We start from the raw sequence: 72,089 nt of genomic DNA, 5'->3' as shown, positions 1-72,089 counted from the left end.
CAACTTTGCTTCTAATAAAATTGAAATGAAAACAGAAATCGTTCCTATTAAAGTTGAAATGAAAACCGAAAACGAGTTATTTGAGGAACGTAATTATGAACAATGTACTAGCAACACTAATGATCATAAAAATACTTTTGCTATAGCTTTGAAATACATGGAAAGAAAAAGTGCAACGGAAGTGGAGAATATCACTTCAGAGAGAAATGAGGATGAAACAATATCAGATAGGAAACTAACTTCGAAAGCAACATGTTTGGTAGAGCGTTTACCAACAGGTGATATACCTATAAAGACCGAACGTTTCCACAGTAACATCAGACCAAAAAATCTTACATACATCACGGAAGGGTCAAGCAATCACATGTGTGCAAGTATTGGAGACAAGATCGATGACGGAGCGGATGTTCAAGAAAATGATAATGGAGAAGTTGGTAGCAATGCGCAGACCCTGAGGTACGTTTAAATGCGTTTATTTCATCTGAAGTATGTTTTGTATAAATATTTTTTTTTTGTACACTTACAGTACTTCGCTAAATATTATTATTTCCTTCGTCTTAGTCTGTGTTATTGCAATCGTAAATATTTCAACACCAATAATGCAACCAATGCGTAGTGTTGTAAGAAGAGAGAGAGTTTGGCACTGAAATAAGTATTCAAAGGTGACGGTAAATTGCTATAAACCATTTTGAGTGTTAGGATCAAATACTGACATGCTCCAGAATAATGTAAATATCCAGTAATGTTTCCTGTTATAGGGAACAGTACCTAGCCGAATTCTGTATATCTTTCTCCTGTCACTGAAAATATTTTCATGGTGTAAGTCATATTTTAGTATTCATTTACCTGGGTAAACAAGAATGCCAAATGGGAATCGCACCAACTAATTGTCGAGTTTTTTTTTAATTTTATTTTGTTTTTAACCTTTTTTGATGTTAGAGAACCCTTTCATTAGTTGTGACTGTTCTAATATTGACGTATGTCGTATCACGAACAAACTCTTACTAGAATAACAGAAATTCAGATTTTTCTCGTTTGCAAGTGACTTATTTTATTCTGTAGCTGATTAACGTCAGTAGTAAAAGTTCGTGTATCAGAAGATTATATATTAGGATGCAGTGTCTCGTCATATACACTTGTACCGCGGGCAAAGGTTTTTTCTTGCTACTTTGTATGGCATATGAAGCAAAGAAATCAGTTCTCTTTATCAGCTATCAATATAGCATTTTTTTTAAATACAGAGTGTGCCATTTACCCCACGCGATCTTTTAACTTTTGAAGTAATAAACAATAAAGACTAAAGTTTTTCATGGTTCTAATAATACCGGGATACTTATATATATATATATATATATATATATATATATAAGTGTAGAAATTTGATTTCATCCAATGCCATACATTATTACAAATTTAAATTCAACATGCTAATCACAATGTGGAATAGCACACTTCTTTTTGTAGGTTGTAAGATAAGGACGTTAAAGTATGAGAACCTATGAATCTATTAGTTTCTAACACTAATAACCCGAAGGAGACTAACGGGGCATTGAATATCTTCATTATCGTAGCGTCTAATCCTACAATCATAATCACATTGCTTATAAATAACTGAAATGTACAAGGAATTAAAAATTGAAGGTTTCTCCAACGGTTTTAAGTCGAAAAAGAGCCTTGATATGTATATCATTGGACACCAAGATCGTAATGTTGGTTAAAATGTTTTATAACCAAGCAATTCAAGGATTTTAAAAACAGCCGCAGTTATTGGTATATTGTTTCAAATGACGTATTTGGTGCAAAATTTTAAAAGTTCTTATAACTTTGTTTCCTTGTTACAGTAACAGTATCTGGTGGTTGCAATTGCAACAAATTTTCGCATATTCTAAATTTTCTGGCACATGAATTAGAAGTAGATTTCATAAACATATTCATTGATTTCCTACCTACATTTTCCCCTACAAGATCGATTCATACCCCAACAATTTACCTAGATATGTACTTGACTTATATCTAATTTCGAATATTTAAATGTAAAACAAATTCTGATATTGAAACAAAGAGCAGGTTTGCCTTCGAAAAATATAACTGGTACGGATTTTTCTGAATTACATATTTCTACAATATTTCACGTAATTTTTCAATAGTATCAGATTTCAGTTTATCAGGAAGTATTAGGTATGAGTGCCTAGGAGGTTCATGCAAAATAAGTATGAACCTATCGGTGTGTACCTTTTTTTGCAGCGTTTGCGTTTTCGGGAGTTCCATATTCTTTATTTCCAGTTCGTGCTCCTTTACTTATCTGTTCTTATTATTATTTGTAGATTCGAAAAGCATACCCTTTCCAAAGGAGAAAATACGTTCGTTACACGAAAGGAGAAAAATCATATTTCAGGTGAGAAATCTATTAAGAAGGAAGTTTACAAAAGAAGTCATATGAGCCAAGAATGTAAAAAGGGATTTATTACAAAGGCACAGTTAGCAACACACATGTTAATACATAAATGTGAAAAATCTCAATCATGTCAGGAGTGTGGTAAGGAATTTACTAACAAATCAAAAAGCGCGCAACACATCTCAGTACATACAAGTGAGAAACCTTACATATGCGAAGATTGTAGGAAGGGATTTAAAAACAAGAAAGCTTTAGCAGCACATATTTTATTACATACCGGCAAAAGCACTCACACATGCCAAGAATGTGGAGAGGGATTTACTACAAGATGGAATTTGCTGAATCCCGTGTTGCTACATAAACGTGAAAGGTCTCATATGTGCCAACAGTGTGGAAAGGGATATACTCAGAGGTCAAGTTTGGCAAAACACATGTTAATACATACAGGTGAAAGAGCTCATTTATGTAAAGAGTGTCCTAAGAGATTTTTTACCAAAACACATTTAACGACTCACATGTCAATACATAAGGGTGAAATAACTCACCTCTGTCAGGAGTGTGGAAAGGGATTTACTAACAGTTCAAATATGGCACAACATATGTCAGTACATAGAGGCGGGAAACGTTACACGTGCGATTATTGCAGGAAGGGATTTACAACTAAGAGAGCTTTAGCAACACACATGTTGTTACATACCGGTGAAAGAACTCACAAATGCCAGGAATGTGGAAGGGGATTTACTCAGAGGTCAAATTTGGCACGACACGTATTTCTACATACAGGTGAAAGGCCTCATATGTGCCAGGAATGTGGGAAGGGATTTACTCGGAGATCTAGTTTGGCAAAACACGTGTTAATACATACAGGTGAAAGAGCTCATTTATGCGAAGAGTATCCCAAGAGATTTACTACGAAATCACATTTAGCAAATCACATGTTAATACATAAGTGTGAAATAACTCACCTCTGCCAGGAGTGTGGTAAGGGATTTATTAGGAAGAGAGAATTAGCAACACACGCGTTAATACACACAGATGAAAGACCTCATTTATGCCAAGTATGTGGAAAGGGATTTACTCGCAGCACAAGCTTGAGAAAACACATGATAGTACATGCTGGTGGAAAAGGATTTAATTTTAAGTTTAATTTAGTAACACATATGTTAATACATACAGGTGAAAGAATTCATATATGCCAAGAATGTGGAAAGGGATTTAAACTGAAGTCTCATTTAGCAACTCATATGTTGATGCATGCAGGTGAAAGAATTATTTATGTGAAGAGTGTCCCAAGGTTCTTAGTACCGAGAAACAACTAGCAACACACATGTTAATATATGATTGAAAAATCTCACACATACCAGCAGTGTGGAAAGGGATTTAGTAGCAAATGAAATTTGGCACAACATATTAGTACATACAGAAAAAATTCAGATATGCCAAGAGTTTGGAAAGGTATTTATTACCGAGAGAAATTTAGCAACACATATGTTAATACACACAGATGAAAGAACACAAATATGCCAATAATGGAAAAGATTTACTAACAGATCAAATTTGGCGAAACACGTGTTAACACACACAGAAAAAGCCTCATATATGCGAGCCGCAAGGGATTTATTACAGTCACCACTTGTAGTACACACATGAAGGTATACTGGTGCAAATCCTTACACCAGTGAAAAATGTGGAAAGGTATTTGATCGTAGTTCAATTTTGGAAGAACAGATGTTAATACATGTAGGTTAAATACCTCATATATGGCAAGAGATAAAAGGGATTTATTACCAAGAGGAATTTAGCAACACAAGAAAATACATATAGGTGAAAGGTCTCATATATACCAAGATTGTCTGAACGGATTTACTACCAATAGAGAATTAGCAAGAAAATGTTAATAGCTACAGGTGCAAGGGCTCACGTCTAACAAAAGTGTGGAAATGTATTTGTTACCAGAAGACAATTAGCAACACATGTTAACACATTGGTGGAGTACCTCATGTGTAACAAGAATGTCGAGAGGGATTTACTCGCAGTTCAAATTTAACAACATACTTATTAATACATGCGAGTGGAAACCCGCACGAATGCCAACAATGTGGAGAATTGTTTAGTCAAACTTCAAAACACATGGTAGTACACAAAAGTGAAAAAAACTCATAACCCAAGGGTTTCGAAAGATAATAATTTAGAAGTTACAATTAGCAACACACGTGTAAATGAATACATATGAACAAATACAAACGAGTCAACTGTGTCGAAAAGGATTTATTACGAACTAACGATTAGCGACACATTTTGATAGAGGTGGAGAACCAAGCGTGAAAAAAGGATTTATTGGAAAAAAAAAAAAAAAAAAAAAAAAATAGATTTGACAAGGCACATGTAGTGATGGGTAAATTCCGGGAAGATTCCCAACAATGGGAATATTTCGGGAATTTATATACAAAATCAAAAAAGTGAATTCTGTTATTATATTACAATTTCAAAGGTAAATTCGTTCCTTGTCACCGTATATAATAACTGCTATCTCCAGAGGATTCTACAAAATGTATATTCTGGACGGTATTATGTTGTCTAATTAACATTTTATTATATTTAGAGAGTACACATAAATGTATATTTCCTTTTATAAAAATATGTAAACAAGATGGTATAGTAATCCATATACTTTTACACCACTAATCACTTTAAATTAAATGTAAGTGGATTTTCTAAACTTCACTCTACTACTCATATAAAAACATTAAATTTTTAAACGTTATAAACAATTTAGGTTGGGTAACTGTCAGAAAACACATCTCTCAACATGTCTTAGAAGACACATTTGCGCATACATATTTATCTTCACAATATCTGCAAGATACTGACTTAGTTTTATAATTTAGCACGTAACGTTATCACACACTACCTTTCTTCTTACCTATTTCTTGAAATTTCATGCATTAATTCACCTGTAAGAGAAGTCCGAGCACCTTTTCAGATATTCGAGTCAGAGACAGACCGACTTGTATTAATAGCAGTGGTTCTGGGTGTATGATAGTACTTCATCTCTTTTTCTACATAACTTCTCCATTACATAAGGTACTCTCAAAGAATTTTATATTTTAAATCTCGAAAGTAATTAAAACCTAAAAGGAAATGGTAATAAATGAGAATAAAGTGATTAGACACACGGTTCTTATAATTTGCAAGATAAAGTAAAGAAATAGAAATTAATTCCTTCCCGGGAATTTATATGCCAGGGAAAAAACCGGGGAATATTCCCACTGCCCATAACTAAGCACATGTTCATGCACACAGGTAAAAAAGCTTCACAAGTACGAAGTAAAGGAAAGGGATTTATAAGAAAGCTTTTCCAAACACATTTTCACTCTTATTGGTGAAAAAGCTCACATGTGCCAAGAGTGTGGAAAGCAATTTATTAGCATAAGATTCGCAAAGGCATATGGATGCAAACAGGTGAAAGCTCACACGCGTGAAGAATTTTTAGTTATTTTTCTTTCAATGCGTGTTGGTAACAGATAGGATCACATATGCATGTTAAAACTGTAAACTGCCAAGATTGCTGTAACATTTATTCAAAAGCCATTTTAGAACGTGCGGGTAAGAAATTCGGACGTGCTTACGTCGTGGAAAAATATATAGTACAAATTAATAAATAGAAATGGAATTTTTGAGTTTTCCTTCCCACTATTATGCCAGTTAGGTTAAGGGAGACGGTGATGATGAGAAATGAATGCAATGGCTTAATAAAGAAAGTGGGACGAAACGGAGAACCACGAAAAAACCCACGAGAATGGTGTTTGTCCACCACAATGTCCACACGGCGCGAGCTGGGATCGAACCAGAGACACAAGCACCGGAAGTAAACACTCTAACTGCGCCACAGTGCCTCCCCTCGGTATAAGTTAATTAACTCTTAGAGATTAAATATCAGATACGTGTAAAGTGTGTGCAAATAAATTTAGTCCAAATTCAAGTTTGTCCACAAATTTTAATATGTGCGGTTAAAAAACTTTCACACAGTAAAATTAAAATAGGATTCCTTGAAACGTGCGAAGTGTGTGGAAATAAATTTAGTCCAAATTCAAGTTTTTTAACACTCATTCTCATATGGGTGGTTTGGTCATCACGCGTTGTAAAATTAAAATAGAATTCCTTGAAAAATCTTATTTAACAAGACACTTAATTCAGACTGAAGGAAACCTACTAAGAGAATAGAAAGATTTCATTCAAATGCCAATCATGGTAACTTACATGTTGATATGCAGTTATTACGTCATAAAAGAGACTTAAAATCGAAAGTAACAAAGCGGATTTTATTATAAAGTACGTTTGGGTAAGCATTTGTTATCATACATATGAAACTATCCATGTAAACCTAATATGTACAATGTACTTTACATTCTATCGTTAGAAAAATCGATTTAAAATTACTTATCGAAAGGCTGTATTCTTGATAGTTGCTGATAACTTTGTAAACACTTTACTTCTTCTTGATTTAAAACTTGTATGTATTTTACGAGAGCATATACTGGTTCCTGTAAGATTTCGGCCGGGAACATACAAATACAATCTCTTTTTAAGGATCATGAATCTAAGATGAGAGAATATACCAAAGTTCGTACCAGGTATTTATGTAACTAAGTTGTTATGACTTGACTTAAATTTGCAAATAGCTTGAGGTTTACACTGGTTGAAGCAAAGAGAGAATTTGTAGTAAGTGCTTTCATTACAATGAAGAAAAGTGGCAAATTACAGAAATTACTAAAGGCATGCATTACTAGAGGCGGTACGTTCTAACTTTATATGACAACTTGAGTTTAACTGACTATATGCTGTGAGCGGCTAGAATTCAAGATCTGCAAAACAAAAACCTACTTAAAAACATCTTTCGTCAGACTCCAAGTTCAGAGAAGTGAAATTTAGGCGGAAAAGATGCTTATACTACCTCAAGGCATGATAATTGGTTATGGGTTAGTGATTGCTTCTTTCTAAGCATCGGAACGCTCGACTCTTTATGATTCAACTCACCAGTTTCTCCTGTGTCACCAACTCGTAAGATCTAAGTTAAAAATTCCTACTTGCAAAATGTGTTGCTCAGGTGGCGGACTGACGTGTAATATTTCTGATCTCTCCGCCGTTAGATTTCTAAGTGAGTGCGGTACATTTGTTTTTAATAATTCATGAAGACACGACAATAGTAATAAATGTATTGGAAATTAGCACGTGATGTATTTGCAATCCTCAAAATAAAAGCGCGAGAGCATAAAAACTATTTTGCTTATTCGTTTCAATTGATTAAGGTAAGAAAAGATAAATGAACTTATTCTCATGTATCTACCTGGAAAAGGTCAATCATAAACAGAAACATACGAGCCGCCACTCTCCCACACAATAAATAAAAAATACGATTTATTTTTTCTCAAAGCACAACAACTCTACGTTGGCAATGAGTAAACCAGCAGCGAACCGGCAACGATCATATCAACAATTCCCTTCATAAGTTTTGTCTGCATACTTTTCTCTTAGTCGAGCGTACACATTGATGATAATTTACTTTGCTTGACTTTAAAGAGGTTTCCCTTCCTCGTGTTTGCGATAATACTGGGATGATAATTCGGATTTATTCATATTTTCAACTTCGCGCTTAACACTTTCCATTGTTTCAGATTCAGTACACCCACATACCCACAATAACGGACGCGTGAAGACGATATTTGCAGAGCAGTGTTACCTTTGCACAAAAATTGCAGAAGTTATATGTGAAAATGAAATGAAATGAAATCTTTGAATTTTACGTCCCACGGTTATGCCGGTTAGGCTAAAGGAGACGGTGATGATGAGTAATGAATGAAATGGTGGAATGAAGAAAGTGGGAGGAAACGGGAGAACCCCGAGAAAACCCACGCACACGGTGTTTGTCCACCACAAAGTTCACTTGGCGGGGGCTGGGATCGAACCCGGGACCCCAAGCACCAGAGGTGAACGCTCTACCACTGAGCCACCGCGGCCCCAAGTTATATGTGAGTCCCGTTCTTTCTTTTATTTCACATATCAGCAAGCAAAGAAATTTCTTACGGTGTAGCTACTCTAATTTAAATATCATATAAAAATATTAAGCCATTTTGTATCCATTGTGGACGATTTCTAACATTGACCAATTAACTAATTTTACTGGTCCTCTGTTTTTGATGTACAATTTTTCAACTTTATAATCTTGCAACACTTGCAAGAGACTTGCATCTTAGCTGCCGGCTTTTCGATTCTGAGTCGTGACGTCATTTCCATAACCCGTTTCTAATAAATCTAGTACCATTTATGTTAAATATTGTTTCTGTATTGACAATTTGATACACTTGAACTCAATTACCTCTTTGAATTGATCTCCTAAGTAATGCTTTATGAGTGTAACGTGAAGAACTATGTAACGTCCACGGAGTCGCCTGAACTGAATCTGCGTATATCGGCTATCAGGATAAGCTCGCAGCGATTATACGACATTAAGAGAGCTTGACCACAGTGTAGCCAATTTGGGGGGAAAGTCGCTAAATCTAGGCGATTCGGTATCCAAAATAGTGAGAAAATAATAATTTTTCCGATTAGCGACTTTTATGGCGAATTTAAATGACAGTTTGGCGACTTAGTTACAAATCTATGGATATCTGTGCTGCGACAGAACTACTCCTGTAGACAAGCACTATAAGCTCGAATAGTTCAGATATATGTTTATTTCCCTTCTTCCTATTTGAATCAGTGCAAGTGATGCTGAACTGGCAGAGTACGTAGCATTTTTCTTCTTATTGTGCAGAGCTTCCGTTTAGATGCACACATAATGCATTACCAGAAGCATGTGATTATCTGTAGAAACTTCAGTAACAGGGGATGGGAAATAAGGTGATTTTCTGTGTAGACTTTTACTTTTGTTCATTTTTCTAAACTTATTTTTGAATTTGTTCAAGTGAAATTGAACATAAAGTAAAAAATATATATATCTTACAAAAAGTGAAATTATTATTTGTTATATACGCTCTTCTAGCCTAGATATATTATGCCTTGAATTAATCACATATCTGATATAACTTATACGATCGCACACTTGATGAGAGAGAACGAGAAAAGGAAAGACGGAATTTCAGGAATAATTTTTTTTAGCGACTTTTCACTCAAGATTGGCGTGATTTCATCTCCCGTTTAGCTACTTTTTGTATCAACTTGTTGGCAACTCTGACCAGCAGCAATGCAAAAAGAAGAGATTAAAGGTACAGAGAAGAAAGGAATCTTAAATTTTAATAGAATTATTTTATATATTATTACATTTTGTGTATTTGTGCAGCTAAAAAAAGTAGCACTGCTTTGATCAAAGTGCGCTATTTGATTACAGACTAAAGTATTGTGTCTGATTTTAAGGTAAGATGATTTTAAAATAAAAATAACAGCATACATATAAGCAGCCTTCTCATAACATCAGGCCACATATCAAAGATTTTTGAAAGGAATTGGATATTAATACGACGTTTGACAAATCTAAATTAATTGCCTATGTTATAATTAATAATAGCTGGACAATGTTTATTAGACATTCTCCGTTTTTAAGATCAAACAAGGAAAGTTAACCTTTAGTGTTCAAGCAGCATTGCGCTCACATAAGTATATTTAAATAGACAATTCTTCGAGTCACGTGATTACCGTTAGCAATCAGAAAAAAAATAAATTAAAACAAAGAGCTCTTGAATAAAAATCGTACTACCGGTAGTCAAGGAAATATTTAAAAAAAAGAAAACTAAGCATATCACAAAAGTTATCTATATAAGCTAAATCTTTCATTTAATCAGGTATAATTGTACCTTGGAAATAAGTATAGTTCTAATTATATTGTCTTTCATATTGGGTACTTAATTCAGTGAAAAGTGTCTAAATGTGGTAGAAATTGCTAATTATTTCTCCATTAAATGATTGCATTTCATTCACGTGACATAACACAGTGGTATCACTGGAAGTTTAAATATAAAGTTCTATACAGCTTTTACGTAGTATAATACTAATTATTTTCGTACTGTTACATTATATAAGTGGATTGCGTTAGTTCAGGCTTCAACAAGTACAGTATCAAATCGAAGAAAAATTAAGAACGTAAATGAAAATAGATGTCAATCAAAGTTGAATTACGTTTTTGTAAGGCTAACACAATATTGTTCATAAAATCATCATCGCATTTTACTTACATTTGATAGAATACGTTTCGAATATAACTATCAGAATCATGATCTGCTTCAAAGAATGAAGAAAGATTAAATAAAATATGAATAAAAACAATTCTTTCTATGTAAAATGATTCTCTCTATACATATCAGATAACAATATAATCACTTTTGCAGTGTGGACTCTCACTTATTCAGCAAAGACTCTTAAAAGTATAGTAGTGGAAACTTATTGTATTATTATTTTTGTTGTATGTAGTATTTTTTGTTTATTTCATTATTCTATATATCTTATCTCTTTTGAATAATTGTTAATATAAGTTAAAAGTTGAATTAATATTCATGCAGTTTTGTGCTGAACGGTAACACTAACCAAAGTCTGAGAAATTCGCAAATTATTATTGAATAACTATTAGTGTCAAAACATCGTTCTTTTGTGATGATTGTTACCAGTGGTGTATATTAATACAATTTTTTGATATATTATGGTATTATAGGAACAAATGTTGTAAATAAATACATATAAATTCGTTAATAGCATGTTTTGTCAAAAAATACATTGATGCATATATTTGTCAAGCAAATATTAAAAGTTCTGAGCCTAGGTTGCTTGCGTCATCTCAGTGAACAGTCCCTGCTACGTCTGACAACATCGTGAATAACATCGGTGTAGAGATTTTATTTAGTACTTGAAAAGTAGGTTGTCAATTACGACCCAAATGTGTTCTAGCATTAATAGTATTCGTATTTGAGTTGACTACTTTTTGATACACTTGGTTTACGGAGCGTGCGCTGCTGCTGCCTAGATTCCGGCTAACGGTAGGATATTGAAAACTTGTTCCGTTTTTAAACCATTAACAGACTCCACCGTTACAGCAGTATTTAGGAAAATAAATGCAGACTGTTGCACTGTATTATTAGGGTACTGGTGGGCCCGTTTACTATTTATACGCACTGGACCTGTGGACCCAGGACTTTACTAAATGGGTGCTAGCCGTTATAGTTCTTGGCCGGCTTTAAATCGTATGCCCCTTTGCTTAATTCTGTAGAAAATTCCACGAACGTTTTGGTTATGTTCACACGCGGAGAAAATTTCTGGAGTCGAGAGGTTTCAATCGAGACTGGTCAATGTTGGCAGCATATTTTAAAATGTTATTAGGTTAAGACACCTGTATGGATATGCAAATTAAATGTTCAAATAATTTTCGTTAATTTCCAGTTTACTGGCCACGATATAGGAAAGTACATTGGCAGCTAGTGAGAATTTCTAGATAAGAGCGGACTGAGAGATATAGTTGTTATCGCTGAATCGTTGGAACAACTGGTCTGCTCTGGCTAAGTTGTACATGGTTTGCTCTTCCTTGCCGCTGATTTTTTATAAATTATTGAAGAAAGCACTTAATTTATTTTTAAATAACTATAGAACGTAGTCTTTGCATATTAATGAGTAAGCAAGAAATACTGAGGCTTTAAGTGAGAGAAATAAAATACATTGATTAATAATGAATGTGGTCTTTGTTACTTATTAAAATTCTCTAACAATGAAAAAGCGTTTTAGACATATGTATGCATGAACGATGAAAGATTTGTTTGTTTTATTGCGTGGGAGAGAAACTGAATTGTTAGCAATTTTTACCGAAGATAGAACTTATTTTCGTTGCAAAAATAAAGTATAAATCGAAGAATTATTTTTGTTGTTAACCTGGTGACGGTAAAAATTACATTAGTTATAGATATTGAGAACTTCATACTTTTATGATCAAGTTTCATGGTAAACACTAGGAAATAAATTCTGGATTTTAGGATGAAACCTTACGATATTCTTCGCTTTCTAGCAGGTTAATTTCTGAATACGCTACTTTGAGGCATTACATGTCACTATGTGTTCTTTTCACTCTATTTGTTCAATATTGTACAGGTGTTTTTCCAAGTGGCCAAAGGCAATTGGCACTAAGATTTGACTTAAATAAAGTACGTACACTACGAGAATACCAAGTAAAAATTGATAATTTAAGATGTTACTAACATATAAATATTTTCTTGTGTTATAGCCTTTGTATTACATATGAATGAAGGTAAGCTATGAGGGAAATTCTAGATAATTAATTAACGAATATACGTTTAGACTAATATTTGGAAAGACAAACATAATTGGTTCTCTGCAATAACCATGACTTGAACTACAAGTTGAAGTAGCCTACTAGTTGTCGTTGAGCGCTGTAAGGTCTGTCTCTAGAAGAACAGTGGTAATATGATTTAAAAGCAGAAAATATGCAAGGTTGGCACCACATTTATAAACCACAGCTTAATCAAATATAGTTATCGTGCTTACCCTAAAATATTATAAAAACAAAGGTTACGTTCCGCATTATTTCATCATACTTAAAAAGAATAAAAATACAGAACACAGAAATGTATAAATACTTTGCTACCTTATTAGGACATTAATACTTAAAATTGGAGTTATACTCTCTTCTTATTTTGGTAAGTATAGCATCTAGGTCTAGTATAGCAATTAGGCCTATATTTTAGGTCTAGTTTATAGCAGTGTATCATCGGTTGAAATCAACATATTGAACGGTTTAAGTAGTTTTTTTTTAAATACTATTAGTATTAACTACCTATATGCGCTATGAAGTACAAATACAAATATTAAGCGAAAATATTTTAAAATTTCAAGAAAATTACAACCTTAGGCAGTATAAATCAACCCTTTTTAATCGAACATTATTCAATGTGTAAGCACCCAGGTTGAAATTTTTTGTTGCAACCAACAAGAAATCATGCTGGAACTTACTGGTAATAGTAGAAGTCCCTGGCTTCCTTGATGGAACATAATAGACCAGCAACAGATGCGTATTTAGGCTTGGAAAACATCGTAAGTTTCTTCCTAGTTACTAGCAAATGTAGCTCATTAGCTGGAAAATTGTCTCCATTAGAATATGAGGGCAACTTGTAACCTCTGCTGGATACTACAAACTATATGTTTAAAATCAATATTTGCTAACATATCCATTGCCTTTTACGGATATTCATTCTATACCTATACTCCTATTACAAAAATATGTGTGTTGTATAGTTGTATATAAGTAAGAGGAAATGGAATGATATATTTGAAAAATAATTATCAAAGTTATATAGGCTACGTAGTTTATGAAGGAACGTTTTTTTTTTTAAGACATTTTTGCTGTTTTCTGTTTCCCGAGAAATTCTCTGACTATCAATGACTTTCATGTCTCTCGATTTTAAAGAAAAGTTTCCGTCTTCCAATTTTTCGAAATTTTTTCTTATTTTCTTCAAATATCCGAAAATTTACCGTGTTTCCATTTTGGTTTTTCGAATGAATCCGAAGTTTATTTCCCTTTTCGGGAAACACTTTGAATTCCGATTATCTGAGAAAGGATGTCCTCTGCCGTTTTCGGAAACAGTTTTCCACTATCTGGAAAATTTTCTGTTTTCCGTAAAATTCTCCGTATTCCATTTTTCGGAAAATTTTCGGTTTTTCGCTTCTCCGTAGCTTACAAGAGAAAGTAGAATATCTTGCAGGTTTCTATCATGTAAGGTGGAAAATAAGCTTTATCCCTTCATTTTCCTGAAAACTATAAATATGCGTATTGGAACAATATATGCTAGTATTCGTCATATACATGTACCGTAAAAAATATTATAGTAGTATAATTTAAAAGAAAACGTACATTTTTGAAAAAATAATTTTCATCAAATATATATTTTTTTTCCATGTTGAGAAAGTTTTTCACATTGCCTTAATCTTACATGGCACTATGAAACAACTTGAAAACAGAGATTGCAGATCTAACGCCAAAGCATATACAGAATTAGCTGTCGAACTTGTGCATGTATGGAATTTTTTCGTATAAAGATTCAATCCACACCAGCGCCACCTAGATTACAAGCACTTTGTGCTGAGTCGCGAACACTAGATGACGTCATATTGACCACGGAAACCACGTTTTGTTTGTTTGTTTGTGTGTGTGTGTGTGTGTGTGTGTGTGTGTGTGTGTGCTGCTGGTTACGGATTCAGCGAAATAGACTGACTTAATGTTTTTATTATGGGATTTAACTAATATCACTATTTTTCTTATTTCATAGTTGTGGAAACAAATGTTGCGTATTTGTCGTAATGACGAATTCTAGTGTTTGTTATCCATTTATTGATAAGGAAGAAAAGTGGACGTTTGTTTTTAAAAGATGAATTATGTTCCAAATAATAACTGTAAGGTAAGAATTCATTTTTATTAGTACTTGTCATGTTTAGATATATAAAAGTCATGTCTCAGAGTCTTATTAGGGTGCAAAGGTAGAATAGGTAGTCCCAAAAGTGGTAATTCCAAGATTAAAATTAGTGACTGCAATTATAAGCGAACTGTAAAATTATTAGATGTCGTAGAATTTCTACTATGCATGAAAAGACAATTACAAAGAACAAATAGTAAGAGTTTTCAATAGGCATTTGATTCAATTGAATCGCTCAATGAGTCTATTCTTAAAGAATCGGTTTCTGTCCTTGAATTATGAAATGTTAGAAATAATAGAAGATTCATTACATTTCATAGTTCGAGGACAGGGACCGGTTTTTACGAATAGGTTCATTGAACGATTCAAGAGAATGAAATACCTATAGGAAGCTCTTGCTTAACAAATTTCTGGAAGTGATGGCATTAAATACAAAAGAACACACCTGTATTTTGTGTTTACAAGTGTAGTGATATTCAAGTAAAATTATTACATGTGCTTTATTACGGATAAATGAGTGCGTATGAAATATGCCTATTTTCCACCGGCGTTGTATTTCTACAGGTGGAGCGCTACTAGTATGAAACCATGACAACTGCTATTGCAACTCGTATCATTGCCAATACCCACTTGGTTTCACTACTCTCGCTGACGCGTATACTCACCTTCGCTGACGCATCTGCTCTTTTTAGAGGCACCTCCTCGGTAATGCGTAGGCCACCCATTTTTGCCCTACCTCGATTTGGTTAGGTGGTATTCGTGCTTTTTAGTGGGCACTTAGTACAGATTGTTTTCTTTAATACATAGGCTTATGTTTAGCAGAAGGCCTATGTCCAGCTCTTTTTTTCTAAAAAAAGGTACAATTTTGGTAGTTTTTGTTCACGTTAGGTTAGTTTGTTATGTTAGTGTAGGGGTCCAGCATAATTTTCCAAAAGAAAAATAATAGGATTTCGCTTACTTCTAATACTATTTGGTTAGGTTAAGTTAGTTCGGGTTAACTTACGTTACATTAGAGTTAGTTACGTTATATTATGTCTAAGTACTTACATCATCCATTTCTCTTGTACATTTTGTGTTTTTGCTTGCTTTTGGACTCATCCTGCTAAACATACTTCTATGCATACATCCAAACTCCGTACTTATAAACAAATAGTAATAAGATATTGGTAATTTTCCAATAGTTGCATATGATGGCCCCTTTTAATTTTAACTATTGCATCTAAGATATTTCAATGTCTCAGTGCAAATCATTTAGGAAACAATAAGAAGAAAATTAGTGACATAATTGTAATTTTTAACAATTATTTCGAGTGGAGCGCCAAAGGTAAACCTGCATAGCACGAAGTGAGATTTTTATGTAACGTAGGAAGTCGCATGCAGCTCTACAATAGGGCGGGAAATTACATAAAATATTTTCATGTACTTCTTCTTCTTCTTAGGTTTGTTTTGCCCTTGGCGCATGCGCCTTCTGGGCACTTCAGTTCGATGCGTTTATCAAGGTTTAGATGTACTATATACCGTCCATCCGAGGGGAAATAGGCAGCTTAGGGATTGCGCAACGCTGTATCGCGAAGTCGCGTTAAATTGTAATGTTATTAATTATAAGGTACTGAAGAAGGTGATAAACTACAGTTTGTATATTGTTCGCTAAGATAAAGGGAACAGTTACTGGTGTGGTATGAAAGTATTGGTGAATTACATTGTATAATGTTTGACGATATGCTGGAGTTAACTTACACTGAAAGATAATATGCGATAAACTCCCAATGTGGTCGCCACAATAACAGAGAGGAGAGTTGCGGTGACCTTGTTTGTATAATCTATATGGTGTTTGAGCTATTCCTAGATATAATCTAAATAGTAAACATACGTGTCTTCTCTTCCAGCCATTAGGCGTGATCCAGGGAGTTGTTGTGGGTCTGGGGAATATTTCCCAAAAGTATTTACCTTCACGATGTCTATTTTGCTCTTGATACCTTCTCCATTTTTCTTGTCGGCGCTGATGAAGTTGGGCGTGTAGGCTCTCCGTTGGAAGTGGAATAGCATTGATGTGGTCCAGATGAGTCCCGGCCTTTGCTAGACGGTCACAAACCGAGTTACCAGGGATACCAAAGTGACCAAAAGTATGAAAAAATTTGACATCTTGTCCTCTGTCCTTGATCGTTATGATTTGTTGTTTTATATTACCATGGATCCAGGTCATCCGGGTCGACAGGGCCGTATTTTGTAGACTTGTGAGGGCGCTTAGGCTGTCACTACATATACCAAAACATTGATATTTCCGTTCTATGGCATGTCGAAGTCCCATGCGAATAGCCCATAATTCTGCGTGAAAAATCGACATCTGATTTGGTAATCTTTGTATTTCAGAGTGTGAATTATGGGGTATATATATGCCAGCTCCGGTACATTCCATTCCATCCTGTGTTCTTTTAGATGCATCCGTATATATGAGAAGACGTTGGGGATGATTTTCTTCCATATAGTTTTCCCATCTGGGGGCCACACTCGTGGGGCACAGTAGATTAGTGGATTTATTAGTGGAAATTGGTCTTTCCAATTCTATGGATTGGAGTGTTGTGCTATACTGAATGTTATAACAATTAAGACGGGGATTTCTGTATATTGCTTGTTTCCAGCGTCGCATGTTGACATATGCCTGATACAACCAGGGAAGTCTCTGACGGTACGGTAGTGCACTCCTTCTGTTTTGCGTGTATAACAGTTCTAATTTCGGAATAACCGTAGATGTAGTAGTACATAATCTTCTCATGATGTAACGCTCGGCATAATGCTCCACTTGTACTGCAAAAGGGATAGTACCTGATACTTCTAATAAAGCGTTGGTGGGCGCCGTTTGAGGTAGTGAAAAGATAGAACGTAGAGTGGTTGCTTGTAGTCTCAGTGGAATTTGGCATAGTCGGGATGGTGTAGCTGCTAGTAGAATTCCTCCACATAGAAGGATGGCGTCGACACATTGTTGGGATATGCGTAATAAGGGGCCTACGTCCGTCCCCCATTTCTTACTGCTGACGCTGCGTATAATATTGATATAAGGTCTTATCTTCGCTTGGAGCGCTGCTAGTTGAGGCTTCCAAGTTAATCTGCGATCAAATGTGATTCCCAAATAAACGAGCGTTTGCTGCTGTGTTAGGTTGAAATTGTCTATTTGTAAGTGGATGAGTCCCATCTGTCTTTTCCTTGTGAAAATGGTATAGGTTGTTTTGTCCCAGTTCACTTGCATCCCATTGTTGAAATTCCATCGTTGCCCAACTGTCAGGGCGTCTTGTAAGCGGCTTTGCAATTCTGTTAAGGATGAACCTCTGGCGTACAACAAGTGGTCGTCAAAGTAGCTGATGATTCGAACATGTTCTTTCAGGGCATTGTGAAATTCTAGCATATAGATGTTAAAGAGCAATGGACTGAGACACGATCCTTGAGGGAGTCCCTTGGAAGTGCAACGTGGTGCAGTGAGTTTCCCATGGTATTTAATACTAATCCTTCTATTGACCAACCAATTGTGGACGAACCTGATAAACATAGACGGTATGTTTGCCTTGGTGACATGATACACCAGTCTGTCAAGATCTATACTATCATATGCTCTATCGAAGTCCAATTTAATGGCGACTACATATTGGCGGTGTTGGTATGCTTGCCAAATTTCTAACAGGAAGGTAGCAAGTGCGTCCAAAGTGGTCTTCCCTTTCCGAGCTCCTATGATGGTGGCGGGAAAGGTATTGTGATATTCAGTATACCATTCCATTTTTCGTAATACGATTTTTTCTAACACTTTGCTTAGACACGGTAGCAATGTTATTGGCCGGTAACTATTAGCATGTCCCATCGGTTTGTTGTGTTTCAAGATTGGTACTACTAAGTGATGTTTCCAAGAGTGCGGAATGTGTCCAGTAGACCAAATATATTGCAATCCCTGCAGTAATAGCGGAAGGCTATGCCTAGGAAGATCTTGGATATGTCGGTTTGAGATTTTATCGACGCCCGTGCTGGTAAGACGTCCTTTTGGTAACGCTTCGTCGAGTTCTTCTTTATATATGGTAGAAATTGCTGGAGAAGGAGCAGAGCAGGAAAGGTGTGATAGTATTTCCGTTCTCGAAGCCAATACTGACGGTGCTGTTAGTGAGCTATGGAAGTCCTCCAACCAATTGGGAGAAGGTTGGGAGCCATTATATGGAGAACGATTTGCTAGATTACTCTTGACATATTTCCAAATGGATGCGGCACTGGTCCCTTCTGTTAGGCTAGTACAGAATTGTTGCCAGTGTGTTCGGCGTCTTCGTTGTATATGTTGCTTAAATTGCGCCTGCGCCTGTCTATAAAGAGTATAGGAGGCCGGCGTGCGATCGTGCAAGAATCGTTTTTGTGCCATTCTGCTCTGATTGAGTAATTTTTGGCATTGGGTATCCCACCACTGATAGGTGTATCTGGTACGGCTATCTCTTCTATTGTCGTCCTCTCTCCCCGCCAGTTGTGCACCTGTTGTCATTTGCTCTGACAATAGCGGAATAATGAAGCTACCGTTCGTGGTGGGTATATGCGGAATAGCCTGTTCAATGTATTCCTGGTACATTGCAGTATTATAATTTTGTTTGAGCGGTATAAAAGGCCTGTCGGCATATCCCGGATGCACAGTTGATGGTATCCCCTCCATATTTGCCAAAGACGTTATAATTGGAAAATGATCACTTCCACCTGTGAACCCATATACCGACCAAGTATGATATAAATACATGTCCACACTAAGCAAAGTTAAGTCAGGGGCTGACGGTGGCGAATTAAGATTCGGCATACGTGTTGCTGTGCCATCATTAGCTATCAAAAAAGATTGGTTTTCTAAGGCCTCTACTAAGTAGTCAGCGGCCCGATTTGTCTTCTGTGAGCCCCATTGGCGGCTCTTGGTGTTAGGATCTCCAGCTATGATGCAAGGTCCCCTACACTGAGTAAATAGATATTTCCATAAGTTCGGCGCTATAGCACTGTCTGGAGGAGCGTAGAGGTTGAGAATAGTGATTCCTTTGTACTTAAAGCCTTGCACTTGAATCGGATATGTCAGCTGAGGATGTTGAAAATCCAATTGTTGTATGTCTTGCGAAAGTAATTGTTTATGAAATCCTATTGCTATGCCTCCATATCCATCTGGTCTGTGTTGTGGATACGTCCGGTATGCCGGCATCCTTATTGGAAAGGTGGGAACGGACCAAGTTTCTTGTAAAAGAAGAATAGATGGTACGTAGAACCTGCATAAATGCCATAGAAAAGGTTCTTTGGCCTTCAGTTGGCGACAGTTCCATTGAAGTATCTTAAGCGCTGTTTTACTGGCCATTTGCTAATGATTTGAAATAATCGTATAAATGTTGATATAGTGTGGAATCTTCCGTATGATGCGTTTCTGGCTGTAAACCGTAATTTATGGCAGCATATTTTTCTATGCTATGCAAGAGGTTCTGTAGAAAGTTTTTTAAAGAGTCTTCCTTTGATTCAGTTATCGTGGACGGCGGTATTTGGAGCATCGTCCGGCGTCTAGAGGTGTTCGAGGGTTCCCTCTGTGAGTCCCCTGTGTCATCTTGTGTTCTGCGTTGTTTACTTGTGGAAAAGCCTGTAAGAATCTGAGATTGCAGATTTTCAAAATATCTCCCCTCTTCTTCCATGCGTGTGGCTCTGCGTTTTTTCATGTGTTCCTGTGTCCCACCTCCCGATCTAGGGAACATATTGTAGGATGTGGAAGGTTTTGTTAAGTTGTGGCGGAGGGATGGAGGCTGACTGGTTGACTTTGACGTGGAGGGTTCTTGGAAGGAAAAAGTTGAAGTCGCCATGGTATTGAGAGAGGTGCGAGGATGAGGAGAAGTACTCAAATTTTGCTCTAAAGGTTGTTTTGTCGAAGGAATTCGTTTCTGCGCTTCATTGTAGGTTATTTTCTCTGTTGCCATAAGTTGATTGATTCTTTGGTGCCGTTTTCTTTCTGGACATTGAAGATCCAAGGCCGAGTGCCCTCTGCCACAATTGATGCATTTGAAGGAGTTAGTGCATGATTGGGCGTCGTGTGAGGCTCTACAGCGCTAGCAAAGCTTTTGTTTTGACCGGCACGACCTCTGTAGATGACCTAGACGGTGGCATCCATCTTTACATTGTTTTACTGCAGGGACATAGGTGTGGATTGTGTGACTCGAGTGATATAAAGCACAGAAGTCCGGTAATCGTTGTGTGTCAAATGTTATTACCACAGAATGTGTGGGACGTATTTCGGAATCTATCCTTTTGTTAATCCTTCGTACGTGCAATACATTAGCTCGACATTCTAGGTTTTCTAATATTTCCCCTTCCGTGAATTCCGGGTATATCCCGTGATAAATTCCGACAGATCTAGTGGTGTAATATGGCACAAAGGCCTTCCAGCCATGGAGTCGGAGTTAGTCATGCGTGAGGAAGTCATTGGCTTGTTGTCCTGTATAGAATTCTATTTTAACCAAGTTCCTACCGGTGGGAGTAAAGGTTTTAACTCCAGCTACTTTGTTTTGGAACAGAATTTTCCCTAGCACTTGAGGATGTTTCCGAACCGTTATTGTGTTGTTCTCTGGTTGAACCCCCGGTACAACGTGCACGATGTACGGAGGAGCATAATGCAGTAAGTATAAATTCGGAGGTGGAGTAGAGTTTATTATGACTTCATTAGCCACGGGAATAGTTTCTTCCATGTGCACTTCATGATCAGAGTGTGTTATTAGAACCGCGATTGTCTGGGTGGGAGAAACAGCACCTCCGGACACCTCCGCCATCCGGCGGGGTATCTTGCAACCCGGTTTTCACTAACTGTTATTTAGCACTTGTCACTGCACTAAGAGATGAAGCACTATATGGTGTTTGTCAACTCTGTGAGCACTACTCAAGCACTTTGCACTGAAATAACGCCACTTCACTACTTGAGTCTTCAAGTTCCAGGCGACGAAATCTTCATGTACTTTTGTTGCTTGAAATAATCTCCTAAGTCATTCACATGTTTACTTCCTTGACCCTCGTAATGGTATGGTGCATTCATCCGCCATCTCAGCCGCAACGCCGTACTGCGTACTCATATCCATTCGCACTCTGCTACAACTGAAGTCTTTTATCTCGTTTTCTGTACAGTAATTAAGCCCTATCAATATTACACCATAGTGAACGATAGTCCGACGTATGCAGAGTTGTTTTGGATTACGATTAGTGGCATACTAAATACCGACTACTGCAGGAAACATATGTTAGTCAATCTCTCTAGTATGACACTAATCAGTCTTCAGAACGACTATGCATAGGACCCAGTAGTGTTATTTCGGTAAAATTGTTACCGCTATTTTGCAATCATCTATTATATTACAAACTATGCACTATTTCTTTCTCATTTTTACGAAATGAGAAAATCTCATAAATGGAAACCTGTAAATTTGCGTTGAGCTCACAAATGAAAACACGCTTAAAAATAATGCCTTATGCAGAGTTGTTTTGACATATGATTACTGTCATACTAAAAGTCTGACTACTGCAGAGAACATATGTGAGTCGAGCTCTTTAGTAGGGTATTAATCATTCGTCAAAACGATTCTGCATAAGGCCCTTTGTCTCAGATATGAGTAAAAATTGCTTACTTTGTTTTGGATATGCATTTTTCTCGTTTCTGAGGAAGAAAATAGCTATTAAAATTTTACCATCAAGTAACACTAGAAATACACAGATCACACTTATTTTCTGTACGTTGGCCACCTGTCTAAGTTGACTACTTTTCAATGGAACCGATGGTGGAAAACATAGACATGTTTCACCGTATAACCTTTACTAACCAATAAAAAATGAAATGAAATCTTTAAGTTTAACGTCCCACGGTTATGCCGGTTAGGCTAAAGGAGACGGTGATAATGAGAAATGAGTGAAATGGTGGAATGAAGAAAGTGGGAGGAAACGGGAGACCCCGAGAAAGCCCACGACCACGGTGTTTGTCCACCACAAAGTTCACTTGGCGGGGGCTGGGATCGAACCCGGGACCCCAAGCACCAGAGGTGATCGCTCTACCACTGAGCCACCGCGCCCCCTACTAACCAATAAAGTTATCTTAAAAATATTAATATATTAGAATAAGTCATTTGAAATAAGACGCTTTTCTAAAATACATAAGGGTTCGGTTCTTGGGTATCGCCTAGTAAAAGTTGAGAGACGAAACTTGAAGTATTCATAGCTCTTTGTCCTGCGATTAAAACGCAAAAGTAAAAATGGCATTTGCACAAAGAAAGGGGAACGGGGGTATGACGCTTTAAAATTGTCCAAATCAGAAAAAACTTGCAAAACTTATTCTATCTAAAGTGCTGAGATCAGAAATTATTTTAAAATTTATATTTATCTCTATTCAGGGGGAGCATGTGGGGCATATTCTACAATAAAACTCTAAGTACTACTTTTCGATTTTAGCCCAAAAGAGGTTGAGCGTTTGGAATAAAACTTGCAGAATTCATAGCCCTACAACCTACAAATAAAATCAAAAATAAAAATTATTTGCACACACAAAGCGGGACGGAAAGTATGACACTCAAGAATTTCCAAATGGGATAAACCTTGCAAAATTTATTACATCTAACGTTCTGAGTAAAAAATAAATAAATAAAGTAAAATAAAAAAACAAATACTTCTATTATAACCAGAGGGAGAGAGAGGGTATATTGACACATAAAATACTATGGTTCGGGTTTTGAGTCTACCTTAGAAGTTGAGCGACTGGAATGAAACCTGCAGGATTCTTAGCTTATTTGTCTACAACTGAAACGCGAGAAAATAACATTTTTCTGGTTCTTAATACAAAGGGAGACTCTTAGACACTTGACCCTTAGAAATTGTCCAAATCGGTTAAAACTTACAAAATGTATTATATCTAACGTGGTGGGAACAATTTTTTTTTATCTATCCCTGTTTAGAGGGGGCAGAGCCTCCTTCTAGCTAGGCCAAAGAGGCAAACCATAGCATTTTATGATGGGATATGCTGATTCTGATTCCTCTAAATGAGGATTTAAAAAATGAAAAATTCTTTCGACGATAGACGGGATAAATTTTGCAAGTTTTATCTAATTTGGAATTTTTGGAGGGTCACGTCCTTCGTCTGCCTTAGTGTATGCAAATGAAAATGTAAAAAATGTTGTTTTGCTGGCGTTTTAATCGTGGGCCGACGAACTATAAATCACGAAAGTTTGGTTCCAATCTCTCAACTACTAGGCTACACCCAAGAGCCGGACCATAGGATTTTATGAGGGAATGAGCTCTTCTGCTCCCTCTAAATAGGGATAGAATAAGCTAAAAATTATTTCTGTTCCCAGATCGTTAGATAGAGTAGTTTTTGGAATTTTTATCCCATTATTACAATTTTTAGTATCACGCCCTCGTCCCTCCATTGTATTTGTAAATAGAAAGTGTTACTAGTTTTTGCGTTTTAACGGTAGGCCGATGAGCTGTGAATCCTGAAGTTTCTTTTCAATCGTTCAATCCCTTCTAGACTAAACCCAAGAGGCGAACCTCTCGGTTCCGGCTCGCGCCGAGTGAAATTTATGATGGACAAACTCCGTGTGCATGGCTTTTCTCTGATTTCTCCCGCTTCCTACCACTTTCTTCATTCCATTTCCTTCATTTTTCATCATCACTGTTTCCTTTAGCCTTGCCGGAAAAATCGTGGGGACCAATTTATTCAGAGATTTAAAACACTCAACACTTCGCCAGCAGTGTGAAGCGCTTAATAAACTTTTATTTTCAAAAATTTTACACAACCAGAAATTTTTCAATACTAGTCTTTGTCGAATAACTACGATTTATAACTTTGTACTTAACACCTTTTCCGCAGCAAGCACACACATATATATATGCGTGTAAAAGGTAATTTAACCATGGGACGGAGCTATGGGGCATTGCCACCCAAATTGTTGGCAAAATATGAGTTATTCATATTAATTCCACACTCGTCTAGGAAATATTCCACAGGTCAGAGACCGGCTAAAAGGTCTACATACTGCAGACAATTCCTAACTCCGCCCATGGGTTTAGGCCTACGTAAAAACTTTTCTCTGCAGAAAGTGGCATGCAGAAAAGTGACATTTAATTACAATTTATCCTAGCTTAGAGAATGCAATGGTTCTACACCAACCTTCAACCCGTGAATCATTATGGAAGGAATTTCTACACATATCTACCTAGTTCAATTGCATATATATGCTGATGAAGAACTAAGTAACTGAACGTGTTTCAAACATTGAAGTAGCAACACTCAGTGCAAAATATTATGGAATGGACACCATTGAGAGATCTGATAAGGAGTAGATGACGAGCCGAGTCACGTTAAATATAATCGTGTGACACTCATTCAAGCTGAGGCTCATTCCGTGGGGATCATTTCGTACCAGTCTTCTCAAAATTCTGGGCATAATAACGCAACACACAAAAAGAAGCCAAATTCCATTCTAACTACTAAGCACCGCCCGCTGGATGGTCACTCGTTACTGCCCGATCTCTCCATGAGTTTTTACGTACAAGAGTAGTGCCAGATTTCACCACTTGGCGTCACTACTAAACAACCCTCAGAACTCTGGCTTGTAAATGTTTGAGTATACCAAGATTCCTGAAGTATACAGTAAGTATTTCCTGAATGTTTGTTCAAAGGTACACTTCAAAGAATTTCTGTGAAATTGTTAGTTCACGTCTGACAAAATATTTATCATTTTGTGTGCTGTTTCTATTTCCTTTAATAAAATTAACCAAAGAAACACTTAATTACTTACCTTCTCGCGATACTGTTCGAGACCGGTAATAAGGCTCGCCTTGCATTCACTTATGATGCTATCACTCACACACAAAATATAAAAGAATATCTACTCAAAAGTGTACATAAAATTCGCAAACATTGACATAAGAGTTTCATTATGAAGAAGATCACTGAACAGTTGATATTTTGTTGTTTCCATAGTATTTTCTTATTCGGCAGGGGGAGGTCAATTCATTCTGAAGTTCACAAATCGCGATGAATTTGTGGATTTTTTTCACAAATCACAGAAAATAAGGAGTGGGACAACGAAGTCTTCCAGTGTCCTGAGTGCGTATTAAATCCATTAATGGTGTTCTAGTTGGTGGCACCGAAATATTTTCGACACAGGCAATGCAGCCCAATTTTTCTTAAACTACACGCACCAAATATCCTTAAACCAACGCCTCCGCTGCAGTTTCCAGATTTACATAAAGGGGCATTCTTGGCCCTTGAATTTCCTCTAATATTACCAGAACCGAACGTGGTAGTTCAGGTATCGGTGACATTATATTATTCGAATTCAGATTAATGCATTCTGTAATAGAATTATGCCGATGCTATTCCATCAGTTGTAGCTCAGAATACATATTAAATTAATAAAACAAATTGGGGATGAAACTGATGCACAACACTGTACTTAACTGGAAAATTTTGTTGGAATTTAAACGAAATTCAAATATTTCCATTTTGAAAATCACTAGTTGTAGGAAAAAGTGTGTGTGTGAGAGAGAGAGTTTATGTTTAAAAGATAAAGGATGAAAACTAGCCTGATACTCCAACAAGACTGGCATCGTCCTGGCCATCTTGAATAAAGAATGTCTTTCTTTGGAGGAGCCAGAATGTATTGAAATCAGTCCATACCTGGATCTCTATCCTGTTGATCTGCTAGGGGCGTCGAGTTCTCTTTTGATGGCATGTCTTCTATTATGTTCTCCTACACCTGCATTCTACTAGTTTTATGCTAAGCTCAAATGTATCTACCGTGATGAACCAACAGAATGTATTCTTGAATTATGGAGCTGGTTGTTCTCCAATGGTGCGATCCGCTTCTCTCGTCGATCCGGCACCTGTCCTGATCATGTGTCGAATACCATTTGTCGATGTGTCCTCCGTGGTTTTGTCTGGCTGTAAAGTGATGACTTTGGCGTTCAATGAACGTGGAAGTATCAAGCTATGCGGGAAATGAAGAAGGAAACTAGTCCTGCATATTGGAATTTCAAAAGCGAGGATTAACAAATACATAATTAGAGAAGCTGTCTGGAAATATACAACATTAATAAAAGTTTCTTATTCTGTTGAATTTTAAAGAGTTCATGATGCTGTCGAAGATAATCGCAAAATATTGAAATAGAATTCAATAAACTAAATTAATAGTTCATAGTCATCTCACTGTTACAATACTGTGATTACACTGATACTGCACACACCCTTCTCGAAATCGGAAATACACCAGAATTTCAATTTTCCATAATACAATAAACAAATTAACGAAGGAATTCGCATAAAATGTTTGTTGATGTTAGAGTTCTTTATATAATATATTGTTTGAGTCAAGCTTACATTGCAAACTGCTGAGTATGTATTTCAGAAACAGTTCATGTTACTGGGTAACCTTGAACATGTGTCGACAGTGTCTCTTGGAAGATGGAAAGGAAAAAAAAGAAAAAAATATACATTAATACTTGCATAATATCATTCTGAGTGATATGCGCTTTAAATTGATAGTGTGAAGTTGCTTTAGTGCTCAGGAATGGAAAGTAGAAAGTAGGAATAATAATAAATTTAATTCTCACTAATAGCAATAATTATAACCATAGATATGAAAAAATAATCATAATGAAGTGAATAAATATCTCATAAATGTAGAAAAATCTAATATATATATATATATATATATATATATATATATATATATATGTGTGTGTGTGTGTGTGTGTGTGTGTGTGTTTCTCTAATGCAGAAAATAACTTCAATATAAAATTTGACTAATACGCGAGAAGAAAAACGTTGTAACAATATCTAACTAACTAAAGATAGTAAAGTTTGACACACGCAATAAGGGTACTGAATTCAGTTTGAGAAAAATGAGCTTGAAGTTATTTGGGGTTAAAGCGTCCGTTAACTGGAAAAGAATTCCAATATATGGTTATAGAAGCATATACTGGCTGTAGTCGAACTATATGAAATAAGCACGACAGAACTATTCACCAAATATAACTTACAACCCTAACATATGAATTCTTCTTGTCTTCATCTTCCTTCTTAAGTCTTGTCCTCTTCGGGCATCGAATCCTGGACATCGAAATGAAAGGAGCATGGTTCTTGAAATCTTGACATCCATCTTCTTGATGTATCATCGAAACATGTATCCATATACATGACATTAATTTCCCTCGTTTTTGATATACTTACATTTCAAAGAAATAAAAGTAAGAAACTTCTGTAGGCATACGTTGTCCAAGCAAAAGAAATATTACAAGTGTTGAAGACACCAGCGTATTCCAAATTTGTTAACAAGGCTAGCTGATCTTAAATAACCTAGTAATTCGAAAATTTCTGTTTTAACTTCTTGAAATACTTCAAGTTTCGAAGTGTTCCACCGGTAGTTTTGGATGCACAATTCAAAACCAAGATAAACTAATTTCTAAGCGTGACCAGTGCTAAAAGAAAGATCATCATCCAACTACAAAGTGTTTCTTCTACAATCCAATCTTCAAGAAAAGTAATCAAGTTACGTACGGACAGACGGACTAACAGATTCTTCATCAATGGAAAAATATAATGGGAGTAATCGATGATAAATGTCCCAATTTTCCCTGTCATAAACACAAGATACGATACAGTCTACGTCATATAAAGGTTCTCTAAAAAATATTCTTGTTATAGCCAAGGCAATTTTTGCAGCTTCTGACTTCGGAAATTTAAATGCTCCTGTCGAAATATTAGGTAGTACTATTATAGAAAGATCATTCTCCAACATTACTTTAAAACAATTTTTATATGTCTCTCGTAAAATCTTGTCTAATTTAAGCGGTCCACATGCCATAATTATGTAGTTAGCTGGTAAACGTAAACCATTGGCAATCTTTGGTTCTCCTGGTCTCAAAAATTATATACTCAAACATTCCTCTAAAAAGTCAGGTCCAGCTGTGTCTTGAATATCATTGTCTGCGCCACATAAAAGAGTTAAGGTTTTCATTCGTCAGATTTACTAAGGCATCTGCTTTTATATGCACTATGCTACCTTTACAAATACTAACTTTCTGATTGATGGCGGTATTTACAAGAAAATTCCGTTTTTCTTCTGTGGAATTCTTCCCTACACAGACAGCAATTTAAACGTGCTGGAAGGTAGCCGTTGCATGTCAATTAGCTTCCCGCAAGCTCTACTATGCAAGCCAATTAGCTTGCTGCAAGCCTGTGGCAAGCTAGTTAGCTACATCAGGGAAAAGGCTTACAGCAAGCTTGTCTTCACAAGTGGAACGCAAGTCAAATTATCTCAAACGCAAGCCAAGTATAAGCGTAACTCATCAATGGCAGGCCTTATTAAGCCTATTACAAGCGAACGACACGCCAAACAAGCTTGCGATAAGCGAATTTAGATAAATCATAAAAAGTAAGAAATCCGTATATATCGACCGTCTGACTAAATACATGCAACAATATTTCTTCCTCCCTTCCCACCTTCTCAATTATTGAAGCAAATACACAGCCGTGAAAACATCCACGACTCCAATCTGTTTTTACAAAAATATCAAAATAATCATAATAGTAACGGTTTTATTATGACAAGCAAGGCGACGTTACATCTTACCAATATCCAAAATCTTGCTATATAAGCCGCAAGTACTTAAAATTTCTCCCTTTTTATATATATATATATATAAAGCAACAGAAAAACAGAAAACACTTTAAACACAGCACTGAGATAAAGTATGTACTGCAAGTTAAACTTTAAGTTTGTATTAAAATATCTGCAACAGTTCTGTATTCTTTCGCGAAGTACGTAGGCTCAAATCTGATGCCATCTATGTTCACATTTATGCTTTATACATAAATACTACTATTTGTTATGCCTCATGGTTACCGAAATATAAGGAAATAAAGAGCGACATAATAGATACGTGAGACTAGAGTACTAGACGACACAATTAAAAAAATAATTAAGTTTGTCTTTTATTCAAGGTGAATGCTAAAAAAATGACGCTAACAACGCAAACACTACCTTGTCATCGAAAGTTAAGAGGTCAGCGTCACGTGGTTTTTGAGAACAACTGAAAATCGAACGTTCGTTGGCTAGTAACTTAAATTTAAAGTAAAACGCGTCGCAAGTGAAGCGTTGGTTGCCCGCACTACAGATTGTGCTAAGCAGAAAGAAGTTTTTGTGTATAAGCCAAAGCGAAATAAAATCAATAAAAGCGACAGGCAAGCAAGCATGCTGTCTTTGTATTGTTGCTCACGTTGGTAGATGCTCGGCAATCACAACTAGTGATGTGTAAATTCCCGGGAAGATTCCCAAAATGGGAATTTTTCCAGGAATTTATGTACAATCACAAAGAAAATTGCATTCTATTACTATATTATGATTTCAAAGGTAATTCGTTGTATAATCACAGTATATTTATTACTGTTGTCTCCAGAGAGTTCTCTAAAATGTATATTTTGAACGGTATTTGTTATTTGATTATATTTAGAGAATACGCACAAATGTAAATATATTTACAATATGCTTTATGCAAGTAAATACGTTGGAAAAACATTTGGTATGAACAGATTTGATATAAAAACATACTTTTACACCGCTAAACAGTTCAAATTTATTTGTAAGTGGATTCTGTAAAAACTTGACTCTGCTACTGATATAAAGGTATTAAATTTTTAAATGTTTAAACAAATTAGCTGGGTAACTACCAGAATGCATACGTAGTCTGAAGAAAAATTCGTAAGTTTGCCAGTGCATAGATGACATACATAAAAAAAGTTGAATTGAGATACACTGTACTTTCTTAGTGTGTTCTTACTGTTTTATTAAATCTCTAATTTAAGATGATGAGCCATTTCGAACAATATACACACTGTTACAAATATTCACCAGCAACAATTGATACATAAATATACACATAAAAAAGTACACAAATTCTAATTAACACAGGTCCGGAAACATTGGTACTAAGAAAAGATCCTGAGAAGGAATCTTAATTTTGATATGCAAACATTACAGTTTAAAAGTTTAAATATTTGCAACTACATAGATTTCTTTATTTAATATCTGATTCTTCCTCAGAGAGTGATAAGTGCAGGTCAAAATCTGATTCTTCGTATAGGATGTCTGAGTCTAGATCACTTTCACTGGTACTCAATTCGATAGATTGTTCATCCTTTTTCGTATATGTACTTTGAATCATTTCCACCTCTTCACGTGATTTCTCTACGTGTTCCTTTTTGGACGTGTCTGATTTATTAAGCAGTTTCCAGTTATATGCAAAGTAAGTAATTTTGCCTGCTCGTTCAGTGGTTAAACGGTTTCTTTTCTTAGAGTGAATCCAGGCAAACGTGCTGAAAGATCTTTCTCTTGCTGCAGACGTGCAAGGAGCAGAGAGAGTGCGCACAGCCAGTTTTGATAATTCTGAAATACCGTATAACCCTTCCCACCATAACAGCGGACTTATTGTTTCAGCTGTTGTCCACAAAAAAATTATTAAACAATCCTTGTTTTGATCTGAAACGTGCTACATCCTCCATGACTGAAATTGTATTTAATTGCATGTTTGAAGCAACATGATGGATAAATTCCATGCCATCGATCGTTTCTTCTGGAGATAAATTGTGTCTTGTGATGACGGATCCAGGAGTGAAGCTGCGAGATGTATTGGCATCAAAGCATGTTCCTTTCTGTTTTCGTTTTGTTAAGTACTTCAGACTGCTCACTAGTCGACAACGATAACGAAAGTGCCTCGGAGATCTTGCTTTCAATCTCATAGAATCCAGTGTAGGCAGAATGTATACATGAATCATTCGATTCTAATTTAAATATCCAGGTCACAATATGTTTCAAAATTGTAATTAAACTTTCGATCTTACTCCAAAATGATGTATCATCGAGTAACATTGCTCTCATTTCCTTAGGTTACAACGACTCACCAAAGGTAGTCGTCAACCCTGGTTCGGCTAATAACATAAGTAAATCTTTAGTGGCAGTAATTGTTCATACCTTAAAATATCTTCCGTAATTATATCCACTAGTATTCTCACCTTTTATACTGAAATTACAAGTCGATGATGGGTATTAAATAATTTATTCGTTGATACTCTTTGAACGCATATGCACACAAACTGTCTTGCAATCGTACATATTAGTTAGGTCTCTATAAACAACTACGTAGCAACCAATTATACAATAATGTATATTTCTCACATATATTAAAAACATTCTTCTTTTGTTATTTTAAATTAACATTATATCAGATATAGTGCTTGTGTAGAAGCACTTTCTGCCCAAAATACAAGTAATACAACCGATACAAAGTATCTCGTTGTATAAAATGTCGCCCGACGACGGGACTGAATATAAAAGTTACAAGCGAGCTTGGCTTTCATATTTAAGAACCATTGGTCCGTTTATAATAATGATATTCTATTAATTACGTCCTTTACATTTTGATCGACCCTCGTATATAACTTTATTAAATTTCCTTCATATAAATACATTTATAATAAGTCTTTTATTTCATTAATATTTATCTTTTATTATAGAAACGTCGTCGCTTATTAATCTAATCAATGAAGGGTGCGAAGTCAAAAATTGTAAAAGACAATTACATTTTAAAACATAAATCACGATGATCAACAGTTTCAATCATTACTAAAAATGGTGATGTTAACAATGTTTGATCTCTCTACAGGGCGCATTAAATAATAACTACGTTAAATGATATTGTTACAGTATACATCGTATCAATGAGGCGTCATGATACAAAAGGATCTTATGTGAGTAACATATAAGTTGGCGCATGAAGACAGTCGTCGGATAATTAGCTTAATAGAATGAACCTTATTCTTAACATAATCTTTGACAATTAAGTTTCAACACAAATCAATATAATATAAATAACCTTTGCTTTTAATCAATTATGAAACGAATTATAATTCTTCACATTAACAAGAAAGAATTAAAATCATTTGAAAATTATCATTTGTTGAAACAGACGTAATAAAGTATCTACGGGTCCATTATCTACTCCTTTAATGTGTTGTACTTTAAAGTCATAACGGTTGTTTTCATTATTGACATTAACACATAAATTTGAAGCTAAATGTTCATAAGAATCTATAGCTGATAAGGGTTTAACCCTTACTTCATCAACTGCAGTCAGTTTAAATTCGTACTTGCATATGATTCTAATAAAGTACATTGTATTGCACAATCGTGATTATGTTCCGTATTATTGTTCTGTACAGGAATTGTGTCATTATCTTGATTTGGATGCGAAGTGCCATCTCTTGAATTACGATTACGTGTATCCATGTAGTTTACTGTATTCCTGGAATTTCGCCATGTATTTCGACTGTTTTTGAGTCTACTTCGATTAAGTGATCTGACATAATTATTGTCACGATTGGTTAGGTTAGGTGGATTCCCATCATATCTTTGCCTATTTTGTCCGTTCTGATTGTTGAAATTTGCTCGATTTAGGTTATATTCCGTATTGTCTGCATTACGGATATTTAGATTCCGAACAGGTACAAGGTGATCTGAATTGTTTTTAATTTTGCCTAATCCTGCTTGATGATTCTGAGCGTGGTATTGAGTTTCATAACATTGGACAAGCATTAATAGGTGATTAAAACTCATACACTGGGTAGAAAACAGGATCTGTTGTAGTTTAAACGGTAGCAAATTTCGAATTGATGCAATTACTCTGGATTCCGATTGCAACGGATTTACGACTTTTAATTCGTTATATGTATTTACAACAAAATCGACAACAGATTTGTGCAAACGAGGATTAAAAGGTTGGTTTCTAATCGTGGCATCTCTGTTTGCAAGCAAAAAGTCATTTTCGTAATTTGCAATCAGCGCTGCTTTAAATTCCTCATATGTATTGATGTGATCTCGTACTGCTTTAAACCATAAAGAACATTGTGGGAGTAATAAATGAGGGATTAGTTTCATATATTGCGATTTATCTATACACATTATATTGCACTCATCTTGAAATTTTTCTAAGAAAGAGGTAGCATTTTCATTACATTTACCACTAAACTTACTCATAGCACGTATTTCACTCATCTTTACACTTAACTTTACCTTTTTTTCACCATTTCGTGTTCGTGTTCAGTGACAATTTTTACCTACTGCATTATCTGTGGTTCCACCATCTCTTTTCCGCCCAACTGTATTCCTTGGATGTATTCTTTCCAGAATAATGTCCTCATCGGATGGATTACTTGAAGATGAGATAATGTGAGGTCCACGTTGATCTGCTACGGGTGAATGCGAGGTCATCTCTTGTGAACAAGGGAACTCCGAACGATCATTAATCATGTTGTTGTGGTATGCGTTGTCCTTAATCTGCAACGTCCTAATTTCCTCTTGTAATGTAGATATCAACTGAGTATTCGCACGTATTTGGTTAGAATTATCCGTGACCTGAATCTTTTGTTGCCGTACAGAAGATTCTATTACTTCCAAATCCTTTTTTTACACAATTGACTTCTTGGATTACATGGTTGTAATTATCCTGGCAATCTTCAGATACTCTTTTTAACTTTTCATCAAACTGTAATGTGATGTCTTTCACCGCCTGGATAACAGATTGTTTCGTCTCTTCTGATTTTTGGTCTGTTTGCTCCAACCGTCTACTTAATTCCTCGGATTTCTGCTGAACCGTATGCTTTAATTCTTCCGACATCTGGGCTAACTTTTGTTCCTGTCACTGTAAAGCCATTAAGATTTTGTCTTCAAATGTCAACACTTCAGGTACAACAGGAGCTGTATTTTGTTCGTCGTTACCACTGTCACCAGTTTCTTTCTCCATTGCCTCACCGATCATAATTTTTCTTGTGATTATTCTACCACTTCTAAGTATAGTTAAGTTCGTAGTCATGAACCTTATTACTGAAGTAAATTCACCCCTTACTTTGTACTTCAGGATATGAATTTACAAAGTTCCCGGGTGAGGTAAACCAAAAATTTTACAACGACTCACCAAAGGTAGTCGTCAACCCTGGTTCGGCTAATAACATAAGTAAATCTTTAGTGGCAGTAATTGTTCATACCTTAAAATATCTTCCGTAATTATATCCACTAGTATTCTCACCTTTTATACTGAAATTACAAGTCGATGATGGGTATTAAATAATTTATTCGTTGATACTCTTTGAACGCATATGCACACAAACTGTCTTGCAATCGTACATATTAGTTAGGTCTCTATAAACAACTACGTAGCAACCAATTATACAATAATGTATATTTCTCACATATATTAAAAACATTCTTCTTTTGTTATTTTAAATTAACATTATATCAGTATAGTGCTTGTGTAGAAGCACTTTCTGCCCAAAATACAAGTAATACAACCGATACAAAGTATCTCGTTGTAAGGTAAGACTTTGGTTGCTTGTTCTTCAACAGCCAACGTTTGTAGGCTGCATTTACAAGTAATCATGCTTTCAAGACATGAAAGGCAACTGCCCCAACGACTTATACTTGGTAGTTCCAGAGAAACATTACACTTTTTGTCTTTGTTTATCTTAACAAATGTTGCGTTAAGAAGATGCACAGAACGTATTTTCTTTACAATTTGTGTTACATTTTCCATTAGTTGCGCTGCCGTATGAGATTTCAGAACATCACCACAGAGTAAATGCAAGGTGTGAGCAAAGCACCCTAGCGGAACAATATGTAAGTAACTTGTTTGTACCAATTTCAGTGCTTTCTGCATATTTTAAGCATTATCAGCAATTATTACAAAAAAATTTGAGAGTTCATACTTTTGAAGAACCGATATATATTTTTTAAGAACTCAGATATCTGCGTATGGTCTTCAGTGTTCACAAAGTCCACAAAAACAGGTTCAGGTTTCGTGACAATAAAATTAACAATACCTTCGTTTCGCACATTGCTCCATTCCTCCAACTGCAGATTTAAGTTTCTTGCTTCTCGAAGTTGCAGATGTAATTGTGACTGCATGTCTTCATATTCACCATCAAGGTAAGTGTTAGCCAATGCTCTTCTTGTTGTAGTTTATATGATGGTCTCATTTTGTTAAAGAAATCGATCCATAATGGATGTTCAACTATGGAGAGCGGTGTTCCACTAATATATATCGCTTTAGCCAGCATCTTGTTCAGATTTTCCTACAAAGGAAGAAATGCGGTTAAGTCATTTTGTAAGAGAACGAGCGAAATATATCTTGAATATACTTTTCATGTGATTTTTTTTCAATAACGTTTTTCGTATCACGAAACAACAAAACAAAGTTATAAATTTAACCTGAAAATAATTTATGAAATATTCCTTGTCAAAACACTTCTGAGAAACTTCTTACTACAAACTACGATAGAATATGATTTCTTTATGAAATCCCGAAAACTGAGATAATTAACCCACGTTTTGTTGATTCGACTATTCATGAAACGGTTAATTGATTGCAGAAAATAGTTTCCTTCCATATTTTTCCTTTCCGTTCTATGTACACGAATGTTGAGCCAGGAAAATGTAAATTTCTACCAATTTGGGTTTCATTAGAAAGTTGATAGAAATGAAATATGTTCTTGGGATGCTTAATCGGCTGTAGAAAACTGATCCTGCTGTATAGCGATCACAGCTAAAACCGGAAATGGGTGCAGATTAGGAATACGGGGTCACTTTTTATTTATATTTACAGGTACAAGCGTTAATTCAGATAGAACGTATATTGTTTAGCAAAACTTATTTATAGAGGCAAAGTCATCTGAGAACATAGATACAGCCTTAAGAATTAGTTTCACTGCTATGGAAATCAACAAAAGGGACCCCATTCTGGTGTTGGAAACTCATCTACAAGGTAAGTGAATTATTTCGTAGCTGGAGGGGCGACTCTGAACTTAACCCGTTATATAAATCACTGCGTGGATAATTTATCTATTCCCCTGTCTTGAATATTTTCAACTCATAACACACATTCATGTCAGAACTCAGGAATCCTGACCGAGAGTGAGGATATCATATAGGCCTATCGCCTACAGAAGATAACGTTGCCTAAGAAAGATACTTATGTTTTCGTTTGAATCCATAGCGTCGATAAAGGATTGTAGAGAACGTATTTTGGAAGCCTTTTTTATCTTCTCTTCTACTGGCACTGATAAGGAAGATGAAGGTCTAATAGAAAGTGAATGACATTCCTCTGTTACAGGACTTTCAGGGAAAATATCACTTTTCTCTATTCCTATAATTTCCGTACTCAGGCAAGAACTACTCGTTTCTCCTCCTTTAATAGTACCAATAGTTATTTCTCCAGAATCTCCGCACGAAATAGCTTTCCTCATTTTCGATAGGCATTTTAAACATTTTGAGACACGTCTCACCATTTTATCAGCATTTGCGCATACACATATATGTCCACAATATTTGCAAGATACTGACTTATCTTTAGAATTCACGTAACATTGCCACACACGACCTTTCTTCCTACCCATTTCTCGGAATTTCGTGCGTTAATTCACATGTAAGAGAAGCCTGAGAACCTATTCAGAAATAGGGATTGCCACATTTTCCGGAAAAACGGAAAACGGAAAATATTTTTTCCGGAAACCGGAAAATTCAAAACGGAAAACGGAAAATTTTCCGGAAAATCGGAAACGAAAAATTTTCCGGAAAATCGGAAGGCGGAAAATTTTCCGGAAAAACGGAAACGGAAAATTTTTCGGAAAAACGGAAACGGAAAATTTTCCGGAAAATCGGAAACGGAAAATTTTCCGGAAAATCGGAAGGCGGAAAATTTTCCGGAAAAACGGAAACGGAAAATTTTCCGGAAAAACGGAAACGGAAAATTTTCCGGAAAAACGGAAACGGAAATTTTCCGGAAAACGGAAAATTTTCCGGAAAATGAAAATGTTCACTTGGAATAGTGACATTGGTCGTCTTACATTAAGAAATATAACGAAAAATGCTACGCGAAAACAACCTGTAAATGAGACAATGCTCTTCACCATCTAGTGCTAAAGAAACGCAACTCAAAGTGGATAGGATAGGAGAGAAAAGTTCGAGTAAATCAGCGACGAAACATTTCTTCCTCCTACATCTATTTGTACACTTGCTTAATCATGTACTTTTTTTGTTTGCGTGAGGGCTTGCAGATCATTCGTTTGCACCGGGAAATTCCCATCATGCGTGTGTTTCGGGGAATCCCCGATTATGCATGTACCTGAGCGCAGAACTCGGGCAGTAGAGCTGGCAGTGTGTTATTAATACAACTGGTATGTTTATATTCCAACCATTTCTTCATTGCTTATCGTGATCACGGTGATCTGTCAAGGTCACAGATCCTGGGGGGCCGGGGGCAGCCCCCTCAAAGTTCATGTGGACCCCGCATTCTATTTATAAATATACAATATTTTGCACAATTTGAATTCAGTTTGTCTTAAAACCCTCATATTACCTTCTGCATCTGAATGTATCCCCAAAGTTACAGAGAAATCGGCGCCCTAGATTGATTGTATAGAATCCACACGCAGTAGTATTGGCGGGAGTACACTACGTATTCCAACGGAGCTCAGGCGTTAGAACATCGGATTAACATTCAGAAGGCCGATGTTCGATTCGAGCACCCTATCGTCCCGATGTTTTTTTTTCTGTAAGTTTATTACTCAGTTACATCCGACCTGTACCATAGACTTTTTAACCCTAATATAAATTCAATTGTACTGATGTAATTCAATTTTACACTTTACCCTAGTGTTACCATCTTGCAACTATAAGCGTCACGAATTCCAAATACCGGTATTATTGACTATAAATACCATAGTATGTAGCACTACTTGAAACTAGCACCAGCTATTCATATAATGATCTATTCCACATAATTCTCTTCGTAACTTTTTCCGCTAATTTCTCTTAAACTGAAGGACGATTCCACCTAGTCATCGATACATCAATTCAGTTCTCAATGCTGACTTATTATTTATGTTTCTGTATGCATTTGAAAGTTTTACTTATTATTAGAGCAACCCAAAAGCATACAAAGCATAAAAAACATAATAACTATTTACACATATGGTTGGTACCTTGAACATGGTTGTGGCTGTCTAAGGGTCCAGAAGAAACTAATTTTAAAAGCATAATTTTAGAAAATAAAGCATAAAGCATAATTTAAAAGATATAGCACAATTCTTTAAAAAATCTCTTTAACTTCAAGTTTAACATACTGTATTAATATTTTTAAGAAACAATATTTACAATGCAAAATCATTGAGAACATAACAATGCAACAATGAAAAGCTTATTTTTATTTCTGTAAACTTTTTGGTCTAATCTTTTGACGTGGAGAAAAGAATAAAGGACAAAAAGAAGAAAACTTCCACCAACAATGAATAGTACACAAGAACTCCACACTATACTGTTATGTGTACCTCTTGAAGTTGAGCACTTTCTGTACTTATTGGTGGCGTCTTTTACTTTCCCTTTCTGTATATATGCACCTCAAGTGATTTAAAAAAACTGACTCGAGTAAAGCCTCTCTTTACAGTGCATTAGGTAGAAAGTTCATTAAATATGAAAGAAACTGGTTGCATAAAATATTAATAAATAGATCAAGATATTTAGAATATTTAATGTATAGTAAATATTATACGTTATACATGATTAATGTAAAACAATGATTGAAATTAATAATAAAGCATAATTTGGAAAAAAATAAAGCATAATGTGGGTTCTCTACTTATTATTCTACATTCATGTTCTGTTACTAAATTGTGAACTCCTAATGCAATTAAAGTGTTTTATTATATTATTATTATTATTATTATTATTATTATTATTATTATTATTATTATTATTAATATAAACGTAGATGATAATCTAGGTGCTGCTACCTCTATATCTCAGATTATCGCTTCACCTGGCGCACGCTCAAATGCATCTAAAGTAACAGAAAGATCCCAGAAAAAATGTTTTACAAATAAGGGAACTACGTAAGAAACAGAAAAGAATTCTGTGTTATCTGAGACCCTAAACCTTGTTCTTCCGCAAGAGCAGAGGTGCTTCATAGTAAAATAAGTAATATGGTACCAAAGGATCTTCTTCCTTTGCCTTTCGTTGAAGCAATTCGGTTTCTTGAATTTATGAATGAAGTAGAACCAAGTTACCACTCACCATCCAGGCAAACTGTGACTCGCCGTATTGAGGTCTTGTTTTCTAAGGAGAAGTGTGGCTGCGGAATCGATTGATTTGACAACAGATAGCTGGGCTTCGCAGGCTACGGAAAGTTATATTACAATCACAGCCCACTATATGCTTCCATCTAAGTTCAATAAGTTCAGTCCTTCAAATAATTGAAATAGAAGTGAGACACACAAGGGTAAACCTAACTCAGCACTTAGCACATGTTGCAGAGTAGTGGAACATTTTAGATAAAATACATGCAATTGTCTATGACAATGCTAGTAATATCACAAGTGCGATATGAGAATTTCCGTATTGAAGCATATGTTGTTTTGCTCAGACCCTACAACTCTCTATAAATAAGGGACTTGCAATAGAGAAAATCGAGAAAATGTTAAGTGTTGCTAGTCGGATTGTTTCCCACTTTAAACATAGTACGTTGGCAACGTCAGAACTGGAAAAACAGTAAAGATTATTAGGATTGGAAGTACATTTCCTTATACAGCAAGTTAAAACTCGGTGGAACAGCATACATGAAATGCTTGAGAGATTGATAGAACAAAGAAGAGCTCTTAACAATGAATTATCAGATGGAAATGTAACAAAGGCGTCAGATTGCAAGAAGTTTAACCCTTTAAGGATGTCCAAAATTTTAGACTTTCACTCAAACAGCTACTGCTTCCTTACTATTTATCGTAGGATCATGGTTCATACCTCGTTTTTCTCACGATAGAGCATACTTACCAACGGTACCACGTGTCTGTATCATAAACCTTAACCGGAAAATCGAAAAAAAAACGGATTTTTTTCTGAAAAAATCACCCCTTCGCACCACTTGGCGCCGCCAAGTTGACCATCCGGTTCCAAAACGCATCTGCGGTGTTCTTTGGTCCATCCTTGACTTGAAAAATAAAAAAAATCCCGGCCTAAATACCTGTTATAGAACCTAAATAAGCGGTCAAAGACGCTTAAATACCTGTTATAAAACCTAAATAAGCGGTCAAAGACGATAGTACGCCATGGTATATAAATATACCAGAACTCTTTAAAAGGAAACTTCCTACAGACTAGGGATACCCACATTTTCAGGGAAAACGGAAAACGGAATATAATTCTTCCGGAAACTGGAAAATTAGAAAGGAAAGACGAAAGATTTTCCGGAAAAATGGAAACGGAAAATTTTCCGGAAAATCGGAAAACGGAAAATTTTCCGGAAAAACGGAAACGGAAAATTTTCCGGAAAATCGGAAAACGGAAAATTTTCCGGAAAAACGGAAACGGAAAATTTTCCGGAAAATCGGAAAACGGAAAATTTTCCGGAAAAACGGAAAACGGAAAATGTGATTTCCGGAAACCGGAAAACTCTTTTTCCGGAAATGGCCATCCCTATTCAGAAACTGCAAGTCAGAGATAGCAGAGAGAAAAGGTCTACTACCAAAAGTGGTTCGGGGTGTATTGATAGTACTTCACCACTATCTTTACAGAATTCCTAGATTGTTTTACTAACTGGTTCCTCTTCAATTATAAATTACTACTTTGCTACTTCCTAGTGCTAATGGAAATTAAAATTTAAAAAAACATATCATTAGTTATATAAGGTAAACTAATTTCATTTTTAAACCTCCAAATTATTTAAAACGTAAAAGTAAATGATAATAAATGAAAATAAAGTAATTGGTCATATCGTTCTTATAATTTGGAAAGTAAAGAAGTGGAAATAAATCCCTACCCAGGAATTTATATACCAGGGAAAAAACCCGGGAATATTCCGATTTTTAAATTCCTTCCCACCGGGAATATTCCCATTGCCCACCACTAATCACAACATCCCCCCCCCCGTGATATGAGGGGAAGACTGAAAACTCTTCTTCTATATATTGTCTCCTGGGGTTGAAAATTTCTTTAGTAGGTGGTCCTTGATGGGCTTCGCGTCTGGTCTTCTTATTTTTCATCATAAGATCTTCCGTGCAGACGTTGATAAGCATCTCTTCGTCCTTCTCATAGAAGTTCTTCAATCGCTAGACTGCTATGTTGTCTGTCTTATAAGATCCTCGGTTGGTCTTATACTTAACATAATAGGAATTTGGGTTTTCGATTCGTTCAATTATACCTGAACAATGAACTTTCCGCTAAATGCATGTCGTAACCATTCTTCCTTGTAGTATCCAATATTCAAACTTTTTCTCGTTCTTCAAAAGCAGGTTTCGTATGCCTCTTGTCGCTGTTTTGTGATGTTTATAAGATTTTCTTGCACTTTGTCCCTAATTGCAGTAAACGAACGACATTATCTTCGTATTGGCGCGGGGTATTTAAGATTGCCTGATAAAGTAATCTAAGTTTAAAAGAGAAAGACCTTCGAATAGTGAAATTTGACAAGAGAGATTCTTGGTAACGTTAAGCGAAAAAGCAAGGACTGTAATAAGTCAATCCATTCTCCTAAATATTTTTACATAAGGCTGATTTAAATCGTTGTTCTATGTTCCTAATTCTAATTTCACAAAAACCATTACTGTAATGCCCATGTACATTTACAAGACGTTTTTAGCACCAATCATAGCACATCATTCTTTCAACAATCCACTAGTAAATGCACTGCCATTGTCTAAGACAACTTCATAGAAAATTCCATACTTTAAAATTACTTTATGGTAAAGAAATGAAGCCAAAGTACTTGCTGTAACGTCAGGAAGGGAAAATGCAATTATGTATCTAGTACAACTGTCCACTACAACCACTAAATATTTGTGATTGAACATATTATTGGGAAAATAATTGCCCCTTCATCTATGTGCAGGCGATAAAAGGGCGCAACTAAAGGATAAGTAAGCAATATACCATAAGGAGAACCAATTTTCGATTTCAATATCTGATAGGTCGTGCACTCACGATACTTCTGATATATATATATTTCTTCATGTTGGGAAAATACACTGTTTTGACTAACATCATAGGTTTTAGAATAACCCGAATGAGATTATCCTAATGCAGATGTATGACAGGTATTAAAAACTTTGTAACGCAAAGAAATAGGAACTGGAAATAAAAATTTTTGTACCTTGAGAAGTTTTCTGTTTTCTATGTAAAATACCATCCTTAATAGTAAAATATAAGGCTTGACTTTATATTTTAGGATTTCTATTTTCTTTCCGTTCCAACCAAGAGAAAATAAATTTAAAAAACGGATCTTTACGCTGCTGTGTTGACAAATTTGGTTTATCTAAAATTGAAAATGAACTTGTTCTGAGTAAACAAAATTTTCTTAACTTCTTGATTCTTTTTCTCATCTTTGAAGTCTCTATTGGGGTTAGAAAATCGTGAAAGGCTATCAGCCTCTATGTTACTGGAACACTGACGTGTAAAATAGTAAAATTGTAAGACTCAATTTCACTCAACCACCTGGAAATTTTACTTACATTCTTTGATTGTTTCAAATAAAGTAAACTGACAATCTGTCTTCAAATAAAATGACGTCCCAAAAGAATATATCTAAATGAACGTAAAGAATAAACCAATGCTAGTAATTCAAGTTGATATAGGTGTAATTTTCTTTCATTAGGAGACGTTGCGCGAATACAAAAACTAATAGAAACAAGATGTGTATCGTCAAGTGAATTTTGTGTTTGCTTAATTAGCCCAGAAAGAGTGACCTTTGAAGCATCAAAATAGAGGTAGAGAGGATAATCAGGCCTATATCTCATTAAACAAGGAGCTGAAATGATGGTTTGCTTAATATTATTGAATGAAGTCTCTTGCGATTCTTTCCAGCGGAAAGGAGCATCTTTTTTCAACAAAGAAAATAACGGTTCTGCTAATTGACTGAAATTAGGTAAATATGAACGAACAGAAAAAGACAATCCTAAAAAACTTTTACCTTGTATGTTAGTTTTTGAACGTTGATACTTCGAAGTTGAGTTAAAAATTACTCTCGAAATAGACAAACCATCTTTACTAACATTGTGACCTAAAACATCTAATGAAAAATATTCCAACTTTGTTTTTTCTGGGGAAACCTTTAAACCACTTTCTTTTATTCTTTGAAGCAACATACGAGTTCACTGCACAATTTCATCAAAACTATCACTACGCCAAAAATAATCATCAACATAGCAAATATTTTGTCTTCTGGAAGACCTTCTAAAGTGAGTTTCACTAATCTATTCATGCCACTAATAGATGTCATAACACCCTGGGGCAGAAAATTAAAATGGTCCGAACCGTCGTTAGGAATCGAAAAAGCTGTAATATGTTTTGATTCTTGAGTGAGGGGAATATTAAAGTGCTCGGAAAACATCGCTTGAACATAAATATTTGCGTCCTGCCATATTAGTCAAAATATATTGTATAGGAGGAACCGGAAAACTGTCAGGAAATTGTTTTTATTTATGTATCTCCCGTCTTCAACAAATCTATATTGTCCATTCTTCTTTGTATCAATCATCACAAGAGAATTATATGGACTAATACTAGGGTCAATGATCTTACTTTTCAATAAAATATCTAATTGATTTTAAATCTCATCCCGTAGATAATATGGGATTAAAAATGCGGACGATTCACTGGGATATTTTCTACTAGTTCAATTTTATGCTTACATCCTTTAGCTCTACCATAATCAAATTCATTGCAAGAAGAAAAAATACAATAAAATTCCTCTACAAAATCATATAATTGTTGTTGTTGATACGGCAGCAATTCAGAGTTAATATTAACACGATATTTGTCATAACCTTCTGGAAAGGACTTTGTATCTACTTCACTTATTGTTGGACGTCATTATTAGCGCACTTTTGTTTATTTGAGTTGGTACTACTAATAACATGTTCGGCAGAACCCAAAACAACATCTTTTTTCAAATAAAGTTTACTTTAGTAGGATTAACCTTTATTTTACGACTTGTGAGTACACTGCCAGAATAGTAAATCCGTTCTTTCCCGCGTGTCACTGTACTGACACAGGCGAAAGGTCTACTTTGATCCGCGAGCACACCGGCTGAGAACCAACGTTTTTGGTTCTTTTCACTATGGACTATCTCTTCATACAATAAGGCACATCATTTAAAAAAATGTGTGCTCGCGGGTAAAAGTAGACCTTTCGCCTGTGTCAGTACAGTGACACGCGCGAAAGAACGGATTTACTATTCTGGCAGTGTACTGACAAGTGGCAAAATAACGGTTAATTAAAAAAATTACTGGTAGTCATTTTACCATTAGTCATTTTCAGATCCGGTTCTATCTGGATTTCACAAATTTCTATTTGCTTTGTAATTTCCGCGGCTGAAAGACTCCGCCTTGATTGGTGGAATCCTCCTATCCCTGTCGTTTTCGGCGCAATGTTATCATTCCTAGCCAGGACGCTTTTGAGAGGCGCAGCTTGTGACGTTGATTGACACATTTTTCCTGGGAAGGAGCTGACATTTTAAGGAAAATCCAGGTAACATCCACTTAATTTCTTAGCTAAACACTGGAAACTGCATAGAAGCCTATAAACGTATACTTTTGTTGAAAGAACTGTAAAGAACCAAGGAGAAATGGGAACCAGTTTGTTAGACGCCATATTGCTCGTCATTCAAGCCAAATCATAGACAGAATGAAAGAGTGATCTTTTATGTTCCTTTTCTCTTAAAAACCAAAAAGTTCAATTAGGGGTTAGGGAAATTACGACCTGTTTTGTGTGTTTTGTTCGTGTATGTGGTAAATGTGATTTTTTTTAAATCAGTAAGTGCCTGTACAGAGTAGGTTTTGTAGTGTGATACTAACCATCAAAATGACAGCTTAATTTAACTAAAAGGGCTCCTATTCACTTTCCGAATTGAACCATTTCTAGCGGGGGAATGGGTTAGATAATATTCGTGATTAGGGCCTTTTCCCATCTCAGAGGAAAGGTCTCTCAATAAATCTTGTTAAGGTGTCCTCAGGGCATCAAACTCTACTAAATATTTTTTAAATAATTGGCCAGGTCAATTGGACCTAGGGTTACCCTTCTCATTTTGTCCACCCTTAAGCTCAAAAGAGCCAACTTTATATACCGACAAGGAGTAATGTGTTTGGAGGTACTTGCCTTTAATATGCCTAAAATAAATGGTGCTTGTTTAGTTAGTAGTTTTTATGTGTAGTATTTATAGTGGTGTATGTAGTTAGTAGTTCTGTGTGAATGCGTGATTTTAATGCGAGGACAGTGTATTTACTATATGTTAATTTAGTACCATTTGTCTAACTCGAAGTATACTAAACAGGAGTAAATATTAGAGTTCTTATTAATAAGTGTAAGGGTATATTTTAGTATACAATAAATTAATTCTCTACTGCAGCGCCATCGTGTTCGTTTTCGATAATCAGTCGTTTGTTGACATTACGTCAGCGCATGAGTTAGGGATTTAGATTGTTTGATTTTGGCCCATTATTTCTAAATTACATCCCGTGGACATGGTATTCGGTTCATATGAGTGTACGTTTAAATGAAATAGCATGAGAGCTTGTAGTTTATTTTCTATGCTTATTTTCTTAATAGAAGTAAGCCTACATGATGTTATTGTTTGTTTCGAAATGCAATATTAAATTCTCTTTTCCCGTTGCTGTAGAGAAATTCCATTGTTGCTTTAGTTCTATGAGCAAATCAGAAATAAAATATACGTTGACAATTTAACTTTCAGTGAATGCACGTATGACTTTTCTTTTCAAAACTGCGAAGTAAATATAATTTGGTGTTTCGGAACAAAGAGTCCGTGGTTCGATGAATGTTATCGTGTAGCAGTTTAAGCGTGACGGATTGTGATAATTATAGATTTATTAGCGCATAATGTAATATGTGTATGGCCTGCGTGTAAATGTATGTAATAGGGTGTCTGTAAAATATTACTTCGCGTGAAAAATTAGTAAAGAATGAATAAATGTAATGATATAGTAATAATACGATTATAATCTAAAATGAATGAGAGGACACCTGTACTTAAATGAATAGGCCCAGTGTATATTATATATTGAGAATATGAATACGTTTACTGAAAATCTCTCGTGTTTTGACTTCTACACCGACACATTCATTTAACCGAGTTTGCTATTGGATAGTAATGTGTAGTTGGGAATTATATGTTACTTCGCATTTAAGTACCTCATATTAATAGCTCCGGTTCTTAACCGTTTAATCAGATATGGTAGCATTATGTAGGAATTACCTTTGCAGGTTTACGTAAATAATTAAGAAAAATAACTGCTATATCCTGTGATCATCGAAAAGTACAGGTTTGGTCATTTGTACCTTTAACATTCATTGACTCTCCGAGATTTTTTCTACGTTGGCTACATTATTTAACGTACAGTGTTCATATAGCTAACAGATCGGATGGGGCTATAGAACTAAATCACCGCTACTAAATTAATATCTAGGCCCATTGCGTACCCGGACGTCGTCCTCTTAAGTATTTTCGTTTCTTTTCTTAGTTTAATTAGATGATGATGGAAATTAAGAGACGTCCCAGACTTTGGCATGTCTGCGCAAGGTAGCCATCGGTGATATTTGGTCATTGAAATCACCGATCCAAAATTCAGTTTATTTTTTTTATTTTGGCAAATTACTCGTTAGGGATATCTTAGCTATTACTCTAGATTCATTACTATTCTGGACTTTCTTAATTTCTGAGAGATCGGATATTTTTTCTTTTTTTGAAATTCCAATTTAAGATTCTGCACCAACCTTCCGGTATGGCCGGGATCGTCAATGGCGTTGACTACATACGGTGAATGGTGGGATTTCCCTAAAGCCTTTGTCTTTCAGAAAATCCCATTGAGGGCACAGACTCGTCTTGTTGTTGAAGATATTTGTTTATCGGCTATTTATTTGGTAAGCCGAACCCCTTTTGGCATAAAAGAAAATATTTGGTTATAGTATGTTGTTTACGTAAATTCGACCACTTATCTTTCGTAGTTGTAGTGTTCTGTCTTCTCTCTTTTTACCTATTCTTTCTTCTACTCCTTCTCTAAAGGTTTTTTTTTTAAATTTCCACCTTTCCCCCCGGTTCTGAAACTCATGAAAACATACAATGTTCATATCACCTATTTCGATCGTATGTACTAACTGAGACATCGAGGGATACAATTCGTGGAGGTATTTCCCGGTATTTCAGAACAACTTAGGACCGTCTCTCACGATAGTCATCCCACCACTGGAGGGACTGACGAGAGGGTACACTACGATTTCAGATTCCCAGAAACTTGATTATTGTTCATCGATCGTACAAACTATACCCATTGATTACTGACTTCTGGTTTTCTTTCTATTGATTGGTTATATGGTGTGTATGTAATAGTAGTTTGGGCCCACTAAATTCAAATAATCTTGATTTTTTTCTTTCTCTGTATATACATTTAAATATATATGCTTACATAGTTTGGAAAGTTACGTGCCTGTTCTATAGGCTGTATTTCCACTTCTTGTGTCAACTTATTAAATAATATCAACCATTTCTTTATATGCGTATCTTAGTAAATTGAATCTTTCTCGATTATCGGGTTTATATATATACATTTCAATGTTGCAACCTTATTAAAAGAAAAGAATGTTTGTTAGTCAGATCAACTCTCTTTATATACTATGTTTTGTTTTGATCCAAGAAAATGTGAATACTTGTTGAATATGAAAAGGTTATGTAAAAAATTAAGTGTCGACGAAATACTATGATTGATATTAGAATAAAATTTATTATATTGAGTAATATGAATATATATATGAGTGAATATGTGTGTAAAGGGCTGGGTATTTACCCTGGTTGTTTCAGGTTGCCATAGATTTTTGACACCCGATACTAACCAACTATTTGTGTTTGTAGAGTATTACCGCGTAATTTGTAATAAATAACACCTTACGGATTTGTTATTAATGTTCGTAACTATTAAATTTTAATACTATGTTAAATGTTGCATGTAAATAGAACAAGTAACAAGTCGTAAAAAATAATCCTAACCCTTATCTAAAGTTATTTTGTGAAACCATAGCGAAATCAGTGAATTATGAAACAGTATGCCCCAAATCCTCCCACTATGACTAGAACATAACTATTTGTCAGTCGCCAGTTCAGTGACTCGAATCTCTTGACTCCACGATATAAACCAGAAATAAAATTCAGTGATCTTAATTTGAACTGAATTTGATTAATAATTTCGTAATGTAAATACAGGACCTAGGATAGGTCCAGAGACCTAGCTCCATTGAGATATCGTATAGTAGAATGGAAATATGGTCCCAATGTTTGGGACTGGATTCGATATTTTTTTATTATAAATCTCAAGAAATGTTGAATTTTCATACCAAATGCGTCAAGTGACGAAATGAAAAATATATATAATGTGAAGCAACTTTCTTTGTCTGTAGTTAAGATAAACGACTAACTACTCTCATGGACGCCAATCATAGTGTATAAAGAGAGTTGATAAAGGAGTTATTATCGACGTGAGAAAAGGACTCATAAAATTGTCGAAATTTTCCCTCTTTGGATAGAGACTCAATAAAAATGCTACCAAAGTTTTTTAATGATTAACCAATTTTTTTCTTTCTTTTTTCGCATTGATATGTACTCGTTTCGTAATGAATCTTAAATATGTTCAATGTTAATCTTTGATTTTTTTTTCTCTCTCTCCTTCTTTCGTTTTGTCGATAATTTTTTTAACGTAATCCAACTTTTAATGTGTCTACAAAGAGAAATGTGTTATTCGATATTGTTGAAAGTAACAGATTTCTGTGCATGCCATATTATTATTATTATTTTCTCTAATTCATGTATCAAACTTTTCCCTGTTATGTCAGACTAAGTTTTCTCGGAATGTAATAAATGTCTATAGAAATGTAGTTAGGTTAGTTTAATTCAACTAAATGCAACCTGAAGTATACATTGTCTTGTATGAATGTGTGTGTGAGCGAAATGTAGGTTTAGTATTAAGTGCACCAATTCTTTTGACATATATGTGTAACTTACTGTATTTAATGGTAGTTGACAATTAAAGTCGTTGAAAAGCCAATACTAACTCAATTTCAGTTGGCTCTATAAAGGAAGCAAAAAGGACAGAAAGAGCCTGAACGAATGATCATCATGGGAGAACTTTGAAAGTCAATATCTTCGACAAATGTGTGTGTGTAATTTTGATTTTTTTTTCTTCTCTGTGTGTTCTTCAATTCTAGCATGCCGTCCACTTCAGCATTTATACTTCAAGTACTGGATACTCGTCAAGTATTTTCGGAAATATTGAATAATTTATTAAACTAAACTTTCCTCATCTTCTCACTATTCCTCATCTCCTTACTTTCAATTTTTTCTTTCTTTCCTTCTTTTTTCCCATCTTTCTCTTCTCTTCTTTACTTCTTCTTCTAATTTTAATAAAACTGAAAAGGGGGTCGTGAGTGGGAATTCTATATATAATAAACACGGTCATGTATTTATTTTATTTTATTTTATTTTTCTTCGGAAGTCCAATATAAGTCTTCTCATTTTGATTGAACCTTGTATGTTCGAAAGTAAGAAAGGGATTATATATATTCCTATATAATTAAACATAAACTGATAGTTTCATGAATATCACCCTACCAGGGGTGGGGGGTTCCCACTCACGACTTACTCCATGCATCTCATTTGCACGATACAGGGTTTCGCCCCCATCTTTTGTTACGAGCTTACTTACTTTCTTTCTTTCTTTTTCTTCTTTCTTTTCTTCTTTTCTCCATTTTTCAGTTGTATGTGTCTCTTAGATTTTTCTTGAATTTCCTTTAAATACACACAAAATTCTTCCTTTAGCAATTTGAGGCGGTAACCGGCAACTTAATAAAACTCCATAAGATTTTCATGGCTGTGTTTTACACGTTTTGTTGCGTTACTAACGTCATCACGATGAAGAACATACATACGTTCTTCATAAATATGTTTGTGTTAGCTGCTTCGGAAAAATAGATTTGTGTATTGAGGAGCAGGTTGTCATCCATGGTGAAGGAAATTGGATCAAGGTGTTTTTTCCTTAAATGACGAACCGGTTTGATAGCCAGAGCCGATAGATCTACACATATTTTGAGCTAATAACCTCTTCTTTCTTTGCCATATCATGTTCCATAAACTGTGATTTCAAATTTTTTACTAGGTGACAATAATCAAAACTCAGATACAGTTTTCGATGTAGATCACAAGGATGTATGACCACTGTTCGCAAACTTTCTTCCCCAAATTTCTTAAACATAGAAGTATTTGTCCAGTGATTGTCTGTCAGAAGCCGTAATATATGAAACCCACAGTCCTCAATTTCTTTGATAACTTTCTGAACTGGACAATAAAGTTCTGTACCCTATAAACCTTTAACCAGAAAGTAAGCAAGTGGAATCATATACTTTTTGGTAAACCGTGGATTACAAAGCACAATAGTTTATTGGCTAGAACTGGCGCCAACCACACCGATGTCATTATCGTATATGTTTTCTGCTTCAACTAAGCCAAGAAATTTGTCCTTGTTTTATAATAGTCTTTCTTGGATTCCCATTTCATAACAAATTAGAGAAACCGTTTTCTTCGTCGAATTTAAAGTCGAAGCTTATGCTTTCAGTCTTTCTTTTATGAGAGGTGAGACATCGATCTTACATTTGTTATTTCCTAAATACCCATCGAGAGTGCAACGCGAAGGGGCTAAAATTAATTTAGACTCTCTTCCGTGTTCGTAACCTTTTGGGGAAACTGCACGTCAAACAATGCAATTACGAATTGTTATTTCTGACCACTGTGGACATTGTTTTCCGAAATTATGAATTTAGTCTAAAGTATAGATGGCCGTTGGATTGCCTTCTTCTTCCGCAGCCTTGATTGTTTTTACATATTTTTATTCTTCGTTTGCGTTTTGCTTTGTTTTCACATACACTAACGTATCTTTCAGTTTTCCCACTATATTTTCCAATCTGAAGACTTTAGATCTAAGTTTATTATATTTTCGCTTTAGTCTCTGTAGTTCCGCACGACCCACTATCTTCCCTTGAATGTCAGCATCACAACTTTTTTTTATCATTACAATCATTGTCCGTTCGGAAACGTTTCTGAATGGCTGCTACACAAGAAAAACAAAATGCAGAAAAAATATATGTAGTAAGACTGTTACAAATGGAATTAGAAATATTCGAAAATAATAATAATAATAAGTGAATAAATAAAAATGATTAAAATAAATTATGTATTTCATTAAACATCTAAAATTGTTTATGATCACATTTTATATGAGCTTTATGGTCAGGGGCGGCGATTCGGGGGAGGCAAGAGAGGGCAGTTGCCCCCCACTTTTTTGAAGTGACACCTTAATGTATACAGTTTAACTTGGAAATATAAAGTTTTTGTACGTATTACTGGCTCATAGAAACAAAATGGCGCCATATACCGTTGCGTAAGTACGTATTGGTTATTTATCTTCCTGTGAAGTTAAGAAAGCTACAGAAATTGCATTTTAATTGCAATTCAAAGCAATTAATATTGTAATTGCGTATTTCTTTAAATGTCGTAGTATTTAACTTGTAAATGCTTGTAGTCTTTATTGTCTTTCATTTTCTAGAGTAGTAACATACATTTAATGCCATGTGTAGAATTAAAAATGTAAGTTGTTCAGTTCCCCAGTTTCAATGTAAGTTCTACGAAATGAGCCTCATTATTCATTACTATGATTATTATTATCCTTTCTATTTATTTGTTTTGTAACTTTGTTATTGAATAATCCGATCACACAGTTTTCCAGATAGAATTTTAAGATGTTCATGAACAAGGAATCAAATCCATTCTTACACCTTCGTTGCTTAAGAGTACAAAGGGCTAGTACTCTTAATTTACTCTCCTTAATTTACTTAATAAAATGTGAAATACGATATACAATATTTTGACTGAAAAAGATAGTATCCTATTAGTTATACCACCTTTCGTCATACAAAGGGTTAGAAAGAACCAGGAAAACTAACACTGATATAAAAACATTCAGATCATGTTTTGCCCCCCCCCCACTTTTAACGTCCAATCGCCGCCACTGTTTATGGTCTACTTTCCTGCGTTCTTTAAGAAATCAAAAATATTTTTAAAGCACTCTTTTTAAAAAGACTCCATACAAACTCCTTGATTACGAAGCAACGAGCTTAACCACTCGCCCACTACTACTACTACTACCACCACTACTACTACTACTACTACTATTAGTAGTAGTAGTAGTAGTATTTGCAGTGGCAGTAGTAGTAGTAGTAGTTCTTGTAGTAGTAGTACTTACTTCTACAATTATTCATCACTAAATAATCGAGGCACTTAGTCAACCCAAAAATGTAGGGGGTGGAATCCTACCATATTATAGTTCATTTGCAAGCTTACCTTGAAAATTTAATGGGCTCAGTTAAAATTTTAGGGGGACCGGCCCTCCTGTGCCCCTCCGTGGATATGGGCTTGAAACAATCCTTCGAAATACACGGTAATCGTTACATAAAAGTACGAACTTACCTTCTTCCACCCTGACAGGTCTTGATTGGCATACATCTTCAACTGACAAAGAATCTATTCCCTTTCTGCTTCTTTTCGTGGGAGGTTTCTTGTAAGCTGGACAATCTGTGAAAATGTTCGGAACACCATTCTGTTTTAATTTTCTCACTTTACAATCTTCTCTATAATCTTTAGTGCGAAAATGTAAACTACAATCTACTGCACGATGAGAAGGAACACACAACCTTTAGATGTTCCCTCTCTTGATATTCCTCACAACCAGTAGCGTAGCTAGGATATCTGTTTACGGGGACCAAGTGCTGTTATAGGTATTATCTGTCAGGAAAGTAAATATACACCTATTTCTCGAGTCTGGCATTCCTGCGCTCCATCCGTGGAGAATATGAGAATTAGATCAATCAAATGTTTACTGAGGGGCAAAAAGAAAAGTTTAATTTGAATAAGACATTGCAGAGGGACACAAGCTGTGAATACGAATAGTGCATTGTGTAAATAAAGGACGACACCGAAAGAGAAAGCCAAAAAACAGCTGTTAAACTTAGAAAAAAGAGTAAAAATTGTTGAAGTGGGAACATAAAACACAAATACAACAAATACACCGACAACTAAACGTTCACCATGCCATGATCTTGGTGTAGTGGTTAAGATGCTGGCTTACAAATGTAAAGGTCGCCAGTTCGAATCTTTGGCGAGGACATATTTAAAAATTTTTGTTAATAATACATACAGTTCATGAAAGATGGTAAAAGAGGTCGTATTTAGTTTTTCGTAGCAAGTATTATTTGTAATGTTTAATACTGATAATACTTTTTCTCTTTGCGTATTGCTTTTATTCTTGTCTTCATTTCAAAAGAAGAATATCCGAACAAATGCCACCAAAATTCCTCATATTTTGAATGTAAACGCCATTTGTAATTAGTGAAGAATAAAAATAGAACGCTCCGATGTAGCTGCAAAATGTAAAAAGAAAAACATGGAAGTGGACCATACTCATGGTTATTAAAAATACTATTTTTACATGCCTTACACCTCCCAACCACGTTTCTACGTTAGCAAGTAAGAGGTTTGTGTTTAGATTAGGCTGGTCAATACGTTTTGCAAAGGGGCCCGGTGTAGCGCTGACGCACCACAGGTGCGAGAAGGGAGCAAAACACTTTTTCTCTCTCCCTCTGTGTGTCTATTTATCTATCTATTTGTATATATATAACGCTATTTGTGAATGCCATAACCACCCTAATTTTCAGCGGATTGAGACGAAATTTGGCACAAACATTAATTGTTGAAATATCTTGATGAGTTCGTTAACCGGAATAATCAGATGAAAATGTTCAAAATGGCGGCCCTTCAAACTCTTAAAAACTTCCAAGGGAACCAATTTTCGCCCATAAATAGGTATTCAGAATGTTTGAATAACTTTTCCTCTTTTACTGAAATATTTGTGTGCAGGGACTTATTGAAATATTGGACCCGATTAATCGCCTAAAGAAGGTTCACGCACTTTCGCTACGGTCAGGCATTTTTTTTTTTTTTTTTTTTTTGCAGGAAGGGGTTATTTTCGTATCGGAACAAGATGATTGTTAGTGATGATATGAAATTACACATTGAAAGTGAAGTAACTTGTGAAACGTGTTATTTGAAAGAATAATATAATAAATGTGCTTTCCTCTAACACAGAGAACTGTAAATCATGTATTTCGAGTTCGGGAGCGTTAATGGCGATGAGTGTTATTTGATTTACTTTTTAGTAACACATTGCATTGCAAATAAAGGTAGGCAACATTAGTGGTAAATAAAATAATAAGAAGAAAAAGAAGAAGAAGAAGAAGAAGAAGAAGAATAATAATGATAGGTGTTGTTCGTGGCAGGGCAATAACTTCTTCAACTCTTCTTCAAACGTAATGATTGTAACGCCATATCTCCCTTACCAACAAAATATTAGCAATTTATATCGAGAGAACGGGAAACTGTTGAGTGATGGGAGCAACGTTGGACAGTATGCACTCATTGTACTCAGAAAAATAAGCAATTTCAATGCAAAATAAACGAAGAGTCATTGTCATGGGTAGTCATGGAGCCACTGCAGAGCCCTCTTTAGGCAAAACGTCGATAACTTATATCGAGAGGACAGGAGGTGATAGTGAGATGGGACCAACGTTGGACACCGTGGACCCATAAGGCGCATCGAAAAAATTAGGGGGGCGGGCGCCAGCCAGCCTTACTTATTTCCACATAATAATAGAAAATTATATTGTCGAAATACACACACGAGTTTGCTAGTAATATTTCATATTATTATTATCGATAGCGTCTTTTCATTACGTGTGTAATCAAGCCGAGATAAATTCGAACTCGTATGGACGGCGCGAACAGCCAGTTCATTGTCCACTTTTTTTAACTGACTCACCGAACGTATTTCAGTAATTTACTTATTGCTAATTTTCTTGCTTCACTCGTTTAACTTGCTTTTTTTAATAACTTCTAACGACAGGGACACGAACACAGAAACATCAAGGACACTTAAAAATCATAGATGCTCTCCCGCCGGGAATCGAACCCGGGACACCATACACCAAAGCCGTACGTGGTAGCCACTAGACTAGCGGCGAGGGCACTGCTTACTCTCTGTGTCGTTAGGGATTACGACCACTGTATTGCCAGTTATCACTTCTGTGGGTTGTATACTATGATCACATGTTTCTTCTTTGCTGGAAGAGTTAAACCTACATTCTATGTAATACATGAGGTATTTAGACCTACATGCTCTTCATATAATGTAATAAAAAGATCATGCTGGGAGTAAGAAAAAGAACATTCCTTGGACAAAACGGAAACTATTGGCATCAGAAACATTTATCTACGAGGCATGCGCAGTAATATATTTCAGAATAGTTACCGTTTAGTTCAGTAAACGAAGAAAGGGGTATAAAAAAGCAAATATCTCGCGTCAAAGAGATCGACCAGAGTTGACAGAGGCGGAAGCTGATGTGTAGTAATACAACAACTTTGTTAAATTGAAAATTGGTTCTTTATTCTGTAGTAGATCGTATCACAACTTTACGGGAGAGCAGAGGAATACTTACTAACGCTATCATATGGTAAGCTTTAGTAACACGATCATATAGACACAAATGGATGTAATTGTGAGTACTATAACTTGGATTTAACGAAAGCCGTTTAGATATTCAGTGGTGTGCAGGGTTGTATAAGACACAAAAAGATAATACACAATACAATTCTTCATACCTCAGCTTCCAGTAACTAGGATACATGCAATTTCTGGTTAGATACTGAAACTGCTGTCGGATTTTAATACATGACGTATTGCGGGATACAAAATGCTTTGCATTACTTTTTTGTTTGTATACAGCTACTAGCTTAGTGTTCTGAAAGGTTGTGTATAAACTAGGGATAGCCAATTTCGGAATTATTACTTTCCGGACTCCCAAAAGTAAAACCGGACAAATTCCGGAATTCGGAAAATTCCGATTTTGGAATAATTCCGGAATTCGGAAAAATCCGGAATTTAGAAATTTCTGATCGTACATTCCGGAATTCGGAACAATCCGGATTTTTTCGAAATCCGGAGTTTTTCTCAATTCCGGAATTTTCTAGATTCCGGATTCTTCCCGAGTTCCGGAATTCTTCTGAATTAGGGAGTTTAATTGAATTCCATAATTTTCCGAAATCCGGAAAGTGAAGTTCCGTTTCCGAAAAATGAATTTATTTTGGTTAATATGAATCGTGGCGGAAATAAGTCTTTGACTAGGTAATGGCGACTGCTTTGAAAGAAATAGAGTATCAGTATTCAATCTGTCATATTTGTAGTTTCGTGTGGAGAAAAAACAAACTTGTGAACCAACGGTTTCAATTAATGTAAACTTTGCCGACATCATAAATGAAATACGAAACACAGTTTGAATCGAAGAAATATAACATACAAGTTTGCAAGCGGAGACAAAGAAACCTAACGTAACCAGACTAAAGACGAATTGTTTACCGCGTAACGATCGCGGTTCAGTGGTCAAGGTGCTTGTGCGAATGCACGTTGCAATTATTATTATTATTTTTTCTTACTTTAGAATTTTTGATGGCGATTGATCAGCGATAACATACGTTTTATTATATTCAGATATTTGAATACTCGGATGTTTCAATACTTGAACTATCAAATCTTCAGGAATAATAATAAACTAATAATAATTATTATTATCTCGTAAAAGATTAAAAGCTAGAAGCTAATTATCGCTCAGGTCATACCATTACAAGCAGAAACGTGACATTTGGAAATAATATTTCGGTTTGGTTTAATGTTGCCCACGAGAAGAGGAATTTCTCATCTTGTTTCTAAAACAAACAAAATAACATGAGAATTAACATTTTACATTCGAGACAGGTCAAGGCTAACTCAAAATTTTCGTCTCTCTTTGGAGATGAGAAACGAGACGAGACGAAAAGTATCGTAAACATTTCCCGTCTTGTCTCGATTCTCGAAATAGTGTATGTCCATTCTTTAAGTAACAATTGCCCTGTAGACTGAATCTCATAGGTTATTTCGTTATATTATATTTCAGAGCTCATTGAATTATGCTCTGTGTAGGTATTTTGTAGCAGAGCTTTTATATTTACCTCTGCATATCCTAAAAATTAGTTTATTATATGCCTTACTGTTGGGTGATATTCAGTTATATTTATTACAGTTATTTTCCTTAAAACATACAGTAGAATACTTCCTACATGAAACTTCAATGGAACGCTCTAGTATAAAATGTTGGTAGTTGCAGAGGTGTGTCTTGAAGTTACGGAACCCTTTCCCCGAAATCTCTACTTTTAAATAAGTTTTGCCAAATTTCAGGGTAAGTTTAAATTTATAATAATAATAATAATAATAATAATAATTATTATTATTATTATTATTATTATTATTATTATTATTATTATTATTATTATTATTATTATTATTATATCAACACCGTGTATAATCTTTAAAAGATATACGGTTTTTATCTGAATAGTAAAAGCTAATTGACTGTCGATCTCGGTCGTCGAGAAGTCTTCAGAAGGAAAGGAAATCGGTCACGTTCTGGGTTTGAGTTAGGAAGGGTAAGTATTCGGGCTCGAGCCAAAAATTGTTAAAAGTTATAGGCTTCAGCCAAATTTATTCAAAACAGCTGGGACCGGGTTTAGGCTTCTCAACGGCTCGAGCGGCTCGGCTTACAGCTCATTCACTATCGAACCGAACCGAGAAGTGAGGCGAGCCAACAGCTCATCCAACCGAGCCGATTTAAGCCATCGGCTCAGTTGAGCTGAGTCGAAACGTGCCGATGGACTAGTTTCAACTTAGCTGGCTCGAACCGGTTCAAATGAGCCGAGTAGGTGATCCATCCCAACCGAGAAAGCTCGAGCCATCGGCTCAATTAGGCCGAGCCGACGGCTCTTCCAAATCGAGCTGACTCGAGCTGTTCGCTCAGTTGATACGAGCCGTGACGATTGATATCACTACCCGCTTGGGCTCAAGAATTCGACCGTACAGGTCTCAGCCTTAGTTTTAAGAACTACAGTATATACTTACTATATTGGTGATTACGACATTTATGGCTGTCTCGTAATAATAAAAAAACTCTTGTCTTCTCGTTATCTAGACGAGACGAGATACACTAAAATTGTCCCACGAGACTCACTAAAATTATGATACGAGACACACCCCTGTCGTGAGCAACACTAAAAGTATTCCACATAACTGCTTACATTTCTCATGGTTTTCGCTTTCCAGTCTAATCAGGCCATTATTTTAAAATAAGTTAAAACGAGCTGAACGAGCGAGCGAGCCATTATCAAAATCAACTCCAAACTCGACCTCGAAAACAGCGACTTGGCACGGAACTCAATTCAAGGAAATTACCTTTGACTCGACACGAATTGAACTCGAGTCGAGTCGAATTTTGGCTCGACTCGTGCTCATCCCTATTCGTATTTGTATTTATGTTTCCACTTCAACAATTTCTACTATTTTTTCCCCGTTTACCTGCTGTTTCTGCATTTTTCTTTCGGTGTCGTCCTTGATTTACACCATGTGCTATTCTTATTCCCAGCTTCTGACCCGCTTCAATGTCTTATTCAGTTTAGGCTTTTCTCCTTACCTTGAGTACACATGTGATTGATTTAATTCTCACTTTCCGCGCAGGACCAATGAAAATTTATTATTATTATTATTATTATTATTATTATTATTATTATTATTATTATTATTATTATTATACTATTAAACTTGCACGGCGAAATTACTGTACAATACGATATCATTTCTGTAATTTTACTCCATTGTATGTTATTTAGTTTATTAATGGGCACTAAATTGTCTCCAGATCAACGAATAAATTAACTACGGCATGAACTTTGGTGGAAATATCATTACTTGAACATGTTTGGAACGAACCAGGAAAATAACTGTAATAAATATAACTGAATATCACCCAACAGTAAGGCATATAATAAACTAATTTTTAGGATATGCAGAGGTAAATATAAAAGCTTTGCTACAAAATACCTACACAGAGCATAATTCAATGAGCTCTGAAATATAATATAACGAAATAACCTATGAGATTCAGTCTACAGAGCAATTGTTACTTAAAGAATGGACATACACTATTTCGAGAATCGAGACAAGACGGGAAATGTTTACGATACTTTTCGTCTCGTCTCGATTCTCATCTCCAAAGAGAGACGAAAATTTTGAGTTAGCCTTGACCTGTCTGGAATGTAAAATGTTAATTCTCATGTTATTTTGTTTGTTTTAGAAACAAGATGAGAAATTCCTCTTCTCGTGAGCAACATTAAACCAAACCGAAATATTATTTCCAAATGTCACGTTTCTGCTTGTAATGGTATGACCTGAGCGATAATTAGCTTCTAGCTTTTAATCTTCTACGAGATAATAATAATTATTATTAGTTTATTATTATTCCTGAAGATTTGATAGTTCAAGTATTGAAACATCCGAGTATTCAAATATCTGAATATAATAAAACGTATGTTATCGCTGATCAATCGCCATCAAAAATCCTAAAGTAAGAAAAAAAATAATAATTGCAACGTGCATTCGCACAAGTACCTTGACCACTGAACCGCGATCGCTACGCGGTAAACGATTCATCTTTAGTCTGGTTACGTTAGGTTTCTTTGTCTCCGCTTGCAAACTTGTATGTTATATTTCTTCGATTCAAACTGTGTTTCGTATTTCATTTATGATGTCGGCAAAGTTTACATTAATTGAAACCGTTGGTTCACAAGTTTGTTTTTTCTCCACACGAAACTACAAATATGACATATTGAATTCTCATACGCTATATTTCTTTCAAAGCAGTCGCCATTACCTGGTCAAAGACTTATTTCCGTCACGATTCATATTAGCCAAAATAAATTCATTTTTCGGAAACGGAACTTTCACTTTCCGGATTTCGGAAAATTATGGAATTCAATTAAACTCCCTAATTCAGAAGAATTCCGGAACTCGGGAAGAATCCGGAATCTAAAAAATTCCGGAATTGAGAAAAACTCCGGATTTCGAAAAAAATCCGGATTGTTCCGAATTCCGGAATGTTAACGAAATCAGAAATTTCTAAATTCCGGATTTTTCCGAATCCCGGAATTATTCCAAAATCGGAATTTTCCGAATTCCGGAATTTGTCCGGTTTTTCTTTCGGGAGTCCGGAAAGCAATAATTCCGAAATTGGCTATCCCTAGTTTATACACAACCTTTCAGAACACTAAGTTAGTAGCTGTATACAAACAAAAAAGTAATGCAAAGCATTTTGTATCCTGCAATACGTCATGTATTAAAATCCGACAGCTGTTTCAGTATCTAACCAGAAATTGCATATATCCTAGCTGCTGGAAGCTGAGGTATGAAGAATTGTATGGTGTCTTATACAAGCCTGCAAACCACTGAATATCTAAACGGCTTTCGTTAAATCCAAATTGTAGTACTCACAGTTACATCCATTTGTGTCTATATGATCGTGTTACTAAAGCTTACCATATGATAGCGTTAGTAAGTATTCCTCTGCTCTCCCGTAAAGTTGTGATACGATCTACTACAGAATAAAGAACCAATTATCAATTTAACCAAATTGTTGTATTACTACACATCAGCTTCCGTCTCTGTCAACTCTGGTCGATCTCTTTGACGCGAGATATTTGCTTTTTTATACCCCTTTCTTCGTTTACTGAACTAAACAGTAACTATTCTGAAATATACTACTGCATGCCTCGTAGATAAATATTTCTGATGCCAATAGTTTCCGTTTTGTCCAAGGAATGTTCTTTTTCTTACTCCCAGCATGACTCTTTTATTACATTATATGAAGAGCATGTAGGTCTAAATACCTCATGTATTACATAGAATGTAGGTTTAACTCTTCCAGCAAAGAAGAAACATGTGATCATAGTATACAACCCACAGAAGTGATAGCTGGCAATACAGTGGTCGTAATTCCTAACGACACAGGGAGTGAGCGGTGCCCTCCCCGCTGGTCTAGTGGCTAGTACGTGCGCCTTTGTGTATGGTGTCCCGGGTTCGATTCCCGGCGGGAGAGCATCTATGATTTTTAACTGTCCATGATGTTTCTGTGTTCGTGTCTCTGACGTTATAAGTTGTTAGAAAAAGCAAGTTAAACGAGTGAAGCAAGTAAAATTAGCAATAAGTAAATTACTGAAATACGTTTGGTGAGTCAGTTAAAAAAAAGTTGACAATGAACTGGCTTTTCAAGCCATCCATGCGAGTTCGAATCTATCTCGGCTTGATTTTTTATCCATTTGAGAGAAAGTATTGTTTCTTTTCGCTACAGGTAGGCTAGTCACTCTTTTCGTATTTTTCGCCGTCGTTCACAGTTAAACTAACTGGCTCTTCTTATTCTTTCTACGAATGATGGATCTTCTCTTGGGTTTCATGTCAAACATGCTTACGTAGTGAAAAGAAGCTGTCGATAATAATAATAATAATAATAATAATAATAATAATAATAATAATAATAATAATAATATGAAATATTAGTAGCTAACTCGTGTGTGTATTTCGACAATATAATTTTCTATTATTATGTGGAAATAAGTAAGGCTGGCTGGCGCCCGCCCCCTAACTTTTTCGATGCGCCTTATGGGTCCACGGTCCAACGTTGGTCCCATCCCACTATCACTTCCTGTTCTCTCGATATAAGTTATATATATATTGCCTAAAGAGGGCTCTTCCGTGGCTCCATGACTACCCATGACAATGACTCTTCGTTCATTTTGCATTGAAATCGCTTATTTTTCTGACTACTCTGAGTGCATACTGTCCAACGTTCCTCCCATCACTCAACAGTTTCCCGTTCTCTCGATATAAATTGCTAATATTTTGTTTGTAAGGAAGATATGGCGTTACAATCATTACGTTTGAAGAAGAATTGAGGAAGATATTGTCTTGCCACAAACAACACCTATTATTATTATTATTATTTTACTTACCACTAATGTTGCCTACCTTTATTTGCAATGCAATGTGTTACTAAAAAGCAAATCAAACAACACTCCTCGCCATTAACGCTCCCGAACTCGAAATACATGATTTACAGTTCCCTGTGTTACGAGAAAGCACATTTATTATATTATTCTTTCAAATAACACGTTTCACAAGTTACTTCACTTTCAATGTGTAATTTCATATCATCACTAACAATCATCTTGTTCCGATACGAAAATAACCCCTTCCTGCAAAAAAAAAAAAAAAAATGCCTGACCGTAGCGAAAGGGCGTGAACCTTCTTTAGACGATTAATCGGGTCCAATATTTCAATAAGTCCCTGCACACAGATATTTCAGTAAAAGAGGAAAAGTTATTCAAACTTTCTGAATACCTATTTATGGGCGAAATTTGGTTCCCTTGGAAGTTTTTAAGAGTTTGAAGGGCTGCCATTTTGAACATTTTCATCTGATTATTCCGGTTAACGAACTCATCAAGATATTTCAACAATTAATGTTTGTGCCAAATTTCGTCTCAATCCGCTGAAAATTAGGGTGGTTATGGCATTCACAAATAGCGTTATATATATACAAATAGATCAATAGACACACAGAGGGAGAGAGAAAAAGTGTTTTGCTCCCTTCTCGCACCTGTGGGTGCGTCAGATCTAAAACGGGCCTCTTTGCAAAACGTATTGACCAGCCTAACCTAAACACAAACCTCTTACTTGCTAACGTAGAATCGTGATCGGGAGGTGTAATGCATGTAGAAATTGTAATTTTAATAACCATGAGTATGGATTCGAACACTCCACTTCCATGTTTTTCTTTTTACTTTTTGCAGCTACATCGGAACGTTCCATTTTTATTCTCCACTAATTGCAAATGGCGTTTACATTCAAAATATGAGGAATTTTGGTGGCATTTGTTCGGATATTCTTCTCTTTCGAAATGAAGACAAGAATAAAAGCAATACGCAAAGACAAAAAGGATTATCAGTACTAAACATTACCAATAATAATTGCTACGAAAGACTAAATACGACCTCTTTTACCATCTCTCATGAACTGTATGTATTATTAACAAAAATTTTTAAAAACATCCTTGACGGGGATTCGAACTCTCGTCCTTTCCGTTCTTAAGCCAGCACCTTAACCACTACACCAAGATCATGGCATGGTAAACATTTACCTATTGGCATATTTGTTGTATTTGTGTTTTATGTTCCCACTTCGACAATTTTTACTCTTTTTTCTAAGTTTAACAGCTGTTTCTGGCTTTCTCTTTCGGTGTCGTCCTTTATTTACACTATGCACTATTCGTATTCACAGCTTGTGTCCCTCTGCAATGTCTTATTCAGATTAAACTTTTCTTTTTACCCCTCAGTAAGCATTTGATTGATTTCATTCTCATACTCTCCACGGATGGAAAGCAGGAATGCCAGACTCGAAAAATAGGTGTACATTTACTTTCCTGACAAATAATACATATAGAAAAATTACAAACAAAAAATATATAGACATAAAAATATATAAAAAATTACAATCATCAAAGTATCAAAGAACATTGTCGGACCTACTTGGGGGGCCCGGCACTTCTGCCCTCCCCTCCGTACGCCTCTGCTTTCAACCACTACTGCCTCAGTTTTTGAAGGTATATCATGGAAAGATACATCACGAAACTGTGGGTTTCCTTGTTTTGATTTACAAAAAGGAAACAGCAATATACCATTTTTCAAAATATATCGAGCAAGTATCAACACATCGTAAAACCACGACAGAAATATACCTCATTAAGTAAGATATGTGCTGTGAAGTTGGTGGTAGGGTGTGCTTGTGCTGCGCCCTAGCGTGATATTTCGAAGAAATTTGTTCGGAGAAATTAATAGGAAGAAAGAGCTTTGAGCAGGCAGTGAATGACAGTAACGAGCGAACCTCTCGTCCAGCGTGCGGTGGTACTAAGCCGATTATCAGATTAGTGTTATGTTCAACCACACCGTGAATGAAAGTTCCACGTGTCATTTCACAGAATCTACTATTGGGAGCAAAAAAAAACGTTTAATTATAGAATGATGTTGATGAAAACATTTTCTTTGTTAGTTTAGGCGATGTAAATGTTATCATAAGTATTATGCAGATTATCTCAAGTTTAGTGTTGCGTTTACGCAAACCATTATTGAAAATCCCTATTGTCATTACACAGTCTCCTATCGCACCAAAGAATTAATGCGCCTTATGCAGAGTCGTTTTGAAGTATTATCATCATACTAAAGATCTGACTACTACAGGAACCTTATGTTAGTCGAACTCCTTAGTATGGCACTAATCACGCGTCAAAATGACTGCATACGTCCCAATATGATACTGCCATAGTGATGGGCAGTGGGAATATTCCCGATGAGAAGGAATTTAGAAATTGGGAATATTCTCGGGTTTTCTTCCCTGGCGTATAAATTCCCGGGAAGGAATTTATTTCCTTTTCTTTAGTTTATCTTCCAAATTGTAAGAACCACATGACTATTTACTTTATTTTAATATAGTATGATTTACTTCTAAGTTTTAAAGAATTTGGAGGTTAAAAATGTAAAATTCTTTGACTGTGGTGTATATAACTAATAATATGATTTTTTAAGTTCCATTTTCATTTGCACAAAAAAGTAGGGTAATTGGTTAGTATTGGGGGGGGACTAAGCTATCGATAAGTAGGATGGTTTACAGAAGAAATGTGTTGATAGTGGTGTTCAAGTAGTCAAGAAAGTATCGAATACAATTTTTTAAGGCAGTAGGGAATTTGTAGAAACCGTAAAGGTAAGTAGAAGTGATTTATGTGATAAAAGAAAGTGAATTGTTGCTAACGAAGACAAAAAACGTGTCCTGCGGGGCTCTAACCCGCCTTCACTCTCTTATGCTAGCTCGGCAATGCTGTCTGAATTTAACGTATGAAAACATAAAACAACCACATCGGAATTGAATATCGCAAAAAAGTAGGTGCAAAATCTGAACCACGAAAGATAAACAATAGCCAAAAGTAGCAAAGTAGTACTTTACAAATGACGAAAAGAATCAATTTTGTAAAGTAATATAGAATTATGTAGAAATAGATATAAACTACTATTAATAAACTCTGAACCACCGTTAGTAATAAACGTAGGTCTGTCTCCTCTCTCTGACTCGAATTTCTGAAGAGTTACTCTGACTTCTTTTACATGTGAATATCAACATGTCACTGCCTTTTCAATCCCAGGAATTGGTTCATTTTGTTTTACAGCCCTCCCACAGGGTCTTATTACTAGTTCCGCTGGTTTAAACAGATTAGTGTAAATGACACTGGAAGGATTAGAATCTGAACAAATTTTCGGGTACCTTGATTATTTTTTCCGGGGTGGGAACACTTTTGAGAATGTTATCAACCTCACCAAGAAGTTATTTCAACGAATTAGAGAACGTGGTCTTAAACTTGCACCAGAAAAAACGAAATTGGCTTATTTTTAATTAACGGTTTTGGGACACGATATTTTGTACGATGGCTTGTGAATTTCCAAAAAAAATAACGGACTCCATTAGTAATTATGAACGTCCGAAGACGAAAAGACATGTGAAAAGTTTTCTAGAATTAGCTAGCTTTGTAAGACGATTCTTACCTAATTTTTCTGAAATCGCGGAGCCTTTGAACTCGCTTCTCAGAAAGGATGTACCGTTTAAGTGGACACAAAAACAACAAGATGCTTTTGAGAAAATTAAAGACCTTATCATAAAATCGCCATATTTAATGCATTGTAATCCGAAACACCCTGTATACTTGTTCTGTGATGCATCACCTCGCGGTCTTACTGCCGTTCACAAACAACCTGTATGTTCTCCAGATGACCCAGAGTTAGCACCTATTGCTTATTGTAGCCGTAGCTTAAGTGAAAGTGAGAAATCTAGACATCCTTATGAACTTGAACTTTTGTGCATTATATATGCCTTGAGATCCTTTCGTTATTTTTTGCTAGGGCGTCACTTTTTTTGAAAACCGATTGTAAGAGTCTTTTGTTTCGGAAACAGACAAAATGTAGGTAAATTTGCCAGGTGGCTTAGTTTTATTGAACAATATAACTTTACTGTGACACATATATCTGGGGTGTCTAACATAGAATCTGACGCTCTTTCACGTTTTTTCTCCTGCCCCCAGGGACATTTCTGATAAGCAACAAAATGAGGAAGACCCTCGAGGGGGTATTTTGTTCCACTGTTACTGAGTGTAACAATATGCCAAGTGACGAGCCTTCTCTCAGAAATGAACAAATAAAGAACCCGTTTTATAAGGACATTTTTGATTGGTTAGAAAACAAGGAAAAGAAAAATCCAAAAATTGAAAGACAGGCATTTTATTTCACAGTTAAGGAAGGAATTTTGTATGGAAAACAAAAAACATCTAGTGGTATGAAATTTTTAGTTGCTGTACCTGTTTCATTACGCTATAAAGTTTTTGATGCGGCTCATACTTTTGCCATTGGTTCAAGTCAGGAAGGCTTTTCTAAGACATATGATCTTTTAGTGAAATCTGTGTATTTCCCTAATATGAAATATCTATCAAAAATGTAAGGAATGTTTAATTTGTCAGTCAAGCAAATATAAACCTGGTTCTGCTTATGGTACATTGCTGACATATCCCCAATTGCCGCCCTTCTATCGCATTTACGTAGACATCGGAGGGGTGTACTCCTCGAGTAATATTTTGAGACACAAGTGTTTGATTATCGTTGTCGATGCTGCTACTCGCTATACTATTTGTGATTCATTAGCAGATATATTAGCATCTTCTGTAAGTAGTTTTCTTTATGAGAATGTAATTTTGAAATAAGGTACTTTTAAAGAATTAGTCACAGACAAAGGTCCATGTTTTAGAAGTAACCTATTCAAGGAGTTATGTGCAATGATTGGAGACAAGATTCAATTTGTAAATGTTCAAGATCATTACGCTAACGGGACTGCTGAGATAGCTATCCGAAACATTGAACAGAGACTGAAATCTGCGTTATGTCATAAGGATCAAGGAAAATGGGTCGAACTGCTGCCATCTGTTGTGTTAGCCCACAATTTAACTGTTAACTTATCCTCTGGATACAGCCCTTTTGAACTTTTGCATGGATTCAGATGTAGGATGCTACACGAAGCAATTTTGGACACCCCCAGTGGCGTAGCAGCTGCCCCTGCAACCCCTGCAGTGCGGGGGGCCCAGACGTATAGGGGGCCCCGAAGTCTTGCGATGAATAAAGATTTAAAGAAGTAGAACTTCAATCTTACTTCTATCCGCTTTACAACTAGGGCCCCTTCTCTATACATTGCGGGGGGGCCCGTAAAATGTGCTACGCCACTGGACACCCCGTGTCAACTTCAAGACAATGCTGAACGTTTAAGCAACTTGGAGAAATACGAGACAAAGCCCATGATAAATGGTTCCAGAGACATAAGACGGCAACGAAATTTTATGACAAACGTCATTCAAAACCCAATTTCAAAGTCGGGGACAAGGTATGGATTTTGGACAGTACCATGAAGAAAGGATCCACCAGAGCTTTCAGTGGATGTTATTTTGGTCTAGGAATCATTCAAGGTATTGACCACCCAAATTCCTGTTTTGTTAAGTTCAGGACTGCGCGAGGAAGATTCAAGGTTGATTCGATTGCAGTACAAAGATTAAAGAAGTACTACGAGAAACAGAAGGAAAACGAGGAAGAGGGAGAAGAAGATGACGTTGACTTGGATATACAAGACGTTGTTGAGAATGCTCCTGCGAATGCCTGCCATGCCGAAGTACAGGAAGAGAAACAGAAGAGAGGGAAAGAAAAAGAACATTGTGGAATTGTTTTTAACCCTGCGGTAAACATGATAGAAAAAAAAGATATTCCATCTGTGAATCTTCGTCAGGTTGTGATTGCCAACCAATTACCCACTTGGGCTGAAACAGGGAAGAATTGTCCCGGTTTGAAACCGAAGTTTGGTGCCAATTCTGCAATCAACAAGAAAATCAGTATTTTTCGAGGAGATATCGCTATGATTAAAGCTGACGCTGTTGTCAACCCCACGAATGAATTACTTATTCCATTAGGAGGAGCAGATAGAAGTATCCAAGAAGCTGCAGGAGAAGAATTTCGTAAAGATTGCGAGAAAATACGTACTTTGAAACAAGTGAAGATTGCTCCAGGCTATAGTCTCCCCGCTGATCATGTATTGTTGACGTGTGGTCCCAGAGATGCGAACAAGAAGACTTTGGAGAATTGTTATAACAATTGTTTTGATTTTGTCTTAAAAAATCAGTTTTCAACTGTGGCTTTTCCCTGCATCGCTGCTGGTGCATTTCATTTCCCTAAGGAACCTGCTGCGAGAATTGCATTGTTAAATACACGAACATCTTTAGAGGATCATGTGGACAACGTAGACTGTATTGTATTGTGTATTTTCGACAAGGAGAATTGGGATCTCTATCAGCGTCTTTTACCTGTGTATTTTCCCTTGGAAGAAGGAAAAGAAGCGGAAGCTGTTTCTCTGCAATGAAGTTTTAAAAAAAGAGGAAAAAAGAAGACGGTTCTCAAAGGAAGATTTGATGGATTAGGAACATCTGTGAAGTTGGTGACGAATTTTGTTTTGACACTGGCCATGGAATTTGTTTTGGTTTGTTTGTGTTTCTAAGTCTTGCCCGCAATAACAATTACAACGTAGAGAAGGAGAAAAAGGAGTACTCATATAGACATCATTGTTTCTTCAGTTACTTAGAACTGTTGGTTAACTTTGTAGAACACGTTCTTTTTCTTGGTCATGTTATCAACAGTTTATAAACTGAATAAATTAATATTTAGGCGCCAAATCAACATCTTATTGATACACTATGGTTAGCAGAAGAAAACTAGGGAGATAGACCCAACTGTGAATTAATATTTGTGTGCTATCTATGTTATGATAGTGATGAAGAAGGAATTCCTACGTTTCTTGCATTTTTCAAGATGCATTTTATGATCCAAATGTGGATGTAAAGAAGAATGAAGTTTTTTTTTCTTCCCTGAATTTTTGATTCGATCCTACGATTTGTTATTAGTTATTGGGAACATACTCAGTCAATGTATTCTTTTAAAAAGGAATATACACTGTTATAACCTCCTATGTGATTTTAGTGATCTTTTTGAATGATCAATTTTTCATTGCCTGCAGTGTATATAGTAAACTTATGTATTTCATCATGAAGATGACTTGGGATTTGTGTATGATGAAGATTTGTGCTTATATGATATATATATATATATATATATATATATATATATATATATATATATATATATATATATATATATATATATATATATCTGTATATTTGAAGAATTGACTTGATTCCACATTTGGGTATGCGTACTTTCACTTTTGTACAAGAAGAAAGAAGATTTATTTTTCTCTTTTATCGCATATTTAGTTAGGGATTTAGGAATGTGTTTGGTGATAGTCTGTCATGTTGATTTCTTTAAGGTTTTAATAGCCAGTGCAGAGGGCTATAACTCTGCCAACACGTCGGACATTGTGGAACTAAATTCTCCACAATTCGTTTTTCTAAAACCTGAAATCAACATTCTTTTGTGTTGTTTTATCTGTTCTTTCTATGGGTAGCTAGATTAATTTTTCTTCTACCGCGTAATGATTATTTTGATTATAGAGCTAAAATTTTATTGGAATTGCAGTTTTTATTTACTATATATAGATATATACGTATGGATTATGGTTCAGCTATTACTTTTTCGTTTTTCCCCTTGATTTTTCGTCGATTTTACTCATTCCATTATTTAATCCAATTATTGTCCCTACTCTTTTTTAAGGTGTTTTGGGCAGTCATTGACTGTATTCCGCAATTTTTGTGATGTTACTATTATATACCTGTCTACCCTACTCCTATGATCTACTTGTACTGAATGAACTTTCCAGTTATGTGATGTGTAAGGACATTGTACCTGTGGTTTCCAGACCTATATTTTGTGCTTAGTGATGCTGCGTTTACAACATCAACGTTGCTTACGTCATTTGTTTGTTGTGTTTACGTCATTTGGCATTGACTGTTCTGCTGTCAACTGTGTTAGTGTGTGAAAATTTATGCTGTACTCATCATCTCTCACCACATGATTCTTTCCAGACTATATTTGCTGCTGTGTCTTTTTCATGAAGACTGAATGGATCTACAAAGATGCTACATTTTTTTAATTAGAAAAACTAAAAAGTGATTTCTTTGTTTCTCCTCGAAATGTTTTCATTCGGGACTTTGATTTCAGGGGGGATGTGAAGATATGTGTATTTAGACACATTACAAAATATCTTATTTTGAACTATGGGACATTTTATTTTTTTTAAAAAAAAAGCATTACAGTGAAAATGAGCCATTCATTTAAAGTTAAATCACGTTTCGACTTTTTTTTCTAAGTTCATTTGCCTTTCCTACTAGGAAGTCTTATTGCTGTCTGTCATTTACTTCTTACATTTGTAATATCTCAATTAATAAAAACAACAGAGTGTTTCCCCGTCCGCATTCCTACCATCGCCTTACCTTGGTTAATTTACGAGCACGAACTTTTTCATCAAGACGGAAATCATAGTGAATAACCGAGGATATGAACCCGGAAGGGACACTAAACCAGGGGCGTCATTTCAGATTTCGCTTGAGGGGGGCAAGAGCATCACCTATATAAGACTTTCACGTTTTGTACTAGTATATTAATAGACAATCGATTAAAGTATATGTATTCCACAAACTCTTGGGGGGGGCAATTGCCCCCTCCTGCTCCCCCAAAATGACGCCCCTGCACTAAACAAAACGATTGAGAGACTTTTGGAAGGGACAGTCGACATGGAATTAGAAACGAGTTAAGATGTAGACCGCGAACTTCATTTTGAAACTTACGACTAATTTAGCCTTGCTCTGTTATAAAGACCACTTTTGTTTCAGCTAACGTTACATAGCTGTTAACGACGATGAATTGTTTTCTGAAAAGAAGTATCGACCCTAACTGAACTTGCGGTCCTCGTAAAATTGGTTTTCCTGTCCGGGTTTCGCTAACTC

The 72,089-nt window shown here is 35.6% G+C and overlaps 2 protein-coding genes across 4 annotated transcripts in view; one reads left to right on the top strand and one right to left on the bottom strand.

Moving 5' to 3' along the window:
- Positions 1 to 12,702, top strand: part of LOC145663895 (uncharacterized) — a 20,872-nt gene extending 8,170 nt beyond the window's left edge. For both annotated transcript variants that reach the window (XM_081730066.1, XM_081730077.1), the window contains exons 2-3: positions 1 to 456; positions 2,325 to 12,702. The exon at positions 1 to 456 is cut by the window's left edge and continues 91 nt beyond it. In XM_081730066.1, the coding sequence (XP_081586192.1) occupies positions 1 to 456; positions 2,325 to 3,714 (1,846 nt within the window). In that variant the 3' untranslated portion in view covers positions 3,715 to 12,702. The remainder of the gene's footprint in view (positions 457 to 2,324) is intronic.
- A 16,956-nt stretch (positions 12,703 to 29,658) lies between these two features.
- On the bottom strand, positions 29,659 to 53,622 carry LOC145663839 (uncharacterized). 2 transcript variants are annotated; one of them, XM_081729951.1, is made up of 2 exons: positions 53,518 to 53,622; positions 29,659 to 36,037 (listed from the first exon to the last, which is right to left on the bottom strand). In XM_081729951.1, the coding sequence occupies exon 2, from the start codon at positions 33,963 to 33,965 to the stop codon at positions 33,045 to 33,047; it is 921 nt and encodes a 306-aa protein (XP_081586077.1). In that variant the 5' UTR covers positions 33,966 to 36,037; positions 53,518 to 53,622; the 3' UTR covers positions 29,659 to 33,044. Both variants share the same exon structure in this region, with proteins under 2 accessions (XP_081586077.1, XP_081586086.1).
- Between the last annotated feature and the right edge of the window lie 18,467 nt (positions 53,623 to 72,089).

Source organism: Thermobia domestica, chromosome 1, assembly GCF_964235325.1.
Source record: "Thermobia domestica chromosome 1, izTheDome1.hap1.1, whole genome shotgun sequence".
NCBI classification, from domain to species: domain Eukaryota; kingdom Metazoa; phylum Arthropoda; class Insecta; order Zygentoma; family Lepismatidae; genus Thermobia; species Thermobia domestica.
This window is presented reverse-complemented; position numbering and strand designations above follow the sequence as displayed.

Coding starts and splice junctions, on each gene's coding strand:
- LOC145663839 (XM_081729951.1), bottom strand. CDS start 33,965: ATGAGTGAAATACGTGCTATGAGTAAGTTTAGTGGTAAATGTAATGAA.